The sequence below is a fragment of the Setaria viridis genome, chromosome 9 (assembly GCF_005286985.2).
Source record: "Setaria viridis chromosome 9, Setaria_viridis_v4.0, whole genome shotgun sequence".
Lineage (NCBI taxonomy): Eukaryota > Viridiplantae > Streptophyta > Magnoliopsida > Poales > Poaceae > Setaria > Setaria viridis.
In genome coordinates this window covers 10,883,021-10,954,158 of record NC_048271.2, presented here as the reverse complement: position 1 = coordinate 10,954,158, position 71,138 = coordinate 10,883,021, and the positions used below count along the sequence as shown (strand labels likewise).

Sequence of the window (71,138 nt, the reverse complement as noted above, 5' to 3'; positions counted from 1 at the left end):
ATACTTTCTCAAATCTTAATAATGATGTACTACCAAGAATGGAGCCTGTATACTGCATATATTTGGCATGTGTATTTGATTTGTGAATGCACTGCGGCGTGTACTGTACAGACGTAGAGTAGAAGAGAAATAAATAAGGGTCCAAGCTATGATCACGTGCCTTGGCAGGTCTGATGCCGGCGAAGCCGCCAGGTGTCAGAAAGTGGGGTTCAGCCGGTAATCCATCACCGTCTTCCAGTCTCTAAAAGATACGAGCAGGAGTATCTTCCCATCCAGCGATCTAGTACTAGCTCTCAATCCTTGTATATTTTATATACATGAGGTGTATGGTTTAAGGAAGCAACCCCCGGCCCTTCCATTTTCAACAATCTGAGTGTGCAGCAATTTGAACTTAATTTTAACTCGCTGGTAGACCAATTTCTGATTTCCATGCATGCAGATGCAGGTCAATTCAGTTCCTGGTTGGATCAATATGAGATCGAAAAAATATAGGTTAGGTAGAGGATTATCTCTAATAAATAATATAGTAAAATGATAATATATGCAATGCTTGCGTAGCTACACGCCGATGAAGCCGGTTCTTCAGTCTTGGTTCCAAGTTTGTAGCATCAAACATTCATATGGAGTCTAATGGAGAAAATATTATGAAAATTGTAGGGCTCTAGTTATATATACCGAGCAGCATGCGGCAATATATAACGAATTGACCCCCAAATCCTGATACCAAGAGACACATAATTCACGAATAATACCTCAAACCCCCTCAACGACGTGAAAGCCAAGGTCCAATCAACATACCATCATTGAACTGTACTAATTTTGGACAAATTTGTTTCAAATTTATTAATTTAATTACACGATCAGCATATATAGTCAACTGACAAAAATGTACGAGGTCTTTTTGTTAGTTGTGAGTTGACCGGATTCCAGACATGTACTTCAAGCTAAGAGGGCAGAGAAGGAGCGAGGCTGTAGCTCATCAATGATCGAAGATTGCATTATGTAGTCGGTTTGTACGTAAGTGGGTGTTAGTAGAGTGAGAGCTGTGGGAGGGGCATGCGACAAGTGCGTTGAAAGAAGAAAGTCCAAACCTAAAGGAGTGAGGGTGCAGCCTTGGGAGGGGGACGTATGTTTTTTTTTTCTTGAAGAGCCACCTGACGAATGACGATATAGATACAACCACCCCGCCCCCCTAGAAGTCCCTTGAAGCTGCACATTTCCTCTGCAAGAAAAAAAATTTGCATTTGACACTCTACAAGTCAAATGTTCAAGAAAATTAAAACCATTCCTATTCTAGATGCAACACGCGGGAGTGCATGCACTTCTTCCATTTCGAAATATAGGGTGCAACTTGTTTTGTAGGAGAACCCTTTGACCAAATATTACCCTGTTATTGCTAAAATTGTTTTTGTGATGCAAAATTTATGTTATTAGATCTCTGTTGGAATGACGTACTTATAAATGTGATTTTCTATTGCATAGATAATATATTAATTGCTTATCAAAGTCTTGTTCTAACTAACCAAAATACGCATTACAAAAAATGATAGAGTATATAAGTTGTCGTATATCAAAAGGAAGGGGTAAAGAATGGTTTAATGATACACTAAAATTTCATTTGAAATCAAACGCATTGTTGCAATTCACTCCACAGTCAGAGAGTAGTTTATAATTGATGGCCCGGGCCCAATACGCAGATTGAATGATGTGCCATTTCCGATATGACGATACCTGTTATACTTTGTACATGCTGTGAAAACCTTGGTTCATATAATAAAAAATATAGTGCCATGGCACAAGTGAAAACCTTGGTTGGTGAGGAGATTTTGCCCTATGTTAGAGTTTTTTGATGTGATAACTAGACTTTAAATTGGGCTATGCGTGCACTTAAAATTAGGGGCTAGGGCCTTGTTTGGTTGGTGAGGGAGGTTTGCCGTACGATTTTTTTTGTCCGGAACAGTTCATGACCGATGAGGCTGATCACACCCACTGTACCATAGGAGTACTAGGTAGGTATGTGAGCTAAGCGCTTATTTAAATTTCTATGGTTTTAAAGACCTCCTTAGAGCGTCTTCAATCATACAAGTCGGTTAATAGCTCAAAGCTGACGTGGGTACCATGTATAAGGCAGTTTTGAACATCGTGCTGAGAGAGAGCTGTCTCATATGCTTTAGTCTCATACTTCTGCACGTGAGTAAAAAATTGATTAAGCTAACTCTAAGTTAGACCATCGGAGACACCCTACTGGTAGTTAACTAGACGATAAATTAGATCCAACTAAATATATATGCCGATGTTTTTTAACTACCTGAAATTGCAACCATTTGACTCCCTCTCATATCCAAACTTCTTCTACGCCCATAATGATCTTAGGTAGAACCATGCGCCCACACATCAATCTCTTTGCTACTGTTCCTAGCTAGTGACTCTAGAGGCTACATTCAATTTTCACTCATGATTCCTAGTTTTCTCCTTTGACAAGATCGATGCAAGCCCGGAGAAACACCGTACGTGTTCTGTCACTTGACCGAATGCACGGTGATGAAGGAATATGCTGAACACCAGTGCATACAATATAAACGACGACACATTCACTCAGAGGGGTGCACACATATCATGTCAAATCAGTTTGCAGTCCATGCATCCCATCCATCGGTTTGGACCATGTCTCAGTGCTACGCTACACCCCTTCAAAACGGCATACAAGAAAATTATATTGGTGCTCTCTCTCTCTCTCTCTCTCTCTCTCTCTCTCTCTCTCTCTCTCTCTCTCTCTCTCTCTCTCTCTCTCTCTCTCCACCATCATCGGCCAACCTCCCTAGCTGCTGCATCCCTATAATTGTACCATATCATTACCAAACTTTGCTCCTCTCTCTAGGCATCTACTCGACGCCCTCCTCCTCACCCACACGCACAAACCCCGGCCGGCCCTAGCTATACAGCAACCATATGTCATATGCCACTCATGACCTAATCACCAAGATCCATTTCTCTTCCAACAAGAACAGGCACAGTTCCATTCTCAATTTAGAAGTGCCACATAAACTTGCAATGGCTGCTACTGCCGCTGCGACCGATCTTTCGCTCCATATCAGCCCTCCTTCGCCGGCCGACGCCGGGAGCAGTGGTGGAGGTGGTGGTGAAGCTTACCACGAAACAGAAGGCTTCTTCGCCGCCAAGCCGAAGCTGTGCCTTGGACTTGAGACGGCGACGGCACAACAGGATGGCCAAAGCGACACCCAACAGCAGCGGCTGCACCAACCTAGCCAGATCCAGAGGTTCAAGAAAAGCTCACCAGCGGCGTTATCCGGAGGCACGACGAGATCTGGGAATGGCAGCGGCGGTGGAAAGAGGAGCTCCAGGGCACCGAGGATGCGGTGGACGACGGCGCTTCATGCGCACTTCGTGCACGCCGTGGAGCTCCTCGGCGGCCATGAGAGTACGTTCGAGAACGTCCCTTGTTTCCACCGTTACATCACGTTCTGTTAGATTGTTCAATTGATTCTGCTTCATTTGGTTTTGCACCTGTCCTTAATCACATGAGCTAATTGGCATGGGGATTTAAATTGCTCAAAAGTTGTTTACGTTAGGAATCTCGTTGTTCTTGAATCTCTTCACCTAGACGTTTTAAGAGGTCACTGCTGCTTTGGAATTAATCTTTGGTGAATCTGCCTTCATCCTCTCACTTGAGTGTTGATTCATGCGTCTGCCTATTGCAAAAATTTCAGGTCTAGGCATGGGGTGTTTTCCCTCGTTTTCTTTTGACTTAATTGTAGCTTGCACTTAACTGAATTGTTCAGTCTTGTTAGTAAAGTTCCATTTTATTGGTTGCAAAGTAAGAATTGTACCTTTCTTTGTAGGAGCAACACCAAAGTCAGTGTTGGAGCTGATGAACGTCAAGGATCTCACACTGGCTCATGTTAAGAGCCACCTGCAGGCAAGTTATTACTAGAATCTCTACTGTAGCTTCGGTACTTACTGCTTTACTAGTGTTTCTCATGATTCAAGAACCAAACAAAAAGATAGCACTGTTAGATGATCTCTTGATCAGCCCCTTTCACCCTTTTCTTCTTGGCACTGTTCGTAGCTGTCGCCAAGTACTTATTGTCTCTTTCATCCACTTCATTTGACTAATTAATTTAATATACGTCAACTACAACTAACTTATACAATTAGCGCGTTGCAAGAGTAAACCAAATGGCAGCAGAAGGCGGCCCCAGTCTAATCTTTCCCTGCCTTTGTTTTAATTTCTTATTTGCTTGATGTTACTTGACCCAGATGTATCGAACAGTGAAGGGAACGACGGCAGACAGATCATGTGCTGCAGGTAAAACATTACCTAGATGTCAGCTAGCTTGCTTCGCTCCAGAAACATTTCTTTTCCTGAGTTGATATTCTTCAGTAAGGTCATATCAAATAATGCTAGCTGAATTATTGGCGTGGGGCGTGCCTGGTTAATTTTTCCAGTCAGTCCCATAAAGCTAACACTACCGCCATTCTTAAAAAAAAAAGAGTAGTAGCAGTGTTATTTGTCTTTGAGCTACTATTGCAGTAAAATATCTGCAAATTAAATGCTTACTGATCGAATACCCCATACGTTCATACAGACATATATCCCATCTGTATATTTTAAGTGATTTGACGTGCATATATAATTTTCTGCAGGCCATGTCCAGATGAGAGATATGGGCTTTCTGCAGAGGGGTTGTGAAGTGAATGGCTTTGAAGCGTTTAACCACATCACTACTTCGAATACTAGGTTTGTATACATATCGCCGCCTTACTATAATACTGAGCTAGTATTGCATATATAATTCGGTACAGCAATGCCCTATATATTTATTTCCTTTGCATAATATTGATTAATTTAACGCTGCGAAACTGCATCCTCTATTTTGTCGATTTGGATGACTTATGCATCGGATACTTTCTGCGCATGAGTTTTAATGTTTTATGCATAATGCACGGTCGTCAGACTCCCAGCATCATGTCTATCGTTTTTAAGAAAAAAAATTTATCTCTCCTGTCTTTTTTACACTTACTGCTCAATGCACTCGCTCAACCATGTCATATCTATGGCATTATTAAGCCGCTACCAATCATGGGGAAAAGGCATCTTTGAACCACTAGTGTTGCTGTCATGCATCACCCTTCTTGCATTGCATTACTTCTCACCTTCCCTAGCTTCAGTCATGCGCTTTTTCGTGTGTGAGCTGTTCTTCTTCCAACTTTAACAAGTCAAAACTCCACATGTTGCAATAAAGGTTTTTTATGGGATTTTTTTTAACCTGCCACACACCTCTAGGGAACATTTTCTCAATAAAGAGATACCGCACTTGTGGAAAATTAAACTTAGACTATCATGTGAAATGGGTGTATATACTGAGCTTCCCCATAATTCATCTGCAATAATATTGTACTTTCAATCTAATGCATGTTTTCAAAAATCGGTAGGATGGTACTTTTTACCAAACTTTGACCATCGTATGTTAAAAACTGTACAAAACCTTGGGAGTATCTTTCCTTTTTTTTAACCAAAATTTAGTTACAGCAATTTCCATCTGACTAAACTGCATATTATAGCAACATCTTTGGTCAAAATTTAAACAACCGGTCATACACATTTAATGCGAAGGTGGCACTCTTTTTTTCTAATTAGAGGGAGCAGAGGTACACATGTTCATTCATTATGAGATAACTAATAATGAATCCCGTAATTTTATCTGTAGTATGTGTGGAAAGATCATATTAGAGAAGTGATATCCATGCACATATTTCATGTATATGGTCCAAGTATCACGCTATAATAATAAAATGTGGTGCTTAAATTTTCCTAACATAGAAGTCGCAGTATAAACTGTACAATACTGTAGCAGTAAGCATGTCTATTTCATACGCAATATATAATAGTTAAGATCAATTCACCTTCTTTTATTAAATCCGAATACTAGCCATGCGCTTGTTCTCCAATCAGAAAAACAAGTACCCTTTTGACCTTTCCATGGTCCACAAAGCACAACTTTGCTCACAAATATAATTCATTTCATTCATTTGCAAAATCATATGAGAAAATGTAATATGAAGCAATTTTTTAGATAAATCTACTTACATCATTTGCAGATGATTGATTGAAATATTCGTAAAGATATCATTAGCCAAATTTCAATAGTTTGACCACATATACTCTATTTTACTAGGTACTACTATTCAAACCTATACTTCAATATGTAATGTTAGAATCATAGACGTTGAGGTACAATACATTTGATGTTTTTCAATATCCTATATTTGTATGATAATCACTTACCAACGAGTTGTCTAGTTAATTATGCAGTTGTGGCGAGCAATATGTACAATATCAATCAAGCCAAGGTTGGATGCCTAAATTCAAAAACTGAAAACTTCTCTTATTTGTGATAAAAAAAAACATGGCTAAAACACATATTGCATGATGAAAATGGAAGATTGGCGGGCAATAATTGAATAAAGAGACAATCTATATCAACATTCATTTAGAAGCTTCTATTCTGTCCTTACTTTGTTGCTAGAAAAGCTTTCGCCTGTATGCGCATACAAACTATAGGTAGTTTGATTTTGAGGTTTCTTTAACTCTATACTAAGAACTATTTTTTTTAAACATCGATTTACATATAGGAGCATTGAGATTAAGACGTTTTGTATGACCACAATTTTCCTTAAAAGATTGAAAACATTTCTAATGTTGCACGGTCATATTATATAACTCTTTCTAGGTCTCCCCTCCCTTTCTAATTAGTCTCTCACCCTTTTAAGGAGCATGATTACTATAAGAAAAAAAGCAAGCCATCCGTACTAAGGATATGCACAATAATGCATGCAAGATGCTTAGACATTAGTGCTTAATGATAGATGTTGTTATTACACGATTAAATACATATGTAAAAGTTAATTCTTACAATGTAAACCGGTGCTTAGATAGACTTAACCACCTTGTTAGCACATATCAAGCACCTGGTGCAAACTCGTCCACTGTACGTGTCCTATAATAAGCCGTTACTATGATTTTTCTTTTGATTTTTCTGGTGTAATTTGAAAGATCGTGCTAAAGTTATACCATGCCTTATAAATATAGGAGTATATCTTTAGTACGTGTCCTAATAAGCCGACTGTTATTTTTCTTTTGTTCAGTGGGCACCTTACCTCTCAAAAAAAAAGTGATTTTTTTTGCGAGACAGCAATTAAGGTGACTGTACTGCATGTCTGATGGATTCACGTCCTTGGCTGGTGATCCCAAACTCCCACGCATGCAAAAGCTAGTTCTTTGCTGAAACCCTTGTTGGCGTCATGCATGCATATGCCTGCGATGCCCCAACTAATTTGCTCAGATCCCTCTGCTCTGCTGCGCGCACAGGGGATAGAATCGAGCCATCCATCACACACACGCATACTACAGATACAACAGCCAGGGGTAATGCATGCATGGGGGACACGCCTTTAAACGCAGAGTAAAGCCTAGCGCGATCGAGTCACATATGCTGCAAGAACATTGTGCTCCATCAGCTACTGGCCAAGCAAGCAGGAGATCATGATGGGCTCCAAGAATTTTTCTCTCCTTGACTCCAAACTTGCATGATGTTGAGGTCTCCCAATATGTGCATGCCATACCATACTTATGTGCAAGAGGCCGGCCGGCTAGGGTACACACGACCTATGGAGGAGTGAGTGCAGTGGCAGGTCTCCTCTCCGATCCTAGTAGCCCCCTTGTGATGATTCATTCACTGTCATTCAGATCCATATCAATTGTCCCCCTGCGCCGCATCAGGGTCAGGGGTCATGCATTGCGTTGCGACGACGATCGAGTGGTGTGGCCGGAATCTTGGCAAGAAACAAGTAGAACAAGACAAGGGGGTGTGCAGTGCAGGGCCGGGGGGACAAGCAGCTCGGCTCAGCTGATCCATCCATCCATCCATCCATCCGTTGCCCTTGACCGAAAGCCTGCGTCCACGCAGCGCCCCTGCCCTAGCCGGGCAGCTTAAATACCACGCACTGCGCTGCACGGTGATGGTGGTCGCGTAGTGGCGAGCATGGACAAGCCAACCTGCCAGCGGCCACTGCATTAACGCACACTCGTCGACACTGGTGCGCTCAGTCCAGTAGTGTTCGATCTGCTTGTTGTGATGGTGAGTGAGTGCGTGGCATGCATTTTGCCTCTGCCTCTGCCTCTGGTAGCCTAGTGAGAGCAACAAGAGCTAGATGCCCAGACACAGCAGGATGCCGTGCCATGCATGTGGCCGGCTAGATCCTCCTCCCCTCTGGTCTGCTGGTCTCGTGCCACTGTTGGAGTTAATTCCTTGCAGCGTCCTGCTCTGCTGCCCCTGCGTGCATCTCATCTTTGTTCGGGTAATCTGATGATTTTAACTGTTTTTGCCGCATGTTGGGGCCGGTATTCATTGTGTCTCTTCCTCTACGTACCGTACCCCAGTCACGAGAGTTGATCTCTCTCTCTCTCTCTCTCTCTCTCTCTCTCTCTCTCTCTCTCTCTCTCTCTCATGCGTACCGGTACCGCGTACGGCCTAGAAGTTGCTAGTACGTACGTACCTGTAGCAACGAAACTACTTTGCCAACGGAAGTGTCGTACAATACAATACCCTACATATATACGGAGTAGTATATAAATATATACGGATATACAAAGTTAATTAGCTAAAAAACAAACTAAACATCATATACTTCCTCCATCCCAAATTATAAGTCATTCCAAGAATCTTGGAGAGTCAAAACATCTCAAGTTTGACCAAAATTATAGAGAAAATTATAAAGATTTATGACATCAAATAGATATACTATGAAAATATAATTGATGAAGAATCTAATGATACTTAGATGACATCATAAATGTTATTATATTATCATATAAATTTGGTCAAAATCGAGATACTTTGACTCTCCAAGATTCTTGGAATGACTTATAATTTGGGATGAATGAGTATTTAACAATGGAGAAAGCAGCAGATAGCAACTAACTTCAATTAGTTATCTATCAGAGGACGTATGATTGAGAAGTTTCATGTATATGTGAGAATCAAGTCCTTCTGACATGATTGAGGCTACGGTTTCATCTACTGATTGATGATGCACGCTTGCATGATGCAGAATGCTGGCAGCAGGGAAGCAGGAGGTCGCCTGGTGCCTGCGGCCGCCCTTCGCACACCAAAGCGGGCTGCCGCTGCCGCTGCCCTGCCCCTACCTCATGTCTGCCCACCATAACCGCTACTTGCTCTCACAAGATCATCATCAGGTGATTACATGTTTACATGGTATATAGTATATGATTAGCATCTCGCAATCATATCTCTCACCTCAGCACATACGCACATACACGTACATCGGGTACGCTAGCTGCTAGTACTTTGGATACTACTTACACGGTTTCTCAATCAAAGTGTAGTTCCGTACGTGTGTTGCAAATTGAAGCCTAAAATCTAATGCGTGGTCCATCGGATCATAGGATCGATCAATGTTGTCGATGATCGAACGAATATCGCAATAACTCGGTGGTCCGTAAGACCATAATGCTTCCTGGATGTCTCCATATGAACCCTAAGGATCGATTTAGATCCATCGAAGGATTATTGGAAGTAATTGCTGTACGGGCTTTGAATCATTATTTTCTGCAGTCTGGTCCAAGAAAGGGGTTAAATTAGGGGAGTAATAATATTCTCGATCAGTAGTGTAGGGGACGACAAACAACATATCTTCAATGTTTCTGCCTGGTACCGGCAATACCATCTCTCTCTCTCTCTCTCTCTCTCTCTCTCTCTCTCTCTCTCTCTCTCTCTCTCAATTCCTCAGAGCAACTCACTCCAGGCAAAAGTAGAATGTCTTAACTTGAGTTTGGCCCACCGCCAGTGCTTAGTTGAGCCACATGCATGAACATGTTCAACTGTTGCTAGATCCATTTCACAAGAACACTGAACACTTTCTAAATTAATGATATATCTAGTCTTTTTACTTCACGGTCCTTACTTCACAGGATGTAGGCAAGGGATATAGGGCTACAACTGTAAGGTGTTTGGATACACCCCACTAAAATTTAGCACATGTCACATCGGATGTTTGGATGCTAATTAGAATTATTAAACATAGGCTAATTACAAAACTAATTACATAGATGGAGTCTAATTCGCGAGACGAATCTATTAAGCCTAATTAGCCCATGATTTGACAATGTGGTGCTACAGTAACTATTTGCTAATGACGGATTAATTAGGCTTAATAGATTCATCTCGCATATTAGCACAGGGTTCTGCAATTAGTTTTATAATTAGCTCATGTTTACTCCTCCTAATTAGCATCCGAACATCCGATGTGACACTGCTAAAGTTTAGCACCTAGTATCAAACAGTCCTAAGAGTTTCCAATCAATCATTCAGCTGGCTGGCATTCAGCATTGCACTCGATGTGTCAGCTCGGACAAGATCGATTGTCATAACAACAGCTCCGTGCATGATGTTTTGGATCTGCAGGGATGGAGGAGAGGTGCGCAGCAAGACGTCCTGGGTCAGGACAACGTGGCACGGCGTCTGCACACAGGCCTTGCTGACACGGCCGTCAGGAGATCGAATTGGAGCGCAGGTGTCGCGAGCCGCTGGTCGTCGACGGCGGTGCCTTCGCCGTCGATGACCGGCGGCAGGAGCATCAGCGGCAGTTCAGAGCAAGGATGCTGGATGACGGCGATGAACAAGCAGCAGCAGCAGCAGGCGCCATCAAGGATCGCTGCCGTGCCGAACCTAGAGATCAGCCTGGGGAGGCAGGGGTGGCAACATAACCTGCAGGATCAGCAGCAGCGCAGCGGGGAGTCGGCGAAAGAGCTAACCCTCCTCAAGTGCTTGTGAAGTTAATATATAGCTGATTTGCATTATTGATCGTTAAATCAGTTATTCCTACTTAATTATAAAATTTCGTCGAGAATGAGATGTGCAAGCAATTCATCGATCGATCGACGACACTAGCTCTCTCTGAGAGAGGTGTTAGCTTTTTGTAGGCATTTGTAGTTCTATCCATTCGCTTCTCTTTGTGGTAACGAAAGCGATTTGACCTCATGTTCCTCCTATACGCGTAAATAAAAAGGCCACCAAATTAGTTACATGACTTGCATGTAATCTATTTTTGATAATAAAAGAAGATACCCACTCAACTACAGTGGCTACAAAAAAAGTAGAGAAACAGTCTAGAAATTCTCGAAAAGACGAGGAAACACCTTAGAAAGATTGAATCACAACTAACGGAACCAAAACATACTTGGTGAGTTGGAAGAAGGTGCCGCTACCTAAACAACTTGGTGGATTGGGATTGCTGGACCTACAGCTCTTTAGCAGGGCATTGCGCTTGAGATGGTTGTGGTATGAATGGGTGGATCCTCATAGGCCGTGGGTTGGCACTGAGACGCCATGTGACTCAGTTGATTAGCAACTGTTTCGAGCTAGCACTGTGGTGACTTTGGGTGATGGATCAAAAGCTAAGTTCTGGAAAAGCAGCTAGTTGGAGGGCAAGGCACCAATGGACATTGCCCCAAATCTGTTCAAGTTAGCTTGGAGGAAAAATAGAACAGTCAAGGATGAGCTGCTCAACTTAAGCAACACTGGAACACTTGGCTGAGTTCTTGACACTGCGGGACATGCTTCAAAACATACAACTAAATGAGCAAGAAGATAGCATCAAGTGGCACTGGACATCTACTGGAAGCTACACCACCAAATCAGCATACTCGATCCAGTTTCAAGGAACTTTCCCATCCCTGAAAGGAGCCATTATTTGGAGGGCACATGCTGAGGGAAAACAAAAAAAATTTGCTTGGCTCCTTGTCCAGAGCAAAATTGCAGACAAATTGTTAGCAAGACAGTGGCCATGTTCACCAATGTGTTCGTTGTGTGATCAGCAACCAGAAACGGCAATCCACATCACATTGCAATGCTGTTATGCAAAGGAGGTATGGTTCTTGGTGTTGAATTGGATGGGTTCAGCAGCAACCTTACTTAATGGTCCAGACGGTAATAGAGTTACAGCTGATGCACCTGATATTCACGAGTGGTGGCACAGGGTGCCCCTTTAAACGCTAAACAAAGGCGATCGGTTGCGGCAATTGTTATGTACACTACCTGGAACATCCGGAAGGAGAGGAATCGGAGGACGTTTGACAATGTTACAAGGTGATCGGATCAGGTTGTGGAGCTCATCAAGATGGACATTCTAACACGACAGAGAGCCTGCGGGACACCGCTTTTGGGAGAGGAAGTGCTACTTTAAGCCCCAGTACTCTAGAGTCAATGAGCATAAAATTTTTCTATGTAATCGTCAATCATTTGTACTTATGAACTGCTTTCTCTCTTACATGCAAGGCAGTGCTCCTGCCAATGTTTCAAAAAAAAACATACTTGGGTCGACTTAACAATATAGGCGACAATAGGTCCATATATACAAACAAGGTCGTGATTTTTGCAGCAATGTACAGAAAACAGACAACAATATCAAGAACCAATTGATTAAATAAGAAATAAGTTGAAAATGAAAGAGCATGAAAATAGCCTATGTGCTATTTTGTTGGGAAAAAAATTAGGCCCAGCGAATCACGTGGTCTTCTAGGCTCTACAATTTGAGCCCAGAATCGGGTGCCGCTGCGGGAGGGAAGAAGTTTCTTGGAATCATTATGGGCCATAGGCCACAACCCACAGGGCCCAAGGGAAATTTCGCAGCAGTAGTCGTATCTTTTTTTGTTGTGGTGTACCAGCACCACGGTCGGTGTAGGCATGTCCATTTTTGCTTAAGAAAACGCAACCAGGATTCCAACTGTCTATATGCAATTTTTGCTTGGAACTTGGATTTTACTGCAACGAAATTTGAACTTAATTTCACGGCCTAACAAAAATTCCTTTCTTCAGTCTCGCTAATCCGTGGATTGGAGCACTGTGAGGTTGGATGAAGCTGCCAGCACGCCTTCCTATCCTCTTCCTCTCTCTCTTCACGAACGAACGAGAGGTACCAATCTTTACGTATTATTAAAGCAAGTAACGCCTCTGCTCGGATTTTCGTACGTCGTGGTAATTTTGTAGAAAAACCCCTGATGTTTTGTGTAATCAACCCGCAGTCCATTATTATGAATAGTCTGGGTGTCGGATTGAAAAAGGAGGAAAGAGAGGGGGTTAAAGGGGAAAGTTCTTCTCTTTCTCCGAAACCGCTCCCGTCTCCGCCATGGAGCGCGCCGACGAGGCGCCGCGGGGCTCGGGGCCCTCACGCTGTGCCGCTCCGCCGTGCAGGCCGCCTGCTACCGCTCCCGTCTCCGCCATGGATCGCGCCGACGAGGCGCCGCGGGGCTCGGGGCCCTCACGCTGTGCCGCTCCGCCGTGCAGGCCGCCTGCTACCCGCTCGCCGCCTACGCCGCCGCGCGCTACGACCGCGCCCGCGTCGTCGCCGCAGGGGCCTTCCTCTGGGCCGCCGCCACCTTCCTCGTCGCCGTCTCCGACAGCTTCGCACAGGTCGGTCGTTCCCCCCCCCCCCCCCCCGAATCTCTGCTATCCCAGGGAACAGATTTGGCTAGGGAACAACGCAAGGGTGACATTATGGAGCTCTTCAGCCAGGCTCAACGGAGTTCCTTCTTTGTTCAATGTAGTTTTATGTTCTGCGACAGCTTTGAGGCTACAAGGACAACACAGTTTTCAACTAGATTCACATCACTGTGGTTTTCTGATTAATAGGTAAAATAATTTGTACATCACAGATATCCTGTCCCTAAACAAGCAGCGGCTTCTGGCCATGGAGGAGCTGAAGAAACTGCAAGATGAAAATAAATCGCTTCTTCAGGAAATAGAAGTGCTAGAAACGGAAGTGCAAGGTGCATTCTCATTTTTCAGCATGGAGTTAGTCGGGTCAGAATCCAGATTATGAAACTGTACTTCCTTCAGATGTCATTTCATATGTCTTTCTCTTTACCTTTACACCTTTGATTTTCTCACGGGAGCCCTTTCAGGTGTCCCTCTAGAAGCAGTGCAATCATCAACATTCTGTGAGTTACTCCTGCGAATAGATACAATGGTTGTTTCTGGAATGATCAGCATGCACGAAGCATCTGATTTAAGCGAGAAAGTTGTCGATAATAGGAGCATAATACAAAGCACTTTTTCTGAGATTCATCATAAGGCAAATACTGAACTGCTGTCCAAACTTCGACTCTTCCTGCGTAAACCAGTAGAGTACGCTACCTCTTACCTCTGTCTGAACTGCAACTCTTACTGTCTCTCATTCAAAGTTTCTGCTATACTGTACAGCTGCATATGGGTATCTTTTGGCACCCAGCCACCCACTTGAGTGAGCTTGAAGATGCTCACCAAAATGGCAACTCGTTGCATTCTTCTATCATCTGCGAAGTGGCAAGAGAGTCTTCTTCTGTGCCTGCCCTCGCTTCGATTCGTCCACCTCGCTCAGGTTGCTTAGGTTGTCGTTGTCTGGCGGATGCTTTGCCGCCATAGTTGGTTGTTGCTCCGGGCGGATACTTTGCTGTCGCGGTTGTTGTGTTCGGGCGGATGCTCTGCCGCCGCGACCTTTAGCACCCTTGACGAGGTTGTACCTTTTGGTAGGTTTAGGAGGGTGGTTGCGTCTAGGTCTGTGGGTTCGAGTGTGAACAACCAAAAATACAATTCTTTTGGGTTTTTGATTGTTGCACCAGGGTTAGAAATAAAAAAAAAATCATGATATTAAAAAATACTATTGATCTTTACCGTAGCAACGCACGAGCATTTTGCTAGTTATATTAAAAAAAAAAGATAAAAATCCATACTGACCAAGACCAACAACACAACCAACAACACTCGGCACCCAACCACAACCCCAGACACAGTCGCAACGCTGCCGTGCGCCGGACAAGCCGCTGCTATGCAGGGTCAACCGCCGATACAACACGACTCAGGTCACGCACATGTAGCCACTGAAACTCCAATCGTAGATATGCATCGTCAAAAATCGAGAGAAAACAGACCACACCGCATCGAGAAGACCGCCGCTATGCAGAATTTATTGCCACAATGTGGTTGCAGCATCACACCCCCACCCAACGGAAGGATTACACTAGATCCGAACCCATCAAGACCGCTTTGCAGTCACCACCACGAAAACACAACGCGCATGGATCTTGCCACATCCGCCCTTGAACTCCCCTAAACTCTCGTCGCCTCAAAAAACACAGTGCGCGGGGGCTTTACCACATCAGCCACTAGACTCCATGTCCTTGATCTGTTTTTTGAATGGCCATCAGAATCGGTATGCAATGCCACCCTATACATTGCTTGCCCCACGCACGCGGCCACCATAGCCGCATCAGAATACCATCATTGTCACTTGCGCGATCTTATGACGATGTCCGACACTGATCTAGCCCCTGCCATGCAAGGACTAGTTGCCACGATCCGCTGCAAGCCAAGTTGTCGCACGTTGTCGTTGCTACAAGTGCTGTTAAAATCGAGCTGTTCGCTGCCATGCAGGGTTGGTCACCGTGATTCGCTGCAAGCAGCTACCCGACTAGCGCGCCACAACATCAGGCTACCCACCCGACCATCGTTTGTCGATGCTCCACCGCCACCATCGGCTCAGCAGAAATAGAGCAGCATCACCGACCACACCACCGTAGCTACACTGCGCACCACCACCACCATGCCGTCGCCGTCCGCCCATAGCCGGGTGGAAGGATCGCCGACCATGCATTGTCTTCGTCCCACCACGTCATGGACGACCTCCACCCTGCAGCCTCACTTTGCACAATCGATGGTAAGTGCCCACCACCGGTCACCACCACGCCTCCCCTGAGCAACCACATCGCAGACCCGCCGGGCACCACCGTGGTGGACAGGGGCGGATCTAGGCCCGGGCTGCAGCCCGGGGCGAGCCCATGTAGTCCCTTTAACATATGTGGTATTTAGCCTAACAAAAGGAGGTTTATGAGGTAAGATTAGACTCTTTTGACTGTGATTCAGCAACTTAGCTCGGGGTGCAGCCTCGTTTTGGATCCGCCCGGTGGTGGATGCACCTTGCCACGCACAGAAGCAGCGCGCCATCCTCAGCGTACTGCCGTTGCCGTGACGCCACCTTGCCCCGCACCGCACACTGCCGCCCCCGCGCCCGGGCGCAGACGTTGCCAGGCCACCACCGCCGCCGTGCGCCGCCGAACCACCACTCGGCCCGCGCCGCCGCCGACGCGAGCCAGCTCTGAAGCCGTCGCACCGCCCGCAGAAGCCGTTGCCTTCCCCCGCACGGCCCGGACACCGCAAGTGCCCGCTGCCACTGCGCCGTCCATGGACGTGGAGCACCAAGATCCCGGTGGGCACGCCGTAGATCCGGCAGTCCACCGCACGGATCCGCCCATTCCCAAAGTAGATCGGCCATCGTTGCCACGAATCACAACGCCGCCGCTGCTGCAAAACACATCGCCGCCGCCAACAGAACACACGCTGGATACCGTGGAAAGAAAGAGGGAGGAGGAGAAAGAAACGCGAACGGCGTCGCTTGACGCCGCCGCCGGCCACCGCCGCCGACGGCGGGGGCGGCGGCGGCGGCTGCCTAGGTGGATTTGGCTGGGTGGTTCGTGAGGAGGTTGTCGCCTCCCGGGTCGCCCTGCGAGCGGCACGGGAGTCAGGGAATAGCGACTGAAAAAATTCCCTGCTCTTCCTCTCTATCTCGGAGACATCATAATTGAGACACTGAAGCTTGCTTGCATTGGTCTTTTCAGACGTGCAAATCTTCCCCGTGCTGTGCATCCGTGTCCGGCGTCCCTTTTGCTCCTGCTCATTTTCTCCGGCCGGCCACCGCCAAGGCGAAGGCGTCCCCACTCGCCAAGCCCCCTACGCGAAGACTCGCACTGCTGCGTCTCGCGGAGAGTCCACTCCGATCAGATCGCCAATAATGGAGCACGAAGAGGCGTCCGCCTCACTCATCATCTATCTCATCTCCTCACCTTTCACCGCGGCGAGGTGAGACGTCGGCGTCAGGTCGTACGCTTCGCCTGTGCGGAGTGCGGAGGCGGAGAAAGTGTCGCCGCGGCGACGGTGACGCGCGGCGCGGACGTGGCGTCCGCATCCGCGCGGAAAAGTTGCCCTGCCCATCACGTGCCCGCTTGGATCCATCCGCCGCCGTGGCGTGCGCGTTCCCCGGTGTGCCGTGCCGACCGGACTCCTCCTTGTAAACGGGCGGCGGTTACCGTCAGCCTCCTCGGAGCACTGAGTACCCGCCGTCGTCGAACCTGAACAGGGTAGAAACGAACGGAATGGATTTCGGGTAATAATGCGCTAATGCCCGGACCCAAACGGAACGGACAAATCATATAAAATGAAAAAGGTCACACGGTGGGCCCGCTTAGCCTTAGCAAGTTGGGACGTTGGCATCGACGACGCATCGTCTCTATCTGCCGAACTTGCGAGCCTCCTCCTTCTCCCTCGGCAGTATAAGATCGGCAGCGAGAGCACAGCTTCTTGCTCATCCAATTCCAACAAGCAAAGTGTCCAGCTGAGCCCATCCGGTCTACGTTTTTCTTTCCAGTCATCGCAGCAGCACCAGCTCGATCGTAGTAGCTCGCTAGAGGAGAGAACAGAACGCCATGGCTTCCTCTGTGTCTTCTCCGTCGTCGCCCAACCCGGTCGGCCTCTGGTTCTGCCAGATCTCATCGGGCCTGCAGGGCAGGTGGCAGGGCGGCCGCGCCGACCCGCCGCAGGGGCCCAAGAGCGGCGCCGGCGGCGCGGAGGGGAGGCAAGGCAGAGCACCTGACGCCGCGGGGAGCAAGGGCGACGATGACACGCCGAGGAGGACGTGCCGCGGCGACGCGATGCCGGAGGCCACCGTCTACCTGCTGCTCGACCGGTTCGCGCCAAGCTGAAAGCCCAACCGATCGCTGCGACGGATCACGGCGATGGACTCAAGAGTCATGACTCCAAAGTGTCCCAGATAAATTGGGCTCGCCGTGACTTGTTCCTTCCTGCCTGATCCTGTACAGTTTTTTCTTCTTTTGTACATACGGTTCCTGCATGGTTCCTTGCTTCCTTTTCTGCTCTCTCTTCCCCCGTTGTAACTCTGCATCTTGACCTTGCGCGCGTGTACACTAAATGTTAACAAGGTTCTGTACAATAACAAGGCTCTGCATCTTGATCATGCCCATGTGAACAAAATAACAAGGGGAACAAGAGTACGCCGATGTTGAGATTCCGCTATATGTTTTCTTAAGTAATCACAATCGAATCATGCTCAGTGCAATCGGAGGATTCTGCAATTTGGAACAAGTCAATAGATTCATCAGGAAGCGAGAGCTACGTTCACAAACTTTTTTACTAGGACTTGGAAACTTAGCTTGTCCTCCATGACAGTTACTACTTTCTTGTATGTGCTCTGCGTTCTGTGGTCAGTGCAAGTCACATTCCGAAAGAACTGAACGCATGGAGAAGGACACCAGCTGTCGGTTAGACACATGCTTCCTCGGTCTATGAAAAATCTTCAATCCAATAAATATCAACTGCTCAACTAAAACATCTCGTGCATTTAGTAGAATGGACGCTTCAGATTTTGGAGACATACAATATGTGTTTTTCTTTAATTTTAGACATGAGGCCTCTGACTTAAGTTGGCTTTACAATACACTACATATATACGATATGATAATATTATGTGCTTTGGTAAAACGTCACAAAAATCCCCAAATTGAGTTTCTCGCTATATGTTTTACAGTTTTTTAGAAATAAAAAAGTAAAAGAATTACTTGTTTTATTAACAAGAGCATGAAGATGGTATAGATGACATTATATTGTATTATGAAAAAGATACATTAATACATATAAATTTTATCACTGTCATTGAATTGTGTAAGGTTGCAATCAAAACAGTTGAAAATAGTTCAATACAAGATAAGAAAACGCATGAGTGTATACACATTTATATGTACCTATTTTTTTTTGCCAAAGTAATAATATTTATATACAATTAGTTAGGTTAAATAAATACATTTGAGTCTAAAATTGCAGTATATCCCACAAATCACCTTCAATTAACTACCCTCTTCTCTATAATGTGTCAATTTATTACAATGATAAATCTGCCACGTGACGGAAACTACACCGCACCCAAGCCAAACTATTTCGTAAGTGTATCAATACCAATTAATTATATGCAATTGTCGCTAACTAGCTATATATGTAGCTGTTGCTGTAAACAACAACCTGAGAATGCTTCATTGTAATTAATTACGAGCTATATATGCAAATGTTGCTGTAAACAACAATCTGAGATTAGTGACAACTCCATCATATCTGCCATCACCACATGTGGACTAAAGTACATCTAACAGTATCACCAATGCAGAATTTAATCTGAAGCCATTTTGCTGGTTTATGAACCAACAGAAACCAAAATGTTCGATTTATTATTGCACCGCAACTACAAAGGTACCTTATAAAAAAATCTTGGTTCTATACTAGAGGCGTCTAGTATAAACTTCAACAGCCTCTCCTTTCTATTTTTATAGCTGAGAATAGCAAGATCGAAGTTGGGGGCATGGGGCTGAGGCTTACTAGTTACTACTAGACAATTTTGGTGACTAGCATGACAGATGCATGGAGACAGGCTGAGGCTTCAATTGCATTAGCAAAAGTCATCTCATGCTACCATAAGTCTTCGAGCTATAGATAATCTACATGTGGTGTATAAACTTATCATTCGAGGTATGCTCATCTACATGAAAACACTTCACAATCCAGTTCACACTCTCACTATGTTGGGTGGATACCATAAAATTATATCGCAGTAATATGTTTTTGAAGAAAGACGACATTCAATCATCGCGACCATCAATTAGGGTATACAGGGTGGGGTGTTCATGGAACTTGAATTCATCATAAGCAATACCCAAGAATTTTCAAACTCAAATATTGTGAGCTAATGAATTTTTAAACTCAAATTGCTTGAGTGGATGATTTATCGCGGTGTGAAACTTTGAACTCTTCCTCCTCAAACTTGGCATGCAGTTCATTCAGCATGGGTATGAACTTGTCCAAAACGTGTCATTTGCATAATATATGAAATTGTTTTGAGGAAAAGTTGTTGGTATTGATGTCTATTGCAAAAGGTTCAGTTGCATATGTTGGTTTCAAATTAAAGCAAGAGTGTCAATTTCTTTTAGACATGATCATATAATACTTTTGTCATCAAATGGATTTATATTTTGATAATCTTGAAATCTTATTTATTCCCTAACTTATTATTTTGAATATAATGATTCTGGTGAACAAAGGTGTTTGGCTAAAAATAATCTAAAATTTTTCAAATTGGTTTAGGCAATTCACATCTTTATATGAAAGCAAAAATCACTCTTCGCATCTGAATATTTGTTGACGCTCGTTAATAACATCTTTTTGTACCACTTAAGTGGTATTATTGGACTAATTATTATACTAACCCGTCACTTGGCATATGAAACAACCCCATATTTGCATCTGTGTTGTGTTTTGGACGATGTTGCAAAATTACAGGAAATATGACATACATGAAGGATTTTGGTACAAGTTGGATATGTGCCTGGACTTTGGATATTGGAAGGCCAATCATTAATATTGAACTGCAGGCTCGCAGGAGTAGCTGAATTTGTATGGATCATATCTTCCTTAACCGAACTCCAATTAAGGCAAATTTGGTGTCAAAACTGCATAGCTCGAAAAGATCTACAACTTTGATATGGAGTGCCTGTACGTTTGAGGCCTGTAGGGGGTCTAAGACGATCGTCCTAGACCTGTTTTAGCCCCAAACATTGCCCGTTTCACCAGATGGAAGTCCTCAATGATTCTAGGTTTTCTAGAGATACTTTGTCGAGAAGTCATTTCAACCGGTGTAGATTGGCAGTACAAATACCCTAGGATGGGCACATGAGGAGGAATCCATTCATCACATTCCATCACCACCACAAGAGAAGGAATAGAGTTTAGATTTAATTAGGAGCTCCGCCATTGAAGGGGACCTCTAGAGGAGTGAGGAAACCCCTAGGCTGTTTGGCCTAGGGTGCCTAAGCCTATAGGCTAGAGGCCCTCGTGGCTCCCCTCGTTTTCGTCCTTGGTAAGGGAGTTCTCCAGAGATTGCGTTTTCATCCTTGGTAAGGGAGTTCTCCAGAGATTGCATGCCTCGTTTGTGCATCAACATTTTTAAGATCATAAGGTAAAAATATGTTCATCCCTCAGGTTGATTGGATCCTTGATATATAACTGCTACATGTCGTTTATGTCTATTAATGCATCATGGTCTCTGTTATTGCAATGCCTCATTTACATATGTGAGCTCTGTGTTCTGTATAACATATATTCTTAGTAGATTTTGTGGTAATCGTGGTGATTAACTTAACTCTATAGATGCTTAGATATAGGGTGTGTGAGCAAGGTGGTTGATTACCCTTGCGTAGTGACAATATGTAAGAGGAAAAAGGGCGAGCGAGCACATAGTCGTTGTGATAACTAGTGAGGGCATCACCCATTTATGTAGTAGATGCATATTCATGTGAACCTAAATCCTACGGAGGGTACTATCTTGTGTTAATGTTTGCTATCTTGTGTCAATCTCTACTGTTTAGTTTAGTTTGTATCTCTACACAATACATTTGCTTGGCTTCATTAGTAAGATTAGTATAATGTGGGAACCAGTATTTAATTTATTCCACGGATTGATAAATCTTGAGGAAATACTCTAAGATTAGCTACAACTGATATGTGCGCTTGCAATTCACCAATTGGCGCGCTAACTGCCGCAAATAAACTTAATATGTAATCATAAGATAATCTTTTCAAAGTTAAGCATTTTCTCACAGATAGGAAATTGATGATAGGGTAGAATTTAGATGAAACACTTTATTGTGTAAAAAAGATGTAACAGAAACTCAGTACACAGTACCATTATTTATATTCCATCAAGTTCTTTTAAAAAAATTAAAAGGGGTGGAAAAGGCTAGATTATCTATTGGGCCTTGCGGGAGGGCCCAAACCCAAAGGTACCTAAGTCTAGAAACCAAGACGGATATGGCCCATCCAAACGGCAAATTGTTTAGAGAAAATCTCTTGTAGCAAAACCGCACAAATGATCAAGCTGAGAGTACGCACTGCAGCGTGCTGCCTACAACCTCGAACCGACTGTTTAGATAGAAATCCCAAATTGTGGAATCAGGGTAAACTTCTTGGAATTCAAATTAAAGATCGTCCACGAGAGCCTCGGACTCCTATTTTATTTCTCGTCGGCTAGTGAAGGATACATATATAATCGGAGTCTGAAGGTTTGTGCACTCGCATTTCCTCATTGCTGTTTGTTTGGGACAAAAGAAAAATTCAGGCGTAGATAGATGCTCCGGACTTTGACAATTTGGCATGCAAGTAAATCGCAGTAACGTGCCCCAACCGCAGGCCATGTAGTTTTTGTTCAAGCCCGCTTTGTGACTGCACCCAAAACTCATATATGCTTCTGCCGAATCTAAATTCGCCCTCCCAACCTGAGCACGGGGTCGATTATTAGCTTGCTCTTTGATTGATTCCACTTTACTGTGCTTGCATCTGGATCACATTCTTAATCCGGCCAATGGGAGCGCGCGTAGAGGACAGAGTCGCTAGCTGAAATCAAACCTGCATCATCCATGGCGAATACCAAAGAAACAACGCACGGACACTGTACTGCTGCAAGTCCGCAACAACCGAATCAGACCGTCATTTTCGCACGTGTGTCCGGACGAATCGATCGCACCCAGCTCCGCCTTTCTTCTCCGATCCTGCAGCCACTAGCTTCATTATTTCACTGCTCTGCTAGGTCGGAATAATCCATCACCAAACTAAAGCTCCTCTGCTGTGTAGTGTTCATTTCCCTACCAAAAAGATCGTTCTGTCAGTGGCAATGACCGAGACGTGCTCTCAACTGCCGGCAATTCTCATGGAGCCTTTCTTCGAGGACCGTAAAATTTCTCCAGTAAGTACACGCGCTGTTGTTGTACGCGCTCCGATCCTAAAAAGGCTAATCCCCGTCTGATTGTGCCTGTCTCCATCTGAAGATTATTTATATATATACTACATATAATATGTGCGGTTAGCAGCATAAGCAGTTATTCTTATCGTCGCTGTCTCGCATCTAGCTGGCTCCAATCCAAAGCAACGACGCCGGGTCTCCGTTATTCACCAGGCCTGCACTGCATGGGTGGTTGGAGGTGGTTGGAGTTGGCTGGAAATCCTCGGCGCCGGGCCGCATGTCGAATCGAATCGATGCTTCGCTCTAGCCCTGTCTTGTCATCAACAAAATCCTTCCCGTCGTTTTCGGTGCCATGGTTGTTGAGACCCCGGCGATCCCGCTCTAGAAGAAGAAGAAGGGACGGAGAAGGACGTGGTGCGTGCGGCGAGATTAGCAGTCGCTCATCGTTAAATATTCGATCGCCTCTTGTCTTCACGCACACATGTGCATGGCCTGTCTCTGTGCGCGTGTCTTCCTCTGCCAGTATATATGCAGCGGCATCGTCGCGGTTGCTAGCTCGCCGCCACCGCCGCACTGCAGACTGTGCGAGCTGCAGTCTGCAGTGAGTGTGCTAGCTCTGCTGGGGCGGAGACACTCTGAGCCGAGTGAGCTGCTTGCCACTACAGTACAGCCGAGTATAGTCTGAGATGGAGGAGGGGCTTCCGCCGGGGTTCCGGTTCCACCCGACGGACGAGGAGCTCATCACCTACTACCTCACACGCAAGGTCTCCGACTTCGCCTTCGCCACCCGCGCCATCGCCGACGTCGACCTCAACAAGTGCGAGCCATGGGATCTCCCAAGTAAGCGCGGTTCATATGCTGCTACTCCAGTATCCAGCCACTGATCGAGCTCCTTGCTCTTCTAGATAGCGCTTTTCACCCACATCAACTTTCTATCTAGCACCTGGAGAAAGTTTTGGTTCTATTCTGGCTAAGGCATATGCATGCATGAAACACGCTGGATGTCTCCTGGTATTTCTTTTTGCATATTTTAGCTAGGAATTCTTTTTTGCAAATCAGAGTATCAGACTGCAATTTTCCTAGCCAACTTCCATATATTGCACGCGTGATTCATACTGAATAACTGAAACATCATTACTCTTCGTGCTTGCCCTCCTGTGTGGTGTGATTTGGTGAGAATCCCAATGCCTTCACCTAAGTTAATTTGTTGCATGCATAAATCAAGGTCACTGTCATATGTGTACATCCTGTTATACTCACTACATATTTACAGACCATAGTAACTGCGCATGACTTAGTCTTTGGTCATTCAGACTTGCACAGTTGCAGTACCTCAGTAAATGATCAAGACTGGTTCAAGAACATTCAGACTCCGCGTACATTGCTTGCCTGCTGCTAATTGACCGGACTTTACAATCAATCTGCAGGCAAAGCTAGCATGGGTGAGAAGGAGTGGTACTTCTTCAGCATGCGCGACCGCAAGTACCCGACCGGCATCCGCACGAACCGCGCCACCGACTCCGGCTACTGGAAGACCACCGGCAAGGACAAGGAGATCTTCCACTGCGGCATGCTCGTGGGGATGAAGAAAACATTAGTCTTCTACAGGGGTAGGGCTCCCAAGGGAGAGAAGACCAGCTGGGTCATGCACGAGTACAGGCTCCAGAACAAGTTCCCCTACAAACCCAACAAGGTAAATTTCGTCTAATGCAGGTGCAACCTATCGTCAAATTCGTCTGTTGGAACCCACAAGTCATCAGTCAATTTCAAGCATTTACTACTGGCATTGTTGCAAGCTTGTGAATAATGTTTCCTCATCAAACGCATTTTTGTTCCATTTCTGTTCTGTTAGGAGGAATGGGTGGTGTGCAGGGTGTTCAAGAAGTCCCAGATCATCAAGATAAGGCCGCCACAAGGAAGCCCCACGATGGACGACTCCCTAGGCCACGACGCCAACGCCTCCCTCAGCGAGCTCGGGGAGCTCGACGTTTCCTCCATCCTCGGCGGCTTCGCGCCGGCGCCCGCGGCGCACACGTCCTCCAGCTCGCCGGGCGGCGCGCTCCACCATGGCGCCGGCGGCGAGAGCTTCGGCCACACCAGGGTGGACATGAGCGCGTACATGAGCTGGATGGCGGCGGCCAATCAGGGCGCCGCGGCGGCCGCTGCAGCCGCCATGCTTCCCTGGGCCACGACGACGACGCCAGGATTGTTCGGCAATGTCTTCGCGCCGAACCAACACCAGCTGGTGCAGAAGCCGCTTCCGTTCGCCGGCCAGCCGCGAGACCTCGGCGGTTTTGTGGGGAACGCCGGAAGTGAGCACGCCATGTTCGCAAGCTCGTTGGCAAAGGTTGAGATGGAATGCGATCAGCAGCAGCCACCGCCGCCGCCGGAGCAGCAACTGGCAATGAACGAGTCGACTTGGAGGGCATTCTGATCATCTCCTATATTATATTATATACAGACAAATTATTCCTACACCACAGCGATCAACGACTTCGTTCTGGACTTGCGGCTGCTCAATTAATATAAACTTGTATGTAGGGGAATATTGTAGGTGATGTATGGGACAAACCCATTTGGTTGAAAAACAGTAAATTTAACTAGAAAAGTTCATGTTAAAATGGGACAAACCCACTAGGTCAAAAGAAGTAAAGTTCTACTATAGAAGTGTACGTGTCTGTCGATTTGTGTACTATGTTTTGTAAGAAACATTATATGCTTGGTCGATTTGTTATTGTAAGGAAAAGGTAAAATTTCTTATTAGTGGGTCTTTGAACTTGAACAATGTTTCGATAATATATATAAAAGAATCTTACTTAAGTCCCGTTTGGATCTCTGCACTAAAATTAGTTTGATGTTTAATTGGATGCCAATTAGGAATAGTAAACATGGGCTAATTTCAAAACTAATCGCACGAGTAGAACCCATTCATCCTAATTAGCCCATAATTAGCTCATGTGATCCTACAGTAAACATGAGCTAATTAGGATCAATGGATTACACTAATCAATTAGTCATGAATTATATAATTAGTTTCGCAATCATGTTTAGTCCTAACATCCACATCGGACTAATTTTTAGTCCTGGGATCCAGAAAGGACCTTAGCTAGGATTGGTATGGTTTTCTTTATATCTATTCGTACCTGCCGATTAGCTCCCACAATTATAATTTATAATGGTGAAAATGGTTATTACAATTTATAATTTTTATATATAATTAGGTAAATGGAAAAGGTCAAATAAAAGTTCTAGATGTAATATACTAGTAATAAACAATTAGTTCAATATATCCCAACTAATAAGTATAATTTACAGAACCTTTTATTTAGTTTTCTCATCTACCACCATTGAGGTCCCTCTATATATTTTGCTGGTCCTTTTATATAATGATTTATCGAGGTGAAATTGTTATTGTGTTATCAGCGTTCTTTTTTGGGAATGCATCTATTACAACTGGTTGAAAATGGTCATGCACGCCAAAACTGTCGTTGCAAACTCAAAGAGCAAAATAGTCTACTCAAAAGAAATGACATTATATGCTTGTGGTGTCTCGTGGCAAAGAATCATGATTTTATAATGGTAAATGGCAGATTATTGGAAGTTCAATATGAAATGGCAAGCGCCAGCAAAGTTCAATATCCTGTGGAAAAATAACCACTCCTACAATTTTCTACGATTATCTAACATCTATATGTGTTTTCTCTAAGCTGGACAATGCTTTTCATTTAGCTTTATGGAACTTCTATAAATATTCTTTACCTATTTTGCCCTTCGTCCTTAGATCTTGAATAATGTAGTAAAATATTATCCTAGTTTATAAGCATAATAAATTATTTTCTTCATCAATGGACCTGACTTATTGCCTATTCTTACACCCTGTCCTATTTTTTTTCTTTTTCCTCCTTTTTTATTATATAGCAGATAGATGTATCACTTAGTTTGTTTTGAACTTGTGTATATAGATGTCTTGTACTGTACATATAGGTTATTCCTGACCACAAAATCTATTTTGTTGCATAAATGGTATGATTGATATGGTAAGAGAACAAAGTCATGGCATGCAATTAACAGGAATTTGTCGATAGAACAGTTGTCACTGTGGACACTCGTTATGCGTACAGAATGCTCAGTGTGCTTTTTTTTCTCTCAACAACATTGAAGCATTTTACGCGCTTTCTTCCTCTCAATTTCGTCGTCTACGAATATATGAAGCATTACCGGTACGAATGAGCCGTGTGCATCCTTAAGACCTTTTTTTACAGGTGCTTTCGTCCTTTTCTACTTTCGGGTGGCCCATTATGGCCCAACTAAACACACGCAGGCCCGCAGTCCCCTGCTTTCCTCTTCTTGTCCTTCTTGGGCCACAGATTATCTTTTCTAGTGAGTTCTGCTAGTTCTTTTGTCCTTCTTGGGCCGCTGCCATGATGGATGATGGCTGCTCCAAGCCTCTATGCAGCCCAATCATCGCTCAAGGCCGAGTAACCAAACGTGGGCCACGACAACCGGAAATCATATCCATGTTCAGGAAGATTTTCTTAAGTTATCTATGTTTGAGATTCATGCGAACATTCACTTCCCTTGGATCACCACCACCTAAACCCTAACCTCACTCCCTCCCTCCCTTGCCTGCGCCGCCACCCCCTGCGTGCCGCCCATGCCACCGCACTGCTCCACGCACCGTAGCGGTTGGCTCACCGCTGGTGTTGTCGCGGCCCTATCGCCGCCGAGTCGGAAAAAAGATGTTGGTTCAACATTTTTTCTAAAATATTGAGGTTCAACTTTTCTCAAAAAATATAGGTTCAGCTTTTTTCAAAAAAATGTATCCAATATTTTTCCAATTGAAATGTTGAATGGGCCATTAGTTGGCCCTTGGTGGCTTTGGAACGGAACAGGAATATGAAGGTGGGCCTTGCTGGACTTTATAGTTCAAGCGCTTAACCTCCGGTAGATATATATGACCCTCATGACAATCCCGTAAAGCAGGTTAGCCATATTCGATAATCTCCTCCCGGTAAAAAAATGGTTTAACAGGCTTTGCATATCTAGATAGTAAACTACCTGTTTTAAACAGAGAGCAATATTTTTGCAAACCATCAGCTGCAAGCTAAAATCTAAAAAGAATCTACCCTTGTAATTACTTTGCTCCATCGCTTGCACTTTGGCACTTTGCTGACATCTGCATCAGCCTACGTGTATATCAACTTTTGCACCATTCTTGACATACACTGCTGTTGGTTGATTATTACGTACACTTCGTCCAGCTCACTAGGGTTAGAGCAAATGTACAACCTCAAGTCTCCTACCCTGGCGACAAACGAGCTCCTCCCTCTTTCTCTTTGACGGCAGTACGGCACAATATATATTTGGCTACAACAATGACGTGCACTTATTTTACACACACACACACACACTATCAGGGGCCTGCATGCATGGTATGGTAGTAGTTAAACACCACGGTTCATGCACTCCTCATAGTGTCTCGGTCTCCTTCCTTATCTCTAATCCACTTTTTAATTGCCGCTTTATCTTTGGTTTGCCACTGTGCCTGCCTACAAGGTGGCAGGAAGGTTTATGTATAGTGGCTCTCTCTCTAACATGCTTTACAGCTGCTGCTCCTCCTCCGAGCAAACGACACGAATCGAGTGCAAAGATTAAACAACAGTTGCGTACGACTACGATCAAGTTCAAGCCAAATGACGTTAGCTCGATCGCAACTCAACTCAATCGCGCTTAATTATATTGCTAGTAGATATACTGCAATTTGATCACGCGTTCTTGTCTCCTGTTAATTGACAATTGCTAATCAGCCTTCCACGTCGCAAAAGCTGCTTGCTCCCAAATCCTGATCTTATATATAGATAGATATACATCTCTTTACATGTCACGCGATTTACGCGCATACGTAGTGAGATCTTTGAACGGATAGCTAAACATGTAGCAGCTGGCCTGCAAAGATCTCTGAGCATATCTCCAGCTATTTGTTTATCGATCGTGCCAGTTCCTATAAACGGGTTACTGTGATTAGCCGGACATGATGAGTTGCTTAAGATCTGCAGCTTCCTAAATCTGGGTAAATTTTAATTGAAAAGTTTGCGCTTTAGACCTACCTCGGATTATTCTAAACGATCTTAGTTAAACACGAGCACGGCTTCCGTCTTTTGTTTTTTTTAACCTTGTGATTCATGGACTGATTTTTACCGGTGGGCACGTCAGTGATCAATCAGCACTAGCAGCTCACCTTTGCTCGACGCGTTTGTCTCTCGTTAAAAATTTAGTGCGCGCACTTTTGGATGTGGTGGTCGTGTGGTCGCGTGTAGGAACTTCTTTTCCTCTCTGGATCCTTGGAATTGAATTCCATTTTAATGATCATAATTTAGACATAAATTAATTAAGTTTATATAACTGTATGTGAAATATATTTGTATATTATTGTTGGCTATATGGGAGAGATACTTATGTGCTGCACTCCTGTTATAAGGAAGCGAGTTGAACAACGTGCTAGTTGCACATTAGAAACATAGCATAAGGATCTATAGAATCAATTTCCATCTCCCACCCCATGAATTTAAGATAGACTTATATCTAAATTTTGAAAAGTTGTGGAATGTTACATTCCAAAACAAATAGCATACTTCATTAAGTAGATTCCAATTCCTTTAAAATGAAGGGATCCAAACGGAGCCTTAGTAAAATTCGTGGTCCGGTAGGCTGTTAGTTCTCACCATTTTTGTTTCTGTACCGTATACTAGGTAAAAAAGCAATAATAGTGAAATTGTCAAACGACTTATTTGAAACCCTACAGGTAGTTAGGTAAGTACGTTTTAATAATTACATCTAGTGCACCGCTCGATTGCCGCTGCCTTTGATGAATGCATGTGTGCAACCCGTACAGTGCAGCGTTGGCACACAGGTGTTCCCTCTCGCGCGTGAAACGTTGACACGGCCTGCACCTACACAAGCTCGGACAACCAAAACTCTACATACATGCATGCACGTCCTTGCCCTTGCGTAAGCTTACGACGTGGTGACCGGCGACGCGTCTCCACGCTCCATGATGCAGTATCGATTTGCTGCCCTCTGAAACAGAAAAAGGAACCCACACACTTTCGCGCGCACGTTGCAACGTGGCAAGCTCACGTACGTCCAAGGACTGCTGGCGGTCAACAACGTAGCAATAGCAACGGCCGGCGATGGCGACGTCCGCGGCGAGCGTGCACGGTGATTGGCCAGCCAGGTGTCCTTTCGTCTGCCGCTGTTCCGTCTCTCACCAAAGGTGTGCCGGAAACGGTCACGAGACGGGCGGCAGGGGCTCGTGAATACTGTAGTGCACATGTGTACTGATCCATGTACAATTGTACGCCGAGCGCCATCGATTGAGTCTCTTGACTACGGAGAACTGTAGTAGCTTGATTATTGCATCAAGCCTGTGACTTGCTGCAAAAGTGTCGTCCTCATTTCGGACGCCATGATCAGATTATTTTCTGCTAATCAAATATAATAATCAATAAGAATCAGTTTGGGCAGGCAGCAACACCCGTGCACGTACATGAATGTATATATCCTGTCGACACGTACGAGCGCTGGCGTCGACACGTGCGCACAGGGCGCGCACACAATGACACAATTGCAGCAAGCAAACCAACCGGGACGCAACGTGTTTCCTTCCTCTGAAACTAGCGATGCCCGTTTGGGAAGGAGCATGTAAAAGTTGTAGAGCCCTTGCCTGAAAGCCTTGCTATCTTGTTCTCGTGATGCCTCGACGGCTCAACCTCTCTACATGGGCACATGGTGCAGCTCTTCTTTATTTTCGGCCTAACGAAATGGGGCATTGGAAAGTACACCTTTTCCTGCCTGCTGCTGGGATGGGTCAATCAGGGTGTGTTTGGTTTGGAGGTCGAATTGGGTTGGAACGGGTTCGATCTCCATCGACTCATGTTTGGTTGAAAATGCATCTGGATTGGGTCGGACCCAGGAGGGAATATTCCTCCTAGATGCGGGCCAAATGCATCCGCCCAAAACGAGCAAACGCACTCGACTCACATCAACGCCGTCCCTCTCCGTTCGTGCGTGCAGGCAAGTTGGCGCGGGGGAGGGAGGGAGGGGGTGATGGTCGGTGTGGGGAGGGAGAGAGGGGGGGGGGGCGGCTGGCGCGGGGAAGAGGTAGGGGTGGCGAGCGGACGGCGCTAGCGGCATGGAGGAGCGGGTCGGCGTGGGGAGAGGGAAGAGCGGCGGCCAGCGCGGGAAGGGAGGGAGGGGGTGACGGTCGACGCGGGGAGAGGGAGGAGCAGCAGTCCGCGCGGGGAGGGAGGGAGGGGGCGGCCGGCGCGGGGAGGCCGACGCCAGGGAAGAGGCAGGGAGGCCGACACGAGGGAGGTTGCGTAAGGGAGGCCGGCGCGGGGAAGGTAGGCGTGGGAAAGAGGCAGGGACGGTGAGCGGACGGCGCCGGCGGCGTGAAGGAGCGGGCGGTGTCGGGCAGCAATCATCCGGTGGAGGAGCAGAGGCGAGTGGAGGAAGGATGAAGAAGATAAGGTGAGGTTAAAAAAGAAAAGAGGATGATAGATTGGCCCCGCAGCTAACAGGTGGAACCCGTTGCTAACGTTGTTAAAATGACATCTATCCCATCCCTCTCAATCCCTTCAACCAAACAAAAGACTGGAACAAACTCATCCCTCTCATCCAAACACGAGATGGGTTGAACCCAACACACAAAAGTGGATGAACCTAACCTATTCCACTTGATCAAAAACAAACACATCACATGCTCATATTCCCTATGAAGTAGCTGGTGGCTGGTGTGTCGCCACCCAATGCAAGTTCTTCCGGGTCTTTTTCTTTTTCTTTTCATGTTCCTGTTTTTGGTGAAGCTAGACCTCAAATTGGCTATATTCAAATGCATTTTAACTTCCTTGCGACTGTGCCATTGCTGTTTTGTGTAGTTTCACACATTTATTAGGGCATTTGTATACCTTGTTCCATCAATACAAAGTAACATTTTAGACGTCGATGTGTTCAGCCCATGCGATCATCATGTTGTCGATGATGCAATAAGCAAATTTCTTCCCAATGTCCAAAATGACCTCAAGAGGATAAGGACGGATGAGGCGAAACTGCTTAATCTTATTTGCCATCGAGTGTCTATGAGTAACTCCGCGTATAAAGTTTGTCATGAATTCGTGACAGACATCCAAACTGTATTACTTTTGAGACCAATATATGCATATAGTTTCGTATTTATAAAATTCATTTTTTTCAAAGACACATTTGATTACATGGCACTTCATGCTCATTTGCAAGCACACATTTGTAGTCAGGCCTCCTAGTCTAGTGTATATATACTCCGAAAAAATAGTTACAAGAAGTAAAATATTGTAAACCTTGTTAAATAAAATGAATTCTTTAAGTTACTTTATAGATAGGTGCAGTGTGGTGCTTTGGTGACATCTACATATAAAAAACCACATGTGTTGATCAACTTTTTATTGTTGTTGATATAAACCGGTGTATATATACTTTATTTGTACATCGTTCACTGCACTAGGACAAGCACACATGTACAACCATAGTCTCCTATTCCGGCGATACAAGATCGCCTTCCCGCTTCCTTTGTGACGCCACCAAATCTACACACACTTAGGCATGAACTCATAATAAGCCGGTAGACACTTACATATTAGCCGTGCATATATGAACTTTCTTAATTAGTCCCTCTCTTATCTCTATGTCAGCCTACATGGTGGCAGGAGTACTTTATATGATTTCTAAAATGCTTTACAGCTGTTTCTCTCCCAAGCAAATGACACGAATTGCACTTCATATTAAACTAGAATTGGTTGAAGTCAAACGATCAATCAACCTTGGCTCCTATTAAGTGACAAATGCTAATTAGTGTTCCACGTTGCCAAAGTTTGTAGTACCAATTCATGATTAAATAAGGGATTGTGTGCACTATGAGATCTAAATAGTATAGAACATTGCGGGGAAAGCGCCTTCAGTACCAGGTCCTAACCCCCTTTAGTACCGGTTGTGCACCGGTATTGCTACTTCCTTACTAAATGGAAACTTTTAGTACCGGATCAAATAATCGGTACTAAATAACCGGTACTAAAAGGGACCTTTAGTACCGGTTGTTTATATCAACTGGTACTAAAGGTCTTTTTTCTTTTCTATTTTTTTCTTTTTTCTTTTCTATTTTTTTTTCTCATTTTCTTTTCTGTTTCTTTATTCTATATTAGTATTTCGTATTTATTTCCTTTACGTTACTAGTTCTAATATGCTAATATATATAAAGTTGTATTTATGCATACACATTTATGAATAATATTACATTGCATCAACACTTGAAGTTCAATATTTGGATCAACTATTCTGAACCCGAGTCCTGACAGTGATGTAGATTTGATCCATCATTATGGAACTCTCCCGCTGGATTTACTACCTCGTCCAGAAGAAATCCACTGAGTTGTTCTTGAATTGCCTTGATTTTTTCCGTCTCGAGGAGTGCTTCCTTCATGTCTCTCATCTGTGTCATTAGCAAAGGTTATTATATAGTAAATCAATGGGTCTGCACAATTAGAACTAATTTATTGTTAAGAAATTTGTATACGTACTCTGAATTCGTGGTCGATTATACGCTTGGGACCTACAAAGCTATGGATGAACTCACATACATAGTATCTGCATAAATTATTCCCCGAATTCTATCTCAAATACTATATATATGGCAAAAGAAGTTATGAAATATTTGTTGTGTTCAAGGAAGTGTCATAAGATGTGGAAATTCAACACATACCGAGAATTCAGATTTGAAATTAAGTTCCTCCTTGAATTCACTTGCATGATGTCGACGGAAGCGAGCTCATGCTTTGTTAAAAATGTCTATGAGATTTTTGTATTGATATCTTCATTTCCTCAAAGAGTCCATGATATAGACCGCGCTTCAATCAACCACGATTACAAGGAGTATCCAGTGGAAGCTGTACATATATGCATAGTAAAGTTAGTTAGTCTTATGTTTAACTGCTAGTTCGAAAAAGAAAAAAGATGGAAACACGCTCAATCGAAGTTGTACGGTAGAAGTATGTACTTCTTGTAATGTTGGTTGTCTAGGAACTTATATATGTTCTTTAAGGTCATATTTGGTCTATGTCTTACAGTTGACTCGTTTATAATATCCGGGTTCATGAAGTCGATGTCATAGTATCCTTTCCTCCGGCAAGTTTGTATCTCCATCCTTCATGATACAAAATCGAATAGGAGTTAAGACATTGTACAATGACTAGAGCGGGGATTTTGAAGTTAGAGAAAATTAAAGACTTACAGAACCTATGAACTGATGAGTGACTTGTCAAGTACGTCTTGATTGTAAAGGAAATAGAGTTCCTCCAGCGGCACATTTATAATGTCTTCTCCACGGAAATAATGTTGATCTTCAATCCAAATTTCGAGCATGAGTAAACCATTGGCTGAAGCCTTCATGTACCATTGGTGCAATTTGTACATCTTCATTGGAAGACGGTCCACCAACTGCGGCCACACAAGCAGTTTTCCTAACTCAAATTTCCATTTAGCAGCCTCAGGGTGCTTTGGGACATGATCCTCCCTTTGAAGTTGAGCTGGGGTGAGATTTGTATCTTTGGCAAATAGAAATAGGTTCTTATCAAACTCCGAAAGCACCTGGAGCGGGGTAATCGATTGGTTGGATTGGGTTCCAAGCTGTGAATTACTTAACCCACTTTTTTTCTTCTTCTGAAAAGCCTTTGTTATTGAGCGGTCGTAGTCAGATAGCAGTGATTTCTCTGACTTTTTCTCCATGCTTCTAATGAAAGCTCGAAATTTAACCTTATCAAGTGATGGATCTTTCTTCACGGGAGGCTTTGGTATGAAGTGAGATTTAACCTCAGCATCCACTACTATGGCGATTTCCACATCAGTCTCTCGTAAGATTTCTTGGGCTCTGGTTGCTTCTCTTTCGGCTTCTTCTGCTTCTTCTTTGTAGCCGCAGTAGGCAGAACTGAAGGCGTCTTTCGCCGGGTAGCCTTGCTCGTAATAGGAGGAGGTGGACTCATGCTAGGATCCCTGTTAGCTAGTGGACTCAAGCTAGTAGCCCTGTCTGGTAGTGGAGAGGGTGCCCTGGTAGATGGCGTAGGTGATCTTGCCCTTGAGCCTTGAGGAGATGATCCCAAGGTTGGGGGATTCGGCTACGTAATCCTTATGTAGCGCTTGGGCCATAGAATCCAACTATGAATGGCTTCTCCTAGATTCTTTTCCCTGTCACCTCTAGGGATCTCCAGTTTTAGGTCATCCCAACCGTCGACCACTCCGTCCACCCCAACTTTGGTGTAACCGTGAGCTGGAATCTTCATGCCATGAATTGTTTGGCCTCGTATCAATTGTTCAGCCACACCATAAGCCACCACGATGAGGTTGTTTTTCACGGGAGTAACAAGCTCACAAGGGGCTCTCCCAGTGATGTCATCCATTAGGTGGCATTGGTTGTCCTCAAATATGTCAGAAGATCCTCCAGCTGGAGCTTCCGTGGAAGCAATGTTGCTTCGACACTGAGAGGGGCTTACATCGACATTATCCTCTGATGATGCAGCTACTTGTTCACTGGCTTGTTTGCTAAGAGCTAGAGCCACATACCGGTCGATTGCATGCTCTATTATTGCCTCTTTCAAAGCTACGTGTTCTTGCAACTCTCGCAGCTATCATGCGTGTTCGGCCTTACTTCTTTTGCGACTTCTGTAGGAATCAATGTGCTCACGAAAGGCAAACTTTCATGGAATTACTCCTTTTCCTCGGCAACATGCAGGGTGTTCTGGATTATCTAGTGCCATAGTCAGCTCGTCCTTCTATTGATCAAGCATGAAGATCCTTCGTCCGTAGCCTTTGTTAACTCAACAAGCCTCGTAGCCGCTTCTCTTAATTCTTGGCCGAACACAAATGATCCATCTTTGGGATTGAGCGTGCCGCCATGAGTATAATACCATTGCTTTGCTTGCTCCGGCCATTCGAGAGTCACCGGTACTATTTCCTTAGCAATTATGTCATCTTCCATCCTCTGCCATTTGATGATCCCCCTTCTTGTAACCTCCAGGCCTAATTTGATGAAAGTATTTCTTCTGATGATAATTGTCAGTATTGGTTTTAGTTGCCTTAGCGCTCTTTTGCGACTGCTTGAACTGCACAAATGATTTGTGCATCCTAGTGATCTCTTAACTTTGGATGCTTCGTGAAATCTGGTGTAAGGCCCTTCTTTATGTAGTCTTTGTTTAGGTTATTCTCGTACGTCTGAAAGCAATTACACCCTTCCGAAAGACCCAATCTTTCACTTTTTATACATCTACACCATCAAACCTGAAGTTTTCTTTTATCTGCTCCCATAACATTTCCTTCTCTCCATCAGAGACCACGCTTATGGGGACCTCAGGTATAGGGAACACACTCTCATCGATTTCAGGGATTTTCCAATTCTGAAAGCTTATTGGGATATTATCCCTAACAAGAAATCCAATTTGATTTACCAATTTGGTCTTAGCATTGTCTAGAGCAGTTGGTTCATCCTCTTCATTAATTTCCATGATGATGATACGTCCCTCTAGCTTCTTCTTCGGGCCTCTTTTCTGTTTAGGCCTGCTCGATCCAGATGGTCGAAAATGAAAGAACTATTAATCCCCAGTAATCTTGACAAGTATAGAATTCAATTCATGTTTACATATACTAATTCCTATACCTCGCCTTGTTGCCCATCATTGCCTCCCTCAGCAATTGGTTCCTTCTCATTGCCATCACCAGACATGTTGGGGTAGATGCCAGTCTAGCTGTGATCGATCTCTTCATTTGGTTGATCGTTCATGTGACCTTGAGCAATCAAGTCCATTAGGTATTCCGCGTCCAACCGAGCCTGCTCGTCCTCTGATCATGCCATTGTAACTAATATAATATAAAAGTATTATTCTAAGAAATAGGCATCAACAATAAAAAGAATGACTAAAAAAATAATCAAACACTTGGTACAATTTGTTACAATAAATGACTAAAAATTTATTTACAGTGAATTGCGCGTCATTTACAACCATCATCAAATATTTTCTAAAATTTTATGCACAATTATTACAAAAAATGACTAAAAAATGAATGACTAATAGTTATTCATTTTGTAACAATAAATGACTAAAAAAGAATGAAACACTTATACAATTTGTTACATTTCTAATATTTTGCGCACATTTCTATAATTTATTGAACTATTTGATGAATTTCTAATATAATGACAACAAAAATATTTACAACGAAACGTAGTCGTTCACTATCATCAAATTTCTTGAAATTTTCTAGAAGTATCAAAGTAATTTTCATTTTTTAAGACATTTCTAACAATTATCAGGATACAATAAACATGGCATAATCAATGTTGTACAATTTACAATTAATAGGCTTTTCCAAGAATTTTCCTATATTTTCTAGCTAATTCAAGAAATTTTCTATAATTTCTAGCTAGTTCCAGAATTTTCCGACAATTTCTAGCTACCTTCATATATTGCAGAGAAGATGACGTTAGCCAGCCGCGAGCTTACATCAGCAGAGAAGATGCGAAGCCCGTGGTCAGCTGTGCGATACAGGCGCGGGGGAGGGGGCGGCATTGTCGTCGGGGGAGAGGAGGAAATGGCTCGGGCAGGAGGAGGAAGATGCCTGATTTATAGGAGGGAAGTTAGTACCGGTTGGGAGCTCCAACTGATACTAAAGGTCACCCATTAGTACCGGGTTAGTACCGGGTGGAGGTTCCACCCGGTACTAATGGGTGACCTTTAGTACCGGTTGGAGCCCCCAACCGGTACTGAAGGGGGTCAGGGGGACTCCTGGGGAACTAGCCGTTAGACCCGGTACTAATGCTCATATTAGTACCAAGTCAAAGACCAACCGGTACTATGGGTTAGGACCAATGCTCAGTTTTCCAGTATTGGAAACTCATGAAAATATTTAGCGACATCTAATAGATGTCCTCTAAGATCTTTTTCATCATATCTTGAGGGACTGAATATACTATTATCTTGTCAACCGAGCATAGCAATTACTATGGTTATTAACCGAGCATGAAGGTCTAAGAAGATCCGGAATTGAACTTCTTCCTAAGTTTTCATACATATATGAAATTTGAGGGGTTTTACCAACATATGTCTAATTATTCATAACCTTATATATGCGATATCATGATTAAGGTTTCAATTGAAGCTTGTTCTGTATGCTTTTTTAATGTCAACTTTTTCTTTGTTTATCAAATAAAAATTCTGATGTTGGTTCCTTACATTTTGATAGCAATTACCACTAACTTCACTGGGAAACAACACAAGTAACAATTCTCATGTTGTTTTTTTCATGCCATACCATATTTGAGCACATGACATGCACTTGTAATATCGCCACCACATGGTTAGAATTTATAGGTCTGTTAGACCTAATCTTTTATTAATTCTTTGTTATCTCTAATCCAATTTTTATTTACCACCTTAGCTTTAGTGGTTATGTAAAGAATTAAACTAAGAATAACTAGAAAAAATGGATGCAAGCTAGATTGCTGCTAAATTGTCTCTTTACTATATACTATCGGTCGACCACGTTCTTGAATTCCATTAATTGTGATCGAACTAGATTAGGAATCCACGTTGCAAAAGCTACTCCAAATTCAAATTAAATAGAATTATGTAACATGTCATTCAGGATTTATACATCATGAGATCAATGGAGAGTAATTAGCTAATTAACCATGCCACCTGGCCTTTCAGGATCTTCAGATGATATCTTGAGTGATTTGAATATATTATCGTGCAATGATTAGATAAGGATGATGATCCACTACAAATTAGAGGACATGAACTTGATACAATCGTGACTTGCACTTTATACCTACCTCGGATTGTATATGAACTGTTATGTGCACGACTTCGATCCTTTTATCTTTTAATTAAAAAATTTGTTTCACTGGTAGGCCCGCTTTGTTTAACATGTTTTTTCACATTCACATTTAGTGTGCACTAGGAATTAATGGGCATGGCAAAATGAGCATACATCTCGTGTTAAGTACTAGATCACTGTTCTCGGTTGATTGATGGAGTTTTGACCTTTACGCTTCACCTATGCCAGCGAGCTCTTGTGATCGGTGTGACCATGTCATATGATATTAGCATGCTTGGCCATACATGTGTCCCCTTGTTGTAATTGAGCTAGCTAGATAAATACGGCTTAAATTGCCACAAGTGTGGTGAGCAATCTGTTGTTGGTCTTGCCACAAATTTGGCTAAGATAGTATGGCTGGCAACCAAACGAGTCCACAAACGAGTGTCTTCTACTTTAAGCCACCTCAGTTGTGGAAAATGACATTCGTTGAAATTGCAAACCATCATCAAGCAGTACCTAAACAACACGAGTCGTGATGTCCCAAACTTTCTGGGCCGTCTCTTATCTCTATCCAATTTTTAATCTGTGCCTTATCTTTAATTTACTACTGTGCCATCCCACGGGGTGGCAGCACTACGTATTGAAAATCTTCAACATGCTTTTTCAGCTGCTCCTCTCTTCTTCCATGCAAACGACTGTAACTGGTGCAAAAGTAAACTTAAGATTGCTCCAAAGTCATACGACGTAAGCCGATCTCGATTTGCTTGGATTAATTTACTATATATGCACAGATCAATCATGTTCTTGTCTCCCGTTAATTGATAAATGCTAATAGCAATCCAGGTTTGAAAAAGGTACCACAAATCCTAATTATTAGCTACTCCATCCATGCAGCAGCTGTCCTCCAAGATCTGACGATATATATACCGAGCGACTTAAATATGTTATTGTTATTGTTGGGAATGAAGATGTCCTTAGGACTCAGATTACATAAATTTGGATAATTAAACTGTAGATTGGCACTTTACACCTACCCTCCGTCCCTCAAAGACTGTTCGTTTTGAAAATTTTAGACAAGATAGTTGCAATGCTAAAAGTCCAAAGTACCCCTAATAACTCTTCTTGGTCGGATGGATTACCGAGTAGAATTAATTCTGCATGCACGCTTGCAGTAATTTTTGGACCTATTAGCCTTCCTTATTTAGCGAGTTTGGCTCGGGCATCGATGGTGGGAGTAAATGATTGATTCGTTAACTGGACCAGAAGGTATTACGAAGGCTTTTGTTGGAGTGTCTGAAAGTTATATAAACACTCTTTGTGGGACAAGTTTTGGAGACTAAATGAATAGTTTTTTTGGACGGAGGGAGTACCTCAGATTACCCATGCATGAATTCCAAAAAATTATCAGTTTCTTTTCTCTCGCAATTCGATAAATAAATTAGTTTTACCTATATATATATAGGCATGACAACCAATCAACATTATCAAAGGCCATGTTTAATTTGGATCGATCCTCCCATACTATTATATGGTGCGGTAGCTAGGGAGCAACCTTGTAGCCTTTTATAAGCTGCGTGGTTGGATATAGCCGAAAACTGAACTCTAAATAAGCTGGTTGTAGAATTTTAGTTCAACTCAACTAGAGCTGTTTTAGCCATCTCTATATATGTCGTAGCTAATTAAATAAAATGCAAACCGTTGAGTTTGTGCCGATCGTTCTTAATTATTCCTACAAAATTAAAGAACTCCCTATGTTTACTTATCAAGTGATTGTGATGCAATTAATTTCATGTATATACACGTATATACTAGATTCGTGCCATCGTGCGTGAGTCGTTGACATGGACAGACTTCAGCAAGCTCGAACGAAGAAGAGCAGCTAGCCTCGAGCACAGAACAGGAGAGGGGGGAAAGGCATCGAAGGAACCTGATAAACCGGCGGCGATGGCGACTTATGTGGATTGTGGAGCACCGACGGAGTGTATACGTGATGGGCCGGCCAGCGGGCCAGGTGGCCTCGTTCGTTCCGGGGGAAAGCGGGCATTATATTTGGTCACGGGAGACGGGTGATTATTGATGGATCGGAGAAGCTGGATGTAACAACCCAAAATAAAAGAGTTAATCATCTCATGGAGCATACATGAGCATCATCTCTTTAGCATCATTGCATCTTTTGAGTATAATCGGTTTACCATTGGACTTGAAACTAACTTAAAAACATAACTTTTTGCATGTATCTTGTGAAGCAACATAGATTTTGACCATATAACCTATGCTGGGAGATAGCTTGATAAATTGGTACTTCTCCAAACATGAATTTAGGTTACTTCTCCCAGATTTTTAGATTTTTAGAGACCATCTTAAGATCAAACAGCTTGCCTGAAAACTCTAAAATAGCATTCCGGAAAGAATTTCATTTCAAACCTGCAATAGCTATGATGCCAGCTATGAGCAAAATGGATCGCCCTTGAATTATACTATCTTCTTGATTTATTTCATGATTTTTGGAGATCTCTCCCCATGTTTAATCAGTTATGTATGTTTCATTTCGGTCCCAGAACCTTTTCTTCCTTTGATCTTCATAAATCCATCCAAAACTCTTAGAAATAGCTGTTGTTGATGTTTTGTGCAGAGTTTCTGCAAAGTCTTGCCAAATTTCCACAGGCTTTTGCGGAGTATCCGGAGATTTTTGCAGATTCTTCGAAATTTTCTGAATTTCTGGGAGAGTTACGGAAACTCCATAACTTTTTCCGGAAAACTTCGTAGTTTTGAAAAACTCCGTAAAATTGTTGGGAAATCTCCGCAGGTACCGATCCCCCTTGTTCCGTCCGCTGATGCCGTTTACTCTGTGATGTGCTGTCCATTTTCTAGCCCACGTGCTTGTTTCCCGTCGGCTGCATGCCCGGACGCCATCACCAGGCCGTCCGCCCCCTCCCACAAAACCTCTGAGGCCCCCTCCCTGCCATTCTCTCTCTTCTCTCGTTCTTTTCCTCCCGAGCCAGTGCCACTCCGCCCCTCTACTCGCCTGCGCCGTCGACCAGGGGCAGCACCGCCCAGCCAGGCCTCGGCTAGGCCAAGGGCGAGCTCCTCCTCCTTCCCACATTGCCCTCCATCTTCCCCGAGACAAGGACTAAGCACACTGTTTTTTCGCGTGCTTCTTCCCCAACTCCGATGAAGCAAGCTCGTCGCCAATCTTCTTCACCGTCGCTCTACTCCTCCAACCTGCAGTTCTCTGAATCGTCCTTCCCCTTGGTGAGGTTCCCCTATATTTTCCCCCTCCTCTCTCCTTCATTGGAAGCTCCTCCATTAACCTCCATAGAAGCTTATCTCCATTGATATTGCATGTCATCCAAACCTCAGTGCATGTCATTGCTATGACCAAAAAATGAATCCCCATCACCTAAGGAAGCTCTAGGATCAAACCCTACTGCAACCGGTCGCCGGAATCACCAATTATGCCATTTTTGGGAACTTGACAAGTTATTTACAGTTCTGTCATTGAGGGAAGAGTTATTTACAGTTCTGTCATTGAGGGAAAACGTGAATATAACCTTGTTTTGTGTAGGATTTAAGTGTTCTATCATGTATCAGATGCTTTGAATTGATGTGCTAGTATGATAAAAATAGTTACCTTCTTTTCCATGCATCTCATACATCATTTGCACCATCTTCATGCATTTTATTAATTATGCATCATTGCATTCGTGTAGAAATCGAAACATCAGAGCAAAAGGTGGGTGAGCCCGAGCTGGAGCCCATTGCCAACAACGCTTCCTTTGAACTCCATGGCAGGCACCTAAGCATCTCTTAACCCTATTTTGAATCAATATAATGTATATGTGTCTTGGATACGCATGAGTTAATATTATGTATATGTTTGCTTAGCTCCTACTTGATGCATGTAGGGATCAGGGCCGAGCCGGCAAAAATCGAGGCCCTGTACCAAACTTTAAAATGAGATCTACCTTAAAAAAAATAGAACTTTAAATAAGATATATGATATATATCACAATAAGATATATCAAAAATCGTACCTATTCAACTTTTGCTTTCATAATCTTTAATTGAAGTACTTCATTCTTTTAGTATTCCTTGAAATGAAATCTTCAATAATATGCTCATAATCAATCTTCTCCAGTAATCCACTTTCAAGTGCTATTGTAGCCAAATCATTAAGTCTTTGTTGTGTCATTGTCGAACGTAAATATGACTTCAATAGTTTCAATTTTGAAAAGCTTCGCTCTGCTGATGCAACGGTCACAGGAATGGTCAACAGAATTCTATATGCAATACTTGCATTGGGAAAACAGTCATGCCGCTTTAGGAACTTTAGAATTTCAATAGGACCCATATTTTCTTTAGGAATGAAATGTTGAAGAAACTTTAACTCCACATACAAATCATTGGCATCAACATCAGATTTTCCGTCTTTTGTAAGGACAGCCCCAAGATTATCACAAGAAGATTTCAAACTCGTGTCATCCAATGATTGTAATGTTTCAGAGGTAAATAGGAAACCAAAATTTTGTTGGTAACTCTGGTACTGTTCAAATCTTGTTGTGAGTGAGGAAATTGCTTGATCAACAATAGGTAAAAAATAGCTTATTCTAAATAGCTCCTCGGCAGATTGTGTAGTAGCATTTGTGTCATCTAGGTTCTCATCAAATTGTTTCTTTCTTTTAATTTCTCTTCTTTTACGAAACGTTGTACCAATATCCATCTCAAGTGCAATCCCTTTGGCAATCTCTAATGCTTCTGAGAAACCAGTTTCCCTATAACCCTTGAAGAAAGAAATCAACCCTTCCACTTTCTCAATGGCAACATCAATAAGCATATCTTTTGCTTGCAAGTGTTTGCTTACTAAATTAACGGCATATAATACCTCATACCAAATGACGATTGACAATATAAATTCATATTCTCCAAGTTCATTGTTTGCCAAGCCCTTAGCCTCACTGCTTGTTTTTGGATCATTATCAACATCAGATACCTGAAATTGAAAGGAAGAAAATATGTGTTATAGTTGGAGATTGCCAAAATAAGTACATCATTATCAAATATCAGTACAAGTGTACAATAATATTGGGTACCTGAAGTAGAGCCTCTCGAATGTCTGTGCACTGAAATCTTATAGCTTTAACACTTTCAACACGACTCTCCCAACGTGTAGCTGATACTGACTTAAGAGTCAATCCTGATATGTTATCTTTCAGAATCTGCCATTTCTTGGTAGAATTAGCAAAAGTTGTATAGATGCGCTGGATGATTCCAAAGAAATCCTTAGCTTTACCACAAGTCTTAGCCATATCACAAAGTGTTAAATTAAGGCTATGGCAACCACAAGCAGAATAGAAAGCACGAGGATTTACATCCAAAAGTTTCTTTTTTACCCCTTTATGTTTCCCTTTCATATTTGACCCATTATCATAACCTTGTCCTCTCACATCATCTATATCAAGACCAAGGAGCTTTAGTTCATTCTCTAGCACGTCAAAAATTCCTTGCCCAGTTGTATCATTGACATCCAAAAATCCTATAAAGGATTCTTCTACGCGAACATCACTTGAAGATGAGTCAACATATCTTATAATTAAAGACATTTGTTCTTGGTGGCTTGCATCAGGAGTACAATCAAGTATGACAGAGAAGTACTTTGCACTCTTTATTTTCTTAATAATTTCAGACTTAATAGCAGAAGCAAGCAAATGTATCAACTCATTCTGAATCTTAAAATCAAGATAATGAGCTTGAGTTTCCTCACTTGTAATACGACGAACATGTTCTTGAATAATTGGGTCAAATTCAGCCAACATCTCTACCAATCCCAAGAAATTCCCATTGCTATCTTCATACATTTTGCTATTAGTCCCACGAAAAGCTAGATTATGCTTGGCAAGAAATTTAACAATGCAAACAATTCTGAACAAAACTTTTCTCCAATGGTCCTTTTCTTTCTCGAGTTGTCGTTGAGCATCTTTATCAATAGTTTGATCCTTTTGCAATCTACTACGCAACTCATACCAAGTTGTCATACTCAAAACATGATTTGGACTTGTCTCATGCTCTTTAAGTCTAATACCAAGATGTATCCAGTCATTAAACCCCTCATTTGCCAACTGACCTTTTCGATGGCCTTTTGTAAATAATTTACAACCAAAGCAAAAGACCTTGTCGAGTTCCTTAGAATAGACAAGCCAATCTCTATCACAATGCTCCCCATTTGATAAAATTCTTGTATAGAATAGTGCAGAAAACCTTCTGGAATATCTATCCTTAGGACCTTTTGTAATTGATAAATCTCTTGTAGGGCCCTTTTCTGCTAAAATATCAATTTGTTTATGATCAAGGGAATCCCAATATCTAGGATCAAATATATCAGGCTGAAAGGAATCATTAACATCTGCAACAATATTGTCATCATTAACTTCCTCAACCCCAACAATATTTTCTGTCTCTATCTGACCATCTGTAGGATCATTGTCATCATTATTATCAAGTGCAGCTCCCTGTCCTTGACCAAGTGATTGATTATCGGTGGACTCTTTTCTAACAAATTTATCCATAGCACCCTTTTGAGATTGAGTTAAATCCTCTATTCTTTGTTTTTTCTTACGCTTTTGGTAACCAGATTCATACTTTCTAGACCGATTTGCAGAAGACATGACTACAACCTCAAATTGAAACACTAGATAATTCAGAACCGGAACAAAGATAACCGAACACCTAGATGGATCAATATAATATTAATCATCACTAATTAACATTTATTAACATATTAAAAATTAACTGAACCAGATTAGGTACCTGGACTCGTGGAGACTCGACGATCGATCCCAATTCACAAATTAATCGGCCGGCAGCAACGGCAAATTAATCACGCGGTGACGTCTACTGGTTGCTGCCTGCGCTGGTCGGCGGACGGATGAGAAAACCAAAAAGCGATCGCGTGGATGGGAGACAAGACGCGGAGGCATGCGAGACGGCGGAGTTAGGGCCTTGCGGAGACTGACCGAGCTAAATTGACTTGTTTTGCTTCCGGGTGCCTGATGGGCTGCAGGCAAGCTAAATTAACCTGTTTTGCTTCCGGGTGCCTGATGGGCTGCAGGCCTGCGTGTCTGCGTAGAAAATATTTTGGGCCCCTGGAAATTGGGGGCCCTGTACCGGCGTACCGGCTGCACGCCCATGCGCTCGGGCCTGGTAGGGATATGCTTATGTTGTAATGATGTTCAACTAGTTGTGCTTGTGAGGTGTGTTTAAATCTTGAGCATTGCTCATGACACATCCGAAGGACGATTGGAATTATTCTCCTTTAATTGAATTCATCAATAGTGATGACTTAATTAAATTGGTTTAATTTGGAGGTTCCTCGTACTGGAACAATGGGTTAGCCAACTACGAGGACGGGTGATTGATGGAAGCTCGAACGTTACTAGACAAGGCAGTAATCGATCGGCTGCAGCTTCAATTCCCTGGGCCTGGGGTGAAGTGAGAACCACACGCATATGCAGATGCATGACGCCAGGTAGTGGCCGCAGCAATATCGCACGTACGTAGGCGGCAGGTTACGCAGATGCTGAGATGGTGGCATGGCCGACATTTGCGCGCAGGCCACTGGGATCCGGCGGCCCGCGTGGGGTAAGTGGAAAGCGAGAGTGCCCTCACGATCCCGCCACGTACCTCCCGGCCGCCCCGGCACGTATGATATATCCTCCCTAACCATTTACGGCCAATTTGGTTGCAAGTTGTACGCAAAAAGGGTCGGTTTTAACACACCTTCAAACCTCCCAAACCCAAGGATGATCGTCGGAGGGTGTGGAAACGGTCACCTTACATGTCAGAGACAACGCTATAACAAGGTACAACTTGTATACACGTAAATGTGTCTTCGCTAGCTTCAGACATGCAGCTTCTGTGCTGCTTGCCATGCCGATTATATTAGTGCCACGTCTTCGTACGTGTATGTGTACATTATACACAAACGCACGACATCTATGCAACTTAATTAATTTGCCATGCATGCATAGCTCGTTAGCTTACTCCTACAAGCAAAACACGGCCCGGTTACAGTAGTGTGTATATATACGTAGTAGTACACACACACACAGCAGGTCCTGGACGACGTACGTGTCGACGCCGGTGGCCGGCAAGGCAACGGACCGGGACCAGGGCGCCTTAGCACACGTATATACCTGGTGCCGTCCGGTCTCTCCAACTGACGTTGCTCGTTTGGGCACCATCTTATCACGCGTGCAAATATTTTGTAGTAGCAAAACTGTGCAGCTCGTGCCGGAAAAGGGAAAGGCGGCGTCGCGCGCGCACACCTTTCCTCAGAGGCCGCGCACCCTAAGCTGAGGCCGGGCGGGCACGTACCTGCGCAGTGGAGAATGGCCTTGCCCGAATTGATGGGTCAAAATGCATGCTCAAACTGATATGAGCCACATACGGATACGGGTGTGCCGTCAACCAAAGATGTTCACGTACATCAAAATTATGTATTGGTCCACAATGGTTTTTCTTTTGTTTCTATTTGCACACTTTTCAGTTCACTAGAGAGGGGGTCTTCAAAATTAACGAGCTGTGGAATTTCCCTTCAGAATCCTGCAAATAATTCTACTGGAATGTCTACTGAAATAATTCTTCTCTGTTCACGGCTGGAACTACTGAACTCTGTGATATTCACCGAAATCAAAATCACTCCATACTTTCAACAACATACGAATTTCTCAGTACAAGGCACAACGTGTGCATTTTTCACTATTACAAGAGTATATATGATGATCGCTTTAAGGACGGTTAAACAAGCTTGATCAATCAAGTTCTTGATCGTTGAAAAAGAGCAGTACATGTTATAGAACATTAACAGATTAACACTTGACAGTTGACCTGAAGCCTCACTTGCATCCCCATCTAACGGCTCGGATCCGTTGTCGTTTTGGCTGCTGGCGTACACCATTTACGAGCACACGACTTCTAACACGGGCACATCATCATCACTATTGCGAACTGCAATGCCCTGCTCTTGCACGAAACATAGTGACGTCCTGTTAGGTGTGTCCACCCTGCATCGTGTCGAGCTTACGCTGAAGCACCTGCGGCCGCCAAAGACGTACATGCCGTACCGAATCGCTAGCTACAGTAGCACGGTGCAAAAAGGAAAGGTCGGGGCGTGCATGGATATTTGCTCGTGCCGGACCTTCCAAACTCGTCACGAACCCATCCCACAGCACAGACCCATCACGGCATCACCCATGCTCCGTGCCGCGAGTCCTACCGCCACCAGCCACGTGCCCCCCGGTTCGGTAATCAAACACACCACCAGCCGCTTTCCCGCTTCAATTGGAGAAGAAACAAACAGACCATTGAATAAAATCCAGCAATCATTTAAAGATTCCGGGGAAATAATCGAACGAAGAAATAGGAGGCCCAGCCCATAATTGCACGCGGCCCCGCCACCTGTCCCGCCACGACGACGCCGCTTCTCCCTCTCTCCCTCCTCCACCCGCCGCCTCGCGGTATATATACGGGCACTGCTCGCGCGCGCCATTCTCCAACCTCGCAAGCTAGCTCGAGCTAATACTAGCTACTGATGCCGTTGCTCCTTGGTGCCCTGCCGCGACTGCCACCTCCTCTCCCTTTCGGCTTCGGATTGTTCCTTCCCGCGCACGCCGTCCCGGATTCGCTCCTCCTCCCACGAAGCGGATCCGCCGCCGCCGCCGCCGTGAGCCGATAAAGAGCCGGCCACGGATCGGAGAACCGCACCACACCGATCGAGCGAGAACGAGTTTCCTTAACTTCCTTCCCGTCGCGCCATGGCGGCCACCCGCAAGAAGCTCATCCACTTCCTCCGCGCCGACCCGGCGGCCGTTTCGGCGGCGTCCTCCGCCATGTCCTCGCCCAGGTCCTTCTCCTCCAACGACTCCTCCGTCTCGGACGACGACGGCTACGACAACAACAGCTCCTCCTCCTCCTCCTTCCCGGCCTCCGCGTCGTCCTCGCCGTCGCGGTACAGCCCGCCCAAGTCGCCCTGGGCGGCCACGACGCATCTCCCGGGCCTCGGCGGCGACTCCGTAGACCCCACCGCCACCGGCCTCATCGCGTCGCTGGTCAAGGAGGACGGCAAGGTCTACTCGCTCGCGGCCGCCGGGGACGTGCTCTACACCGGCACGGACTCGGAGAACGTGCGGGTGTGGCGGGACCGCCGCGAGCTCGCCGGGTTCCGCACGGGGAGCGGCCTCGTCAAGGCCATCGTCGTGGCGGCGGACGGCCGCATCTTCACGGGCCACCAGGACGGGAAGGTCCGGGTGTGGCGCGCCGGCGCCGGCGGCGACCCCGCCGCGCACCGCCGTGTCGGCTCGCTCCCCGCGCTCGGGGACTACCTGGTCAGCTCCGTCAACCCGTCCAGCTACGTCGCGAAGGGCGGCGGGCGGCGCCGCCGCGCGGTGTGGCTCCGGCACTCGGACGCCGTGTCGTGCCTCAGCCTCGACGAGTCCGCGGGGCTGCTCTACTCGGGCTCCTGGGACCGGACCTTCAAGGTGTGGCGCGTCTCCGACTCGCGCTGCCTCGAGTCCGTGCCCGCGCACGACGACGCCGTCAACACCGTCGCCGCGGCCGGGTTCGGCGGCCTCGTCCTCACCGGCTCCGCCGACGGCACCGTCAAGGTGTGGCGTCGGGAGGCGGCGGTGGCCAGCGGCGACCGGACGAGGCACGTCCTGGAGCGGGTGCTCCGGGAGGGCGACGGCGCGGTGACCGCGGTCGCCGCTTGCCCCGAGGCCCGCGCCGTGTACGTGGGCTCCTCGGACGGGCTCGTCACGTGCTGGCGGTGGGGCCCAGGCGACGGCGGCGAGCCGAGGCTCGCGGGTGTGCTCACCGGCCACCGGATGGGCGTGATGTGCCTCGCCGTGTACGGGCGCGTCGTCGTCAGCGGGTCCGCCGACCGGACGCTCTGCGTGTGGCGGCGCGACGGCGACGGCGTCGCTGGCCAGCACCAGTACCAGCACGTCCGGCTCGCCGTGCTCACCGGGCACACGGGCCCCGTGAAGTGCGTCGCGGTGGCTGCGGACGTTGCGGACTGCGGCGACTACGCGGAGGGCGAGCGGCGGTTCGTGGTGTACAGCGGCAGCCTGGACGGGTCGGTCAAGGTGTGGCGCCTGTCGGAGGACCGCCCGCTCGAGCTGACCGTTCCGCTGATGCCGCTACTGGAGTCGGAGGCATGGACAGCGCTGCCGTCGCCGGCGCAGGCGTGGGCGCCGGAGCTGAAGCGTGTCGCCGCTGCGTGAGCACGAAACTAAACCGCCTGGCGCGCGCGTGGCAACAATGTGCCGCGCACACGTGTACTGTAGCGCAGTACGGTAGTGTATATTAGAGAGAGAGTGTACATATACGTATAAGATACGGTGTACGTATGGTTAATTAGAGCTAGGGATTTTGATGTGCAATCAGGTGAAGTGAAGTGTGTGTTGGGAGATCCGATACCGATACGGGTAGTTGATGGGAGGCAAGGGGCGGTTGGTTTGACAGGGAGAGGTGTCTCTTGCCACGTCAAGGTCCAATTAATTGGAGAAGAAAGGAAGATTGGTTTAATTTTGTGCGTGATAGATATTCATGTTCCCTGTGATCTTCCTGGCCTCTCGGGTCGTGCATGTCGATTTGGCGTGAAGGGGATGCACAAGCGCACAAAACGGGCAATGGCTGTGGTTAGATCTTGTGGCGAAATTAATGGAGAGATTGTGATGCGGTAGTGCTTAATTTCTTGTGAAATGGACTGCTTTGCATACCGTTTCAAGGCATCGCCTCCGCCTCATCTCCATGTCGTGTGGTCATACACGTGCTGCAGCTGATCCTGGAACAGGGAACCGCGTGTGGCGGCCGAGGATTCCCTCTGTAGCACTGCACTGCACAAGCAGTGAGTCGGTGACCCGGATGCGCTCTGTCTCCATCCGCCAGATGGGATGGATTCGTTGTGACAGGAAGGGAATTAGGGAAACGAAATTATCCCAGTTGTTCTGCTGGCATGGGCGCGCGGTCGCGTGCCTTCCTCCTCGCAGGCGGTGAACACGGCGGTGATGTTCGTTCAGTTCCATCGATCGATCGGCGAATGGCAGGCGATCGAGCGGAGGATGAGTGAGTATGTGTTTGGTTACGGGGTCGAAGTGGGTTGGGATGGATTTTACCTATTTCGACTCAAGTTTGGTTGGAGAAGAGGTAGGTTGGGTTCGTCCCGATGGGGAATATTCCTCCAATATTTGGGTTCATCCGGTCCTCCCAAAATGAAGGGATATCCCGACCCAATTAGACGGCGTCGTCGGTCCGTTTCTCGCTGCCCGCCCAACCCCGCTGCCGCCATCCGCCCAGTGCCCTCGCGTCGCCGCCTGCCCTATGGCCGCGGCCCTATGGTCGGCGGTGCAGCTCCTCCGCCTCCGTGGCGCCCCATGGCCGCGGCTCCTCAGGCCGGCGCGAGGAGGGAGTTGAGGCCGGCAGTAGGGACGGGTTTAGGTTGGCGGTGGGGGAGCTCGGGCCGGCGCGGCAGGGGGAGCTCAGACCGGCAGTGGTAGGGCTCAGGCTGGTGTGGCAAGGAGTTGGGGAGGGAGGGCCGCTGTGGCCGGCGGCGCGGGGAGCTAGGGAGGCAGGGGCGGCGCGCAGGTGGGGACCGGTCAGGAAGGAGCCGTGGAGGAGGATGGCTTGTGGGGAGGAGAGGAGGAAGAAGATGGAGGGGGGAAAGAAGAAGAGGCTGACAGGTGGACCCCGCGGCTGACAGGTGAGGCCCACAACTAACGGTGTTAAAAGGACATCCATCCCAACCCTCTTAACCTCTTCATCCAAACAAAAGACTGGATCCGTTCCACCCCACTCATCCAAATATGAGATAGGTCGGCTCCAACCCAATTCACATCGTCCCAGAACCAAACGCTACTTGAGTAACGACGCTTCGGTTTGCATTTGCAATCGCAAACGCACGAGGGTTCGGTGCGCGCGGCGGTGATCCATGGCGGGGACTGATCCAGTGGCTCTGTTGAGAATCGATCACCATCTAAATCCTGACACATAATCCAATGCCACGGATCCAGTTACTCGATGGCCTTGTTGAACGCAATTACCACCACCACCTTCTTTTTTAACAAGTCTTAAGGTTTGCCTGCCTTTTGATACCAGGCCACAAACGGCCCACTTCATTCCCAGAGCCTCGGAGCCTACAGTACTCGCGGGCCTGCACCCGCACCAGTCCGCCGCGACGCTAGCCCAACTCACGTCCGCACTCGGCACAATATTTACTACTTTCTCGCTTCTAAATCATATGCATATACATAATAAAAAAATCAGAAAAAAATCAAAATAACTTACATTTGAAATGAAGGGAGTACACCCGACGCCGACAGCCAAGTTAGGTCGTCCCAGTGAGTAACAAGAGCAAGCGAAACAGCCTAACACAAGCAGGTAATGATGGTGTGCCTCCCCCATCTCCTCACACTCCTAACCATACACCTTCGATCGAGCCATCGAGGCGGATGAAGTGAGATCATGAGCCTGCTTTGATGGGGATGCGACAGCGAGGGCTGCTTAACGATAGTACTTGGCGTGCCGAGTATCGCTCCACCCTACGGACCTAGCACGGGAAACTTTCCAACGAGCTTGGTCGGTGAGGGAACCAGGATACAGGTCGGCTCTGGCGAGTGGGCCCGCCTAACCATGTCATGTAGATCAAGGTATGAAAATCCGTGGAGCGATACTGCCCGCCTAACCAAGTCAGGAGGCCAGTCGAACGAGTTCTGCCTGAATTTCACGGGATACTTGTTGTAAACCAATTCAGATTGCTTTCCATGTAACAACCAACTAGGATTAGATTCTATCCAATTGTAACCCTAGGTCGTCAGCCTATATAAGACGGCCGGGGACATCCCCCGAGAGTACATGAACTCTTCGCATTCCATACCAACAATACAATCCAACAAAACGCAGGATGTAAGGTATTACTTTCCGAGGATCCGAACCTATCTGAACCTTGCGCCCTTTGGTACCATTCAAGCTCTTGATTTTGCGATCTCCCTCGTCTACAAATCTACCACCTTGATAACTCCTGATGGATTGCTAGTCACTAAATTCGACAGTAGCCAACCCTAGTTCAGGGCTAAGGGAACACACGTGCTTGGTTGGCACTTCATCCTGCATGGTGCTAGCCCAACTCTACTAGTTAGGCCAAGGCATGCAATCTGAATATCTGATCCATGAATATGAATTTGTCGAGCTGTAAGTATTCGAATGACTAGGTATCTTGAGCCTGTGACTCTATGAGGCACGATTGTTATATTAGATCACTTCACTTTGCAAATCTAGCATGACTAGACTAAAATCATGTCTAGAGAAAAGAGAGATAGTATCAAAGTGGGACATATGCCCCTAGTCGTGTACCTACCCTCGTACCATCATACAACCCAAACTACTTACTACCTACTAAATATATCTTATATATGCATTTTGAACTTCCCGTAGCTTGTCCCTAGCTTGTCCCTCTTGCTGTGCTCATCTTTGTCAAAATTTATTTGTTGTAACCTGATTTGATATAGTTGCTTAGTGAATGGACATCGGAGAACTGAGGCGCATCAGTACACCGACAAAATGAGGAAGAAAGAAAAGAGCATGTATGCCATGTTAACGAGGATCGATGAATCTGTTAGTTGAGTGCAGAGGTGATGGGAGTATAGCAGTTGCTGTGGTAAATATGAAATTTTAGTGGTAAAATTTAGCGACACTTCAAGCCGGTAGAAAAGTACGGTTGGCTTGAAAGGCTGAAACAAAACTAAAAACCTCCGGACCCAGTAGCCCAAACACAAGTGCTCACTGCATGGGCAAAAACGTAAATTCTTTCTTAGGACAGGGCAAAAATGTAAATTCAGTTGATTGCTCCTAACCCTAAATCCTTGAGCTATAATAGGGGTTTTCCTTTCCAGTACGCCAGTCAGCACTCAGCTCCGCCGCCAGCTCTCTTCCGCCACATCTGATTTCCCCACTGGTTTGTTCATCGCAGCAGCGCCTTTCACTTGCCATTTCGATCTGAATCCTTTGCTCGTTTGGTTTGGCTTCGCTTTTGTGCGTGGAGGAGTTTCCTGTTTCTTGATGACGAGCACATCTATAGATGACGAGTCTGAAATCCATTCAAGTTTCCCGTGACGACAAATCGAGGCATTTGTCCGAGAGAAATGGCTCCTCGTTTCCTATCCTTCAGTTCGTATTCGTTCCCCCTTTTTTTGTGCATGGCTTCGTTCTTATTTTGAAGGAGCGCGGGGATGAGTTTTCCTTGCCGGTCTCCGTCTTTTGATGATCTGTTTCCTGCTCAAACTGAACGGCACGAATCTGTTCCGATTTGGGATATTTTTGAAGCGAACCAAAAGGGGAGTGTTCGCGTTTTTGTGGATTCGTTTCGTCTTCCGTGGAGCAACCCCTGATGCAGCAGTGATAGTAAAAAAGACGACTCTAACGACATGAGGTTCGTGCTTTGAATGCTTTGAAAAAGCACAGACCATGATTACTTTCAAGCACTGTTGAGCTGCATCTCGCTCTTCTTCCCGTCTTAAAGCTTTCATCGGGCCTGTGTTGTTTCCATGTTCTTGTTCGACACCCGAGTTAGATTTGCCCTTGGTCTGTCAACGAATGTCAAGTTTCTCAGTGAGCAATGAGAAACCCTTCGAAGTTTGAATAGGTTCATTTTTATTAAAAAGAAAAGGGAGATGAGATGGTCAGATGGGCAACATTACGAACTCGAATCAGATATGTAATGACTTGCCAAAAGCATGCATTTAAGCCGATTCTCTGCCCGTGATGAGCATCGAAAGTAGAAAAGGAACCCTCGAAAAAATATGAGAAGGACTAAAAGAGCAACATCAACGATCCAGCATGCTCGATGCAGCCGAGAATGGATATCCGGACTGGAATGGCAATTGGGACAGTGACACCGTCAGTGTATTAGATACTAAACATTCAGATACTCTGATACTCCGTGTTCTGCACGAACTACAAACAGCAGCAATTTAAGCACACATCGAAGGCATGATGCGTCAACTCAGGAACCTGTATAATTAAGGAAATCATGTCGCGTTCACTTCTATACAGAGGCCATACACATACAAATACACACATTACCCAAAAAGGCCTAAGTCAGCGTAGGGCCAGATTCAATGAAATGAATGGAATACATAGCTATTGCACTGTGAAATAATACACGGCACTGTACTTGTATCTAGAAACTAGCGAGGACTTCTTTCATTTCAGCGACAGACATGATGGGCTCGTTTACATAGATCCGTGTTACCATCTGAACGAAGCTCTCGTACTTGTCCAAAAATTCCTTCTGCAAATGTTGAGCGGATTATGTAAAATCAGCTTCAGGGGCATCGATCTTCATTTCAAAACGATGACACGTGGTGTGCCAATACTGAACAAAAACATCCATACTAATACGATTGGTTAGGCGGCTTACCTTGCACTTGTCCCACAGCGAAGGAAACAACTCATCGGAGGTCAGTGTCTTCTGCAACCTCCTGTACATGGCACCAATTGACCTGTCAATCTGCACAATGTTGCAATTGTGTGAATTCACATGGCCAATGTGAGCTGGCACCAGCCTCTTGAAAAAACAAAATAAATTGTTATCGTTGATATGAAACAAAAGGTTGATAAGCCTGTAACACTACAAAAAGTTGTTTCAAACTGCATATAAAAAATAAATTCGGCTAACTGCAAAAAAAGTACTATTTTCCTTTAACCGCAGAGCATTTGACAGTTTCAGGCAAGAAAAGACAACTCTCATCCTGCTAATAAGGTTGCTTGGTAGAAAGCTCTGAAGTACAACTCAATCATGTACCAGCTCTCTATTTACTTACCCCAGATAAACTGGATTTTAGCACCCTCCTTAGGTCAGTTTTCGATAACCCCAGCTGAAACGGGATCTGAGAATTTCAGGAACAATATGTTAGATGGCACAATGAAAAAGAAAGGAAAATTCAATGTTCAGTTATTGCCACCTCCGAAATGTTGAGTATATGCAAACAATTTGAACGTGCAGTGGATAACTGACATCGTGCCCACCAAAACACCCACTCAAAAACTCAAAATCCCTTGGATTTATATCGAGTGGGTGGATGGGTGGGTGTGGGGAGAGGGGGGGGGGTGTTGGTAATTCTTGGAACTGGCAATAGACCATATATCCCCTTTTCTTTAACCAAAAACTGGGGTGGAAGTCCCCACAGCAAGATCTTTTCTATATTGAAAGAGAAAGTCATGTACACAGATATATACAAGGGACTAAGGAGATGGGGGTTACAAATAGTATGCATCCAACCAAAGCTATAAAGAATTAAGCCATGATAAAACAATGTGGAGGATAAACCACTAGACCAAACATCTTTTCTGATACTTGTGCAAACACTGTGTAACAGGTGAGCATCTTCAACACTTGTGAATCAGACAGAGCCAAGCTGGTTTCCTATGAATATGGAAGTCGCCTGGTTCCAATTCTACCAAAAAGGGCATATTCTAGATTTCAAAACATTAGATTTTTGCAAAAATCAGTTCATTTTGGGATTGCCATCAACTGAAACTAAAATAATAAGATCCTGTGGTAGACTGGTAATACACTGCAACATATACCATATAATAAAGTTAGGTTACCTCCTCAGCAGCAATGGTGTATGTCAATTCTTCAACTTTCCGATTGAACTGAAACAACCTCTCAAATTGCTGCCAAAGGTCCAAAAGAAATCTTAGATTATCAGTGCTATACAATATACCCACAGCAAGAGGAATTTGAGTAGATTTACATACAAGATAAATGAGTGAGCTGATATGGCGAGTGCAAGCTAGTTCATATGATTCACTGGCTTGATGATAGAACTTCGCAAGCGTTGGCACAACATTTGCCAAGTCATAAAGACTGCATAATACAATAATATTTGTTAGTTCTGTAGACCCACATATGTATTAAAGAACAAGAAGGCAAAGGATGTATATGAGTTAAAGATTAGGTGCTCAATCCTAGAATGAGCCCCAGTTTAAGAAAGATGAAGAAACCCAACCTGTTCTGGAAAGCAGCATAATTCTCTATTAGCACAATGTCTGCAGTTTTAGGATCGCTCTGTGCAATTTTCTCCAAAGTTGCGAACATTGTGCTAACCTATTCCATAATACCAACAGCGATTCAGTCATATGGTGAAAGAGTACTCATGTTACAAAAATGATGTAACCAAATACAGCTATCAAGTAAAATAAAATTCTTGGCAAAGCAAAATCCTAGGACTAAATCCTCCTTTACTCTAAATTGACTTGTGCAGCAACACATTATGCCATGTGTTAGAAGTATATTTGGGGTTATGTTCAGTCAGGCCATATGGCCGGCCGCACTGGCTCTGTTGCCGTGTGTGCCATGGGCTATGGTAGATGGATTCCTATTAGGCAAGGATCTCCCCTAATTGGCCTTGTTTCTATAAGCCAAACCCTAGGACATCCTTGCCACATTGTATCCATTAATCAATCTACTAATTCCTGAGCCATACTTGCTTCCACCATGTGACCTCTAAATTAAAGCTCATCACACAGAACTTAGGATATAAAAAGCCATTATACACCAATTAGTGCAATGGAAGATGTAAAAATTGTGTGTATGTTTCCAGAGGGTAGTCTTTTCACTAAAGACACCTTTCAATGAGCACCTTTAAAACTAGGAAATCAACTGTTGATAGGCAAGAAAACATCATTAGAACAACATGCAGCATAGTATATGCCATATTCAGTACTAATTTATTTTATGACCCAAGTTTGCAACATATGTAATACCACGAATGCAAAGAAGTGAAAGATGCCATGAATGCTCCTGCGCAATTCAGGAAAAAATAAAGATGCCATGAATGCAAAGAAATGAAAGATCAGAAAGTGAAACTCACTAGCTTTGTGTACGCTTTATCAATTAAATCTCTGGACTGCCCTTGAATATATTGTTCCATCCGTGATGCGAGGACAGCAAATCTGAAAATGAAACACAGGACAGTCAGATCTTAGTCTCTGTTTGCTACTTCTGAAAAGATTCTTCAAGACAAAAACTTGTCATGTATACCCAGCAATAAGTATGTTTTTTCCAGAGTGCTCTTGTTATTTTGTTTTTTTTTCCAGTGCGGGCGAACCTGAATTTCATTACTCATAGCTCATAGCAGCAAAAAAGTATAGTGTTTTAACAATCCCCAGGTTTGCTCCACCACAGATTCATATGGGGCACTCGTTTCTAGTCGCTCCTAGCATAAAGGGCCAGCAAAACAGCAAGAAACCACAACAGGACTCTCGTGCTTAATGCTCCAGAATTTACAAGGTCAAATGCCCAAAACTGACAAGATTGAAAACACTGGACGCCTGCTGCTTATTGCCAGTTTTTACATTTTTGGGAAAGAGCTGAGCTTAGGCAAAACATATGTGAGAACCTGTTGCGTCATGTTGATTTAATTCACTGTAGTTTACACAGAGAATGTAATGTTTTACCACATTTAATTTGAACAGGGTTTTGCAATTTCCAACAGGTTTTACCAAGTATGTTTCTATGAAGAATGTGACCTATTATGTATCTTAATGAAATGAAAAAAAAAATTCGTCTTGGTCTAAGTGCAACTGAATTAATATTCAATAATGGACCATAGTAACACAAATACGCTAAGGCCCCGTTTGGGTCCAAGGAATTGGAATCTATTTAATGGAGTAGGCTAATTTATGTTGGAATGTGGCATTCCACAACTTTCCAAAGTTTAGATATAAGCCTATCTTAAATTCATGGGGTGGGAGATGGAAATTGATTCTATAGATTATGGTTATTAGATGGAATTCAATTCTTATAGCACGCTCTTAGACTCGCTTCTCTATAGTAGAAGTGCAGCATACAAGTATCTCTCCCATATCACCAACTATAATATACAACTATATTCCACATACAATTATATTAGCTTAATTAATTTGTGTCTAAATTATGATTATTAGGATGGAATTCAATTCCAATGATCCAAACGGGGCCTAAAGGGAAGACAACACACATGGAACATTTTATCAGTTCTGTATCGAAATATGCATGAGTAATTCCTCTGTTTCTTTTTATAGAGCGTATTAGGATTCGAAAATGTCAAACTTCATACATTGTGACTAACAATTAGTCACATTATATGCATGCTTAGTTTATGAAAGTTATATCAATAGACTATGGCATTGATTTTGTAGTAACTGATAATATATTGTAAGAAAAATCGATGGTCAAATTACACTTCTGGAACCTTTTCCAAATCCTAATATGCGGTGTAAAAAGAAAAGGAGGGAGTAGTATCAAATTATAATATCTAGTCACTAGGCTGGAGTTGAAAATAAATCACAATGCTAAGTCATCCAGTGCAATTACCTTGGAATGTAGGCTAGGATCCCAGTTTGACGCACATTTCTTTCATTACGCTCAATTTGATGGCATGCTTCATCGATAAACTGAAAAGAGAGAGATAATAAATAAATAAACAAGCAGTGAACAGAAAGCCAGCCAAAACTGATTAGTTACAGTGGCATAGGCTCATTGAGGGAACTACCCGGCTGAACTGTACTGATATTCTTGATTCCAAGTCATCAAGAAGTTTGCGAACAAATCCTGCAGCATCAGCTTTCTGTCCAGAAAGGTAGCGCTCTGTAATCCCATGCATTGAGATGCAGCGCAAGGGGTCAATTTTGTATGCCCAATCTACGACTGCATAGAAGTCTTCCTGGAATAGAAAGGGAAAAACATTTCACTATCATTTTGTGGAAGCTGCAATACTTCAATATAATCTAGCTGTAAGAAAGAATTGCACATTTGACTTCAAAATAGAAGTACTTCGTTTTGCCTTATCAAAAAAGTTTTTTTTTCTCTTCCTGCCATCAGGATGAAACTTGAAAGGATAAGGGTTGCAGTGTTCTATAACATGAAATCTACCTGGATCCCGTCGAGTAGTTCTTGAAGAGCTTCATTCAATGTACCCAGTTCAGCAGATGTACTGTCTGAAAATAGGATAATCACACATAAGAAACGGAGCAATAACGTTACATCCATGGCACACATGCAGGGTTGTCAAATAAGAAACAGACCATTAGCACTACATCCATGAAACACAAATTAGTCAGTACAAGAAAATGTACCGGGTTTAAGATCATTGCCATCTGGATCCATAAGACCCAGGTCGTCATCTGCATCATTTCCTCCAGATTTACTCTTATTAACATTAGGAGAACCAGCTGGTACGAGTGCAGGTACTTCGAAGCACATAAAATGTGCAAAAAAGGAACTCTGTAAATGTAATAGCTATTAGTTTGTCTATTGAGTAAAATAGATAGTTATGTTGCTGCATTTAATGGGAAAAAAAAGTAACCTCGTCAACGAGAAGTGGGATAAATATTGTAAGCATCTTTGAGTATGCATCCGATACTGTTGAGGTATCAGCACTACTTCCATTATGACCAGACCCGTTAGAACCTTCAAGCCACACAGCAGGATTCTTGGGTGCTTTTGTACTTGCACGAAGTTCATTTGCAAATTCACGTGCCTGACCAAATTAAAGAAAGTAAGTTCTAAAACTGTGAGCCATTTAAAATTGAATAAAGAAGACAAATGGATCGTGAAATAAATTATGAGTTGTAAGCAGCGGACTCAAAACAAAATAAATTATGATTTGCAAGTGTCAATGAAAAAAATGGACATCTAAAACAGATAAACAGCATGAAAATGAAGTGTATGACATCATATTAAAAGAGGCATTCAATTATCCATATCTGACCTCTCGGCGTAGTAGTAGGTTAAGGGAATGACAATATGCCTTCCTTAAGGGACCTAAGCAGCTCTTGTCCAGACTCTGCAAAGCAGCAAGAAACGATAGATGTGGCAATTGAGTAAAATATGTAACATGTAGGTAGATCCCATGGCAAGATTAAGAGAATTATTACCTTTAAGTGCTGCAGAAGCCGGGCATATGTCCTGCATTTGTACCTAAGGTCAGCATGATCAGGCCGCTTCAATTGTCCTCGCTATTTTCAGTTCAAAGTGAACTCTGTAAGTCATCTCACATTATAAAATGGAAAAGGAAATATTTAATTTGAAAATCAAGCTATGAAAAAACCTGTGAAAAGTAGCTTTTGTCACTTATCATGAAGTCTACCAAGCTGGAGAAATAGTTCCGCAAAAACTCTGATGCTCGTCGAACAAAAGTTGTTTTCAGTTTCTCCAATTCGGCCTTTTTCTCTCTAACCTGACAAGATTTTTGTAACAATGTATTTTATCAGAGATGCACAGAATTCAACTTCAAGCTACCACAAAGGAAAACTTAAATAGGGTTTATTAAGGAAATGAATAAACAATGATATGCAAAATATTATTGGCTCTATGAAATACAACAATATTAGAAACTCGTCAAATTTGTTCATTAACCAATGCAGGTGGATGTCTTTACAAAAGAATATTTTATTCAATGTTCACAGTGCTACAGCTCTAATGTTAACATGATCAATTCCATGCATGTGACCTGGCACTAGTAAATTGTAACTAATAGCAGAAAATGAGAATGGTGGAGATATCTTACAGCGCGCATGTTAACATAGCATGGGTCCAAATTTGGAACTTCAAGGCTGCGGATGGCCCCCGTCAACCATTCGCATGCCTCAACATTTTTCAGCATCCTTGACTCTTCAAATGATCCTCCAGTTAATGATGCTGCAAACTGCATTGGATATTAAAAAAAACAATATTACATACATCACATTTAGGGAGATGACTGTTGTTCCTCTCTGCACCATACCTCCTGTGGAATCCGCAGACGTTCAAGCAATTTATCTAGCTCTTCCATAAGTGATTTGTTATTTACAGACTGCATCTCCAAGCCGTTGTTACGTGATTCAATCTGCAAAATAAAATAGAATTAGACTCGTGTTGGGCAATGGCAGATTAGCTTTATTGATCTAGGGATTAAGGGAAACAATGGCAGGGACTAAGCCTAGTTCGCCCTCCGAAGAGGCTCTGAACCTAGATGACTCAATCTCTGCTTGCCTAACTAATTCACTCAGCCAGCTTATATGACACCGGCTGCTAACAAACTCACTAACAACCAGGGAATGGATAACAACCATCCCATCTCCTGCTAACCTCTTGCCGTTATCTAAACCACCCGGCGCCTAAGCATCCGGTGCTGCTGGCGCCATCTTGCTGCGGCGCCTATATGTGCGCCCAACAAAGGCGTCCACAACACTTCCTCCCTCTCCGCAAAACAGCTTGTCCTCGAGCTGGAAGTCCGGGTGCTCCTGCTTGAAGTCTTCTAGCATCTCCCAAGTAGCATCAGAAGCAGAACGCCCCATCCACTGCACAAGCACTTGCCAATTGCCACGATTCAGCCTGGCCTTGATGATCTTGGAAGGCACTGGGAGGACACGACCATGCTTAATTGGTGGAAGCTGGACAACTTCAGCTGGTGACACTCCAACAAACTTCTTGAGGAACACCACATGGAAGACGTAGTGGATACGAGCGCGAGGTGGAAGGGCCAGGCGATATGCCAATGGCCCAATCCTGTCCAGCACCTGGTATGGTCCATAGAAACGTGGTGCTAGCTTGCCCGCGGACTTGTCAGTGATGGCCGCGGCGAGGCGCGGGTGCAGACGCAGCCATACCCAATCACCCACGGCGAACTCAGCGAAGCGATGGTTGCTGTCATACTGTGTCTTCATCAGCTCCTGGGCGTGCAGCAGACGGTCCCTGATTTCTGCCAGGAACGTGTTCCTGTCCACCAACTGGCGGTCGAGCGCCTGGACCCTGGCAGCGCCAGCTTGATAGGGAATCAGTGCCGGCGGGTCACGGCCGTAAACCACCCTGAATGGCGTCGTTCGGAGCGCCGTCTGGAAGGACGCGTTGTAGCAGTATTCTGCCCAGGGCAGCCAGCGTATCCAGCTCTTAGGCCGATCGCCAACGAGGCACCGGAGGTAGACTCCCAAGATTCGGTTCGTCACCTCCGACTGGCCGTCGGTTTGATGGAAGGCCGTGCTCAGGCGCAGGATCACACCGGCGAGGGTGAAGAGTTCACCCTAGATTACGCTCGTGAACACCAGGTCGCGGTCGCTGACGATGGAGCACAGCATCCCGTGCAGGCGGACGGTGTTGTCGAAGAAGGCGCAAGCCACCGTGATGGCTGTGTACGGGTGGCCAATGGCGATGAAGTGGGTGTACTTGGAGAAGCGATCGACGGCGGTTAGCACCATAGACTTGCCGGCCACCCGAGGAAAGCCCTCCACGAAGTCCATGGCGATGTTTGCCCAGACGGAGCTAGGCACCTCTAGTGGCTGTAGCAAGCCAGCTGGGTGCAAGTGCTCTATCTTGTTCCGCTGGCAGGTGGCGCACCCCTTGAAATCGCGGACCAGGCAGGCCGCGTGTACGTTGAGGGTGGGATGGGTGGGAAGGCGGCGGGGGAAAGAGATGGTGGCTTTGAATACCAAATGTTGGGCAATGGCAGATTAGCTTTATTGATCTAGGGATTAAGGGAAACAATGGCAGGGACTAAGCCTAGTTCGCCCTCCGAAGAGGCTCTGAACCTAGATGACTCAATCTCTGCTTGCCTAACCAAATCATTCAGCCGGCTTATATGACACCGGCTGCTAACAAACTCACTAACAACCAGGGAATGGATAACAACCATCCCACCTACTGCTAACCTCTTGCCGTTATCTAAACCACCCGGTGCCTAAGCATCCGGTGCTGCTGGCGCCATCTTGCTGCGGCGCCTATATGTGCGCCCAACAAAGGCGTCCACAACACTCGGTTAAGTGAAGTTCTTTCTTATCAGCATCTAGAATAATGTTGTATGTCTCCTGGTAACAATTGACCGCACCAGGATCTCAAAAACAAACATGAGATTTTTAGTTTCAAAATGGCAAGTCCAGGAAAGCAGGACAAGGGCAAAGGAAGAATCCTACCAAAATTCTGAACTGATTATAACTAAGAGTTCAGGACCTACAGGTCCCAAATGAGTGTTACAGCCAGCCAGATATGTAAGAGTCAGACCAGAGGGGTTAGAATTCTGAATGCATGTGTGACTCATAAACAGCATGCTACATAGGATAACTGCAGCCCATCACGGTAGCATACATATGTGAAGCATGGTGCAGGTGGGAGTCCTTGAGTTTTGCTGGGAAGGTAATGGGATTTGATCTATGGAGACACAAAGCAATATTTCCAATTAACATCTAGTTTCTACTGTTTTTCCCTTATGGCCTTATCAGTATATTTCATATACCTAATCGGATCAACCACTGATCCTGATTTTTTCATGACGGACTGGTAATTTTTCTGGTTTCAACTTTTCAAAGCTATCCTTCCAACAAGTAAATCGAATAAACTAGGCATCTAAGTGATGGAACTCCCCAAGCGTACCGATGCAATATCTTCTCTCATATGCCTGAGCTTCAGGTTGAAAATCCGTAACCACTCATCCATATCATCTACAGTGGCACTAGCAGCATCCAGACCCTGCAATACCTGAAAATTCAAGCAACTAGATCAGTCAATGAAATAAACTTCCACACCAAAATCATCAACAATTATCACTCCAGCGTAAATGTGAAATGCAGAATGGCAGTCAAATGCTGTAGTGTATCATTAAAGTGCACAAAAATTTAATACTACATCAAAAGAGAACATAGAAGCAATACCTCCTCTATTAAAGGCTCACTTTCCAGTAATTGGTACACATTTGCTGCTTCCAAAGCCACAAGCTCCTGTTTCAATCTCTCAGAGAATGCATCTGCTTCACCTATGCCCATAACATACCTGCATTTTTTACACTAGTAAGATTGTAGTGCCGCCACAAGTATTTCAGCAATAGTAAGGTTGCAAGCAAGTGGTAATGAGCAACTGAAGTCCACTGATGTTTCTAGGGTTTGTAATGGTACGGTGAAAGTTATCAGGTTGCAGAACATGAGGTCTAGTTGATGGGACAGCATGAACCACTGATGTTTGCACTGGTGATAACATGGTAAACACAGACCAAATCTTGGCTTCATTTCAACAGAACTAGGGATGAACTCCTAGTATTCTAAAAATAGTAGATGCAAAGTTCAAAAGTGTAACTGGAACTACTAGAATGATACCGGTTACTGCTAAAAGAATTAATGGAGTAAGAAACAGCTGATGTATGTGGCTTTGGAGTATTTTTGCAATAATCAGGGGTAAATCTGCATATAAGATATAGCATGTACTTACGTATCAAGAAGTGCCTCCATGTCTTCTTCCTCCTCCTTTGCTTGGGACACGAGATCATTTTCAACTGTTACTGTTACTTTCCTCTCGGTTTGAGTAGCAACTGATGTTTCATGTCCATCTTGAGTGCTCACTTGATTATCTATGGTCAATGTGTTTTCCTGAAAAGCATTCATTAGAAAAATATCCAGAGTTCCAGACAGCAATACATAAAATGAACATATCATGCAAAACCATCATTTTGGTGAAAATATGAAGATCGAATTGGTTTGGGTACCAAATCAATGTGAAATATTGCCCCAAAAATGAGATATCTGTGGAGTATGTCAGGCTTTCAGAAACAAGAAAGTTGTCCTGCATAGTACTCCATTTTCTTTATGTAGAGCATATTAGCATTTGAAAAGTTCAAACATTAACTTTGTATCTTCTCCATTTTCTTTAACTTGTATTCACTTGAATCGAAGAGGTTCTGTTGGACACTGGCAGTCTTCAAAAGTAACTGTGATCAGGCATTCCTATTACATTGAATTTACATAACATAGAATAATATGAAATTGTGAAACTTTCCAAATAATGATCTCGATCCTCCAGAAGATATCCATAGACAAACTTTCAAATAATGCAACCAAAAACGCCAGTTTGTGACTGTATGGACTAGTTTCTTTTCTCCAAATACAAATCAATTAACTCAAATTTAAATGTTATTGTGATACATTGCAGACTCCATTAAGAAATTTTCAGAACTTTATTGTTGCTTCAGTGCTTAAACAAACCTGATTTTGAAAAAAATATCCAATATTTTGGTGGTTCACCAGATCTCCCAATCAATAAAAATAATTAAAGATGTATAAACCACATATCAGCAGCTAGTAGAAACTAGATTTAAAGTCAATTTTAAAGTATTCTAGATGCACAGTTTGGGTTAAAATAGTTATATCCAGGATAATGTTGGTGTCCTATTCATATATATTAGAAAAAGCATTGAGAGAGAGAGAGAGAGAGAGATCAGGGGTACAAAAACAGCACGCTCGCAATGGATGGAAAGGTTTTAATATGCACCTTTGCCCAAAGAGCTAGCTCCACAATATCAATCCCAACAACTTTCGGAAGATAACTAAGTATCTCCTTGCACATGTTCAGAATACAAAAAAGCAGACGATTTCTGCAAAATATATAGCAAACAACGACACGTAAAGAAGAGGAGACAAAAGAAGATGGATAAAAATAGCAGTCTAGCAGAGTCTAATACCACAGAGCAAACTTTCTAGGCAACAACCTGTCATCAATGTTACGCATCGTCCATTGTGGCGGAGCAACACTCTGACTTCTAAGATTATCAAATCCCTGCAGTCCAAGCATAAAGAGTTAGTAGTATATAACCAATGGTTTCTTCAAATGTACCACAAGAAGCAGTGCAGAAGAGGTTAAAGTAAATACCAGAACAAATGTACAACCACTGGGATCATTGGAAATAACCTCAACCTTTGTTAGATGTTTCAGCTTGTAAAGTTTGGCTGGCTGAAATAGAAAAGGAGAAGGCTTAGTTTCTAGCAGCAGACTAAGCAGTAATATTTCCTAAGGGCCAGAAAAAAAATAGTACATTTTTTATTGATGCAGGGAAATTATAATACACAACAACAGCTGCAGGTAATGTTCAAGCATTCATATCATGAGTGATAAAAAACAACAGAAGAAAGACTTATACAAAATTATTTATGCGATGAAAATACAAAGTGGCCAAACAGTGTTCCATACTTCCATCCTTCGACAACAGCATATATACCCTAATGACAGTTCAAGGCACCAAACAGGAAATTATCAAGAAAAAAAGGCCAATAAGATAACCCCATTCTTGTCATGTGCTGGACAACTATTAGCTAGCAAGATTGTCAGTACAGAAAACAAACCTCAAGCACTGCCCCAGATGAATACTTTAATACTCGGAGAAAAGCTTTGTTTGCCTCGCCTCTTGATGATTGTTTAACTGCCAAAGTTAAAACTGTTCAGCAGATGTTGCAAGCATATATTTTCTATACCAACACTGTTACTACTTTATGTTTCCAAGCACATAGTGACATTTACTTATTTATAGATTATAATCATATGCCACCCAAGCTATAGCTACTGAACAGAAATATTAGCAAATCTCCACGGGCCATGGCTAATAAATCCAAAGTAAAACAAATCATTTTTCAGGCAGATATTGTGAGCAGTATAATCAGGGATCATCTTGACAAGCAAACCCACTCCTATTAGACTCTGGTCCTACATCAGGCTTAATCTCTTAGCAAACTCAAGTGAAGAAAACAATTACATATGGCAACAGATTATAGCAAATCAAGCTGTGCATATGCATAACAGTTAGGTCAGACTAGTCAGTAACACCCAATTGCACTGTTGTTTGGATCACACCCACATAGAAATTGTTTGAAACAACAACTAAACTACAGCAATTATATAAGACTCTGTTTAGCAATGCTGTGTTGTTAGGATACAACACAATCCAGATGAAAGCAGCCAGCAGTCCAAAAGCTACTGGATTGATTAACCCGTTTCCAATGAGCAAAACATTTTAGCTAGGCTCTCTCATAATAACACCAAACTCAATATGTAAACACATCACCTCTAGCCAACTTTGGCAACTCCAGCTAACCTCAATTTACAAGTACATATCAAACAGCTCCAGAACATCATCTAATCAGCTACGGCAGGTAGCGATTGTACATTTTCTGCTCCTTAGTTGTTGCAGTTGGTCGATGTTTAGGTTCTCTCATTTGCATTTTCTTGGTCTGGAGCTTTGCACGGTGACAGTTAATATACAACTGTGCACCAAAACTATGCTATGCGGATGCAATTTCTAAATGTAGACTACTTCCAGTTCCACAGTAGTGGGAGCTATCGTTTCAAATTACAAAATACAGCAATTGCTTGTTCAAGTGTGTGTTTGGTTTGAGGGTTGAGGTGGGTTGGGATGGGTTGAACCTATTTTTAGTGCACGTGGCTGAATGTTCGGAATGTCAGTAGCACAAGGAAAGAGTCTAGCAAATTTCGTGATTGAGAGCTAGTCTAGTAGCATCAGATAAGCAAAACGGATCTCATCGAGCCAACAGCAAGTATATAGAGCTTAACGATTCAGAGTAGCCCCTGGTGGGATCCATGCTACCCAGATCACGACCGTCCTGGCAAGAGTCGCAAAAGGAGGGGATCAAAACAGCATAACACCATCTCCGCATAATATCTCCGAACCACCGCATCCACCCCAAGCTGCACAATTTGGACCTCACCAAGCCCACCCCTCAGCTCACAGCGCAGCGCAGCAATCAAATCGAAGCAGAGGCAGAAGCAGGACGGGACGGGGGTGGGGAGAGGAGGGAGAGGGAGGGGGGCCACCTACCGGTGAGCGCGAGGACGCGGGGCTTGGCGAGCCTGCCGAGCTTCTCGAAGATGCCGCGGCCCTTGGCGACGCGGATGGAGAAGGCCACCTCCTCGCCGCGCGCGCCCGACGCCGCCACGGCGGCCGCGCACGCGCGCCGCAGCTCCGCGTCGTCCGCGCTCGACTTCGCCATGGCGCCTCGAGCTCGAGCTCCTCCTCCCCCTGGCCGGGCCCCGGCTCGCCGCCGATCTGAGGAGGGTGGGGCGCGTGACGCGGTGGAGGGGGATAGGTTGGTGGTGGGGTGTGACGGTGGCGTCGGCGTCGGCTCAGGGGGAAAAGTGGGAGGATTAACCAGTCAAATCATTTTTCTTCGTACAGTGGTTGCGGGGTGCTGCGGTTTACTTTTGCTGGAGTTTTTACCTTTTACCGGCGGCAGGCACCGGCGCGGTGAGAGAAGTGGGGGAGGAGAGGAACTCAACAGACGGGCGGGCGGGGTGGGTTGGACCTGGGTTTGGTCTGGTTGACTTGGTGGGACTTGCGGTGGAACCGGAAGTCCGGAACCTGGCTCCTGGCGCGAGTCGCTCCGTCGCGCAACTCTCAGTTTTACTTTTACCGCGTCGTGCGTTCGCTCTCCTTCCTCCACACCCGAGAAGAGGTTGTTTTTCTCTGAACTAGTGGAGATACCCGTGCCACACGCACGGTTTAAAAAAAATAATAAAAATAAATTTGATAAAGCACACAACTAGGACACCACCTCAAGTTGTTATCACCGTTGAACAAATATTATGGTTTGGTTCATCCATGTTCATATTCATGAAAGCTATTAGATCAAAGATGTCCCAAACAAATTATCAACATTTTTTATCACCCAGATCTATTAGCAAGAAAGAATTCTAAAGAAAAGAATTAATTTCTTTTGAATCTCTTCCAACATTTCTAGTTCCCAAAATATAGAGCCAATCAGTCAAAGCTCCTTTAAAAACTCAGAACTACCAATTTATTTGATCCCATTCATTTTATTTCTTTTCAAAAATTAAAATATTCCAAATCATAAGGAAAGTGCTCTAAAATAATAAGAATATTGTACCAAATTTTTACCAATTCTAGAAATTCACCTAATCATAGGAGTAATGTACGGTAAACATATCCTTCTCATTTTATTTCTTTCCATAAAATAACACATATCAAATCTTAAGGAAACTATATTGCATCTTCCCAATTACATAGTAAGTTCTTTTGTTGAAATACCAAATCATGAATAGTGATTCCATAAGTACATTCTTTTATTGAACCATCAAACCTCTACCTGCATCGCATAGTTTTCGAAAATTGTCTTATATTTCGAGAATTTTCGGGAGTGAAGTATTTGTATGGAAACATCCAAATTATCACATTTTATTTTTTTAACAGTAGAAAAGCATTCATAGAACAAGAATACACAATGTTTGTGAGTGTATGTATATACTTCCGTTCAATCTCTATTTCTCAAATGAAGTATTAGAACCGGAATAGGATAGTACAAATCTAAAGGACAAAGAATTTGTTCTAGAATCCACACTAATCTGGTGCATCCAATTGATAAACCACATTGCCACAATCAACCAATTCATGATACAATGTTTGTAGTTACTGTCGTAATATTCGGTAGACTATAAAACAAGCGGTCGCAAATATTTGTTGTCTTCTTTTGTGTGGCAGGCTTGGTACTGTAGAGTAGTTCACCTGTCCCATACACTAATATACATCATTTCCACAATAGGAAGATACTTGAAAATGAGTTGTCTAAATTCTTGGAACCAACGGAGGACACACCTGCACAAAATTCTACAACAATTTAGAGGTGTCCTTAACATCTGCAACAAATATGTACAGTGATTTGGTTACCTTTCCATCCCCTCTTCTTAGCCTCCTTGCTAACCACCCATCCGAAGGTCAAGAACCTGTACAGTGATTTGGTTGTGTAGGATGCATCATCACCTTGTGATGGGTCAAATTCTACCCCTTGTAGAATTTCCTGGTAGGAGGAATATGTTGTTCCTTTTTACCCATAGTATGAGGCCGTCCTTCCAACCCAATCAATAATAATAAGATATTATGAACATAAACTACATCAACAACAAAAAGCAACGAATTGGTGAGTCCCAACCTAGTCAAGAATGATTAGATATTATGAACATGAACTACATCAGCAAGAAACAGCAACGAACTGGTGAGTCCCAACTACAACACGAGCAAGCAGTGAGGAAACAAAATAATTAATTGGTTAGTCACAACCCTTGAAACCATACAGTTTTTCTTTGTCATCATATATCCACACCTGCAAGGGCCTTCTTCACTACCAATAATCACCTGATGTTGAAACAGACTCGGTAGGAAACAAAGAAATTGGAATGCAGACTACTCTGTATTTCTGAAGCAAAATTTCAGATAGTTTCAAGCACATTATTTAGATAAGTGTTAGGATGCACGATGCATATTGGAGTACTCTGCTAACTGTTAGAAACTAACGGTCAGCAAAGTACACAATCATCAACCTGAACCAAAAAAAATTGACAGTGAAGATCGCAGAGCCTCTATTAATCAAAAGTCACCATTCGCAAAAAAACATAATCAAAGTCATAATCG

The 71,138-nt window shown here is 44.2% G+C and overlaps 5 protein-coding genes and 1 non-coding gene across 7 annotated transcripts; 4 read left to right on the top strand and 2 right to left on the bottom strand.

Annotated features, from left to right (window-relative positions):
* Positions 1–2,767: 2,767 nt before the first annotated feature.
* LOC117836127 (uncharacterized) lies at positions 2,768–10,953 on the top strand. Its single transcript, XM_034715504.2, has 6 exons — positions 2,768–3,439; positions 3,861–3,937; positions 4,279–4,327; positions 4,666–4,759; positions 9,133–9,277; positions 10,506–10,953. The coding sequence occupies exons 1-6, from the start codon at positions 2,950–2,952 to the stop codon at positions 10,872–10,874; spliced, it is 1,224 nt and encodes a 407-aa protein (XP_034571395.1). The 5' UTR covers positions 2,768–2,949; the 3' UTR covers positions 10,875–10,953.
* A 12,478-nt stretch (positions 10,954–23,431) lies between these two features.
* LOC117836806 (NAC domain-containing protein 100) lies at positions 23,432–25,746 on the top strand. The gene is made up of 3 exons (XM_034716311.2): positions 23,432–23,823; positions 24,411–24,676; positions 24,836–25,746. Exons 1-3 carry the CDS (start codon positions 23,670–23,672, stop codon positions 25,415–25,417), a joined length of 1,002 nt encoding a protein of 333 aa, XP_034572202.1. The 5' UTR covers positions 23,432–23,669; the 3' UTR covers positions 25,418–25,746.
* Positions 25,747–42,794: 17,048 nt separating this feature from the next.
* Positions 42,795–46,081, bottom strand: LOC117835204 (uncharacterized). The gene is made up of 4 exons (XM_034714578.2): positions 45,682–46,081; positions 43,968–45,600; positions 42,912–43,867; positions 42,795–42,814 (listed from the first exon to the last, which is right to left on the bottom strand). Exons 2-3 carry the CDS (start codon positions 45,537–45,539, stop codon positions 42,938–42,940), a joined length of 2,502 nt encoding a protein of 833 aa, XP_034570469.1. The 5' UTR covers positions 45,540–45,600; positions 45,682–46,081; the 3' UTR covers positions 42,795–42,814; positions 42,912–42,937.
* Positions 46,082–48,140: 2,059 nt separating this feature from the next.
* On the top strand, positions 48,141–50,471 carry LOC117837155 (protein JINGUBANG). The gene has a single exon (XM_034716739.2). The coding sequence runs from the start codon at positions 48,687–48,689 to the stop codon at positions 50,151–50,153; it is 1,467 nt and encodes a 488-aa protein (XP_034572630.1). The 5' UTR covers positions 48,141–48,686; the 3' UTR covers positions 50,154–50,471.
* A 3,509-nt stretch (positions 50,472–53,980) lies between these two features.
* Positions 53,981–54,068, top strand: LOC117841207 (small nucleolar RNA SNOR75). Its single transcript, XR_004637231.1, has one exon. It is a non-coding gene; the product is annotated as a small nucleolar RNA SNOR75 (small nucleolar RNA).
* Positions 54,069–54,916: 848 nt separating this feature from the next.
* LOC117838178 (exocyst complex component SEC3A) lies at positions 54,917–68,836 on the bottom strand. 2 transcript variants are annotated; one of them, XM_034718097.2, is made up of 25 exons: positions 68,535–68,836; positions 67,048–67,124; positions 66,578–66,658; positions 66,417–66,484; positions 66,200–66,302; positions 65,144–65,301; positions 64,594–64,711; positions 64,316–64,420; positions 61,698–61,799; positions 61,482–61,619; positions 61,023–61,151; positions 60,850–60,930; positions 60,684–60,758; positions 60,279–60,452; positions 60,049–60,196; positions 59,846–59,910; positions 59,466–59,636; positions 59,288–59,367; positions 57,804–57,885; positions 56,940–57,037; positions 56,689–56,797; positions 56,536–56,604; positions 55,749–55,814; positions 55,346–55,435; positions 54,917–55,216 (listed from the first exon to the last, which is right to left on the bottom strand). In XM_034718097.2, the coding sequence occupies exons 1-25, from the start codon at positions 68,704–68,706 to the stop codon at positions 55,106–55,108; spliced, it is 2,670 nt and encodes an 889-aa protein (XP_034573988.1). In that variant the 5' UTR covers positions 68,707–68,836; the 3' UTR covers positions 54,917–55,105. The 2 variants fall into 2 exon arrangements, with proteins under 2 accessions (XP_034573988.1, XP_034573989.1); XM_034718098.2 differs by lacking the exons at positions 66,417–66,484; positions 66,578–66,658; positions 67,048–67,124; positions 68,535–68,836 and adding an exon at positions 66,390–66,414.
* Positions 68,837–71,138: the final 2,302 nt, after the last annotated feature.

Coding starts and splice junctions, on each gene's coding strand:
- LOC117836127 (XM_034715504.2), top strand. CDS start 2,950: ATGTCATATGCCACTCATGACCTAATCACCAAGATCCATTTCTCTTCC. Junction 3,440..3,860: donor GCTCCTCGGCGGCCATGAGA/GTACGTTCGAGA, acceptor CTTTCTTTGTAG/GAGCAACACCAAAGTCAGTG. Junction 3,938..4,278: donor ATGTTAAGAGCCACCTGCAG/GCAAGTTATTAC, acceptor TACTTGACCCAG/ATGTATCGAACAGTGAAGGG.
- LOC117837155 (XM_034716739.2), top strand. CDS start 48,687: ATGGCGGCCACCCGCAAGAAGCTCATCCACTTCCTCCGCGCCGACCCG.
- LOC117838178 (XM_034718097.2), bottom strand. CDS start 68,706: ATGGCGAAGTCGAGCGCGGACGACGCGGAGCTGCGGCGCGCGTGCGCG. Junction 60,197..60,278: donor TCCCACTTCTCGTTGACGAG/GTTACTTTTTTT, acceptor TTACATTTACAG/AGTTCCTTTTTTGCACATTT. Junction 57,038..57,803: donor ATAAAGCGTACACAAAGCTA/GTGAGTTTCACT, acceptor ATTATGGAATAG/GTTAGCACAATGTTCGCAAC.
- LOC117835204 (XM_034714578.2), bottom strand. CDS start 45,539: ATGTCTTCTGCAAATCGGTCTAGAAAGTATGAATCTGGTTACCAAAAG. Junction 43,868..43,967: donor TTCGAGAGGCTCTACTTCAG/GTACCCAATATT, acceptor TTTCAATTTCAG/GTATCTGATGTTGATAATGA.
- LOC117836806 (XM_034716311.2), top strand. CDS start 23,670: ATGGAGGAGGGGCTTCCGCCGGGGTTCCGGTTCCACCCGACGGACGAG. Junction 23,824..24,410: donor CGAGCCATGGGATCTCCCAA/GTAAGCGCGGTT, acceptor ATCAATCTGCAG/GCAAAGCTAGCATGGGTGAG. Junction 24,677..24,835: donor TCCCCTACAAACCCAACAAG/GTAAATTTCGTC, acceptor CTGTTCTGTTAG/GAGGAATGGGTGGTGTGCAG.